This window comes from Panthera pardus, unplaced genomic scaffold (genome assembly GCF_024362965.1).
Source record: "Panthera pardus isolate Hobbes unplaced genomic scaffold, ASM2436296v1 HiC_scaffold_20, whole genome shotgun sequence".
NCBI classification, from domain to species: domain Eukaryota; kingdom Metazoa; phylum Chordata; class Mammalia; order Carnivora; family Felidae; genus Panthera; species Panthera pardus.
Genome location: NW_026526766.1, coordinates 36,991,200 through 37,063,288, shown reverse-complemented (window position 1 = coordinate 37,063,288; position 72,089 = coordinate 36,991,200).

Genomic DNA, 72,089 nt, shown 5'->3' with positions numbered 1-72,089 from the left:
TAAGAAAGCTGTGCTTCGTTTCAGCTAAGTTCACCAGCAGCTTTAAATATTTGGGGGGGTCAGAACAGAAGTATGTCTTCAACATATCTTAAGATCTGAGAAAGAGCAAGATGCCAGGGATGATATATTGTTTTATAGCATGGACACCAACTTGCTGAACAGATCTTACCTTTCTTTTCTTTCTTTTCTCACCCTCCGTCCCACTCTCTTTCTTTCTATCTCTATCTTCTCCCTTCTCCTTTAGAGTCAAGCTATCCACATTTTGAATTGTTGAGGTTTTCTCTTTAATTTTGAATTCCTTCACTTTAGGAGATTTATTTCATACTTTGGAGGACAGCTGCAACACAATGAGTAAGACTCAGTGTTCCTCAAAAGTATGTATCTCAGTGTATTAGTTTCTTAGGGTTACCATCACAAAATACCACAAAATGGGTGACTTAAACAACAGAAAATTATTGTTTCACAGTTCTGAAGGCCAGAAATCTTAGATCAAAGTGTTGGCAGAGGTGGTTCCTTCTGAGGACTGTGAAGAAGAGTGTGTTCCATCTCTCTCCCAGCTTCCTGTGGATTGCTGGCAATCTTTGTTATTCTTTCACTTGTAGACACATCACCCCATTCTCTTCTGTGCCATACATGGCATTCTGTGTGTGTGTGTGTGTGTGTGTGTGTGTGTGTGTGTGTGTGTGTGTTTGCATTATGCTTCTGTCATATTTCCCTTTTTTTGCAAGGATGTTGATCATATTGGATTCTACTCCAGTATGACTTCATCATCTTAACTAACTACATATGCAATGACTCTATTTCCAAATAAGCATATATTCTGAGGTTCCCTGGGTTAGGACTTCAACATATAAATTTGGTGGGAAAGTGGGCCACAGCTTAAGGCATAACACCCAGATTTCCTGCCACACAATCATCCCTCAGAGAACTTCTAGAAGGTACTCACTGCAGATGTGAGAAACTTAAAGAATTTCTTTCATCACTCTTGCTCTGTCCCCATCTTTTAGCTAGCCATTGCCTTTTCATTAAAGGATTCCCCTGTAACTATTAGGGTGATATTTCTTTTATCTCTCTTACCCTCCTGCAGCATTCAATAGGCAGATGCTTTGCACTTAAAAAAGCTGTCTGCTTTTGGTTTAGGGAATAATCATGACCCTTGGAGTGATATCTTGCCCTGTGGCTACCCATCATAAAAGATAGGACCTTCCATTTGTTCACAATCTTGTCTGCCATTGCATTAGGGGAACTATCTCTCATACACCTTCAGGACTCAGCATCCCATTCTCAGCCACAAGAAGAAAGCCTGAGAATGCCCATGGATAGTTGCAGACTTGCTTTGGAACTGGGGTTCACTTCGGATTTGAATCATTCATGTCCATGCATGGACGTTAAAGTTCATTACAATTCGGCTTATTTCTCCTTATCCTGTATATGGCAAGTTCCTCAACATTTTGACATTCTACCAGGAATCAGACCAGCCATGGATCTCTTTTCTCCTGCTACACTCTGGAATTTAATTCACTTAGGTTTATTATTATTATTATTTTAACCTTCAGCTTTCTGATTTTTGTAACCTTGGTTTTTTGTTCATATATCTTGTTTTGAGGGTGGTAGCAACATTCTGTTGTGATTTTCTATATCCCAATTAATCAGTAATGGAGTTCCATCATCATGTCCTTCTTGAAAAGCCTCACAGAAAATGTGAGGCTGCTGCATTAAACAACTTCAGTAGATGCCACAGTCTGTACTATAGTTTGGAACTGTACAGTTCTGAAAATAGGTGACTGGACATAATATACTTTCAATATTAATGGCATTCATTCAAGAAAGCCTGGATCATTTTTGTATAGTACCTATGAGGTGAGAGAGAATTGAAGAAATTTATTTCAGTGATTAATGGCTTGGGTATTCTTACTGGGAAATTTTCTCCCCTGAGTGAAAAGACAACAAAAAAATATTTAAACCTGATGGGCTCTGGTGTGTTTTCTTGGGAGAATTTGACATGTTATAATATCGGATGATGGGAAGTCTGCCACCCAATGCTTAACTTCAGAAGTGAGCAACACATCCCTGATAACCAAGGCAATTATGGTTGTCAACAATTTTACCTCATCTTCTACAGATAAAAAAAGGAAAAAAGAAAAGAAAAGATTAGTCTCTTCACAATCATCAGTTTTCCTCATATAGAGAGAGATAAAGTTAAATACCCATGAGTTTTCTTTTAAAATTCCTTTAAGCAATAAAGTTGCTTACCTGACAGGTATATCAGATGGGAGATTAGAGACATGAAAAAGAAAAATCTGGAATTTTATACTTCTATACATTTCAGTATCTTAGGATACAAACATTCACCTTCTTAAATTGGATCATGATATATTATTTGCAGTGCCAAAGAATTTTTGGGTGTGGTTTTTTGTTGCTGGTTTTTGTTTTTTTGGTTTTGTTTTGTTTTAGAGAGAGGGCATGCCATTTGTTTAGAGAGAGGGCATGTTGTTTTGTTTAGGGAGAGGGGCAGAAGGAGAGAGAGAGAATCTTAAGCGGGCTCCATGCTCAGGGTAGATCCCAACATGGGGCTTGATACCACAACCTTGGGATCATGGCCTGAGACAGAATCAAGAGCCGGATTTTCAAGTGACTGAGCCATTCAGTCACCCCTGCAGTGCCAAAGCTTGTGTAGGAATACCCTGGGACTAAAATAATATAGAAAACTGAACAAAAAATTATATAATTCTGTGTTTTCACTTCAGGATCCAATGAAAGCATTTTTTTTGTATTGTTTTCTTTAAAGATTCCATTTTCCAAAAGTGTATTATATTTTTATACATCATATTGATTTGATAATGGGAATACTATTTTAAGAGTATGAAGTTATTATCATGGTAATATATGGCTTTAACCTTTATAAATAAGTACTCTGTCTTTTTTTTATATCTATGACCTTTAAAAACAACTAAAATTCATACAGTTATTTTGTTGTCTGGTTTCAAAAAGTGTATTATTAGAAAATTCAAAGTAATTAAAATGATATTATACAGCCTATCTACCATTTTACCTTTTCCACGTTGTTATTGTTCCAAAGATTCTGCCACAGCTATGCATTATAAATCTTCAGAAAAAATGAAGGAGGTGTACTAATAAATAGGTATATGGAAAAATAAATATTAACACCCTAAGATCTGATGAGAAAAGGAAGGCCTAAAAGGTAACTATATTCTTTGTATATTTTATGTTACATATATCTAAAGAACGGTATACACATTTTAAAGACAAAAGTTAAATATATTTGTCCTTTTCAGCAGACCTACTAGGAAATCAAATGCAAGCTATGATCTGATGTCTGAAATATATAGGAAAAAAAATAATTATAACTTCATATTTTTACATTTTTAAACTGGGATACACACACACACACACACACACACACACACACACACACACACACTTAAGGACACAAAGATCTAATACCAGTTTCTATAGCCAATTAATTGAAACTAAAGATAAAGGACATGAGCTAGAGTGATAACCCACTTAAACCGCATTAATTATGGCAAAAATTTTCTCATTACCAGCGTCTTTTTTTTTTTTTTTTGACACTTTTGGGCTTCAACTGAATGTACATGTCTGTATAATTCTAAAGATTCAAACTTTTGGTGCAGATGATTTGCTAATAATACAGAAATAGAGACTATATATTATATAGAGCAATCAAACCACTTACAAATTATTTAAAACATAGTTTCCCTTTTTTTAAATGGGATGTAGTTTAACACTTTTTCCTTTCTTTGCATATATCTGAATTATATTTTTGTTGTTTTCATATCTTAAAGAAAGATTAATTGATACATAACAAATTGCTCTCATATTGAATTTTGGCACTGACTGTAGATTATTACAAATGATTGATAAATTTGTGGGAAATTATATTATACAGCACATCAATTAGCGTGTGAAACTCATTGTTCCATTTCATTCTGCAGAACACAGACACTTAAGTTTTTTCTAGTCTATCTTTACTTTTCAGCATAAATAAAATATATTATCTTTCAAATTGTCAAAGTAATAATGTAAATTACTATAAAACGTGCCGTAAACATTACTATGGGACATTCTGGTTCTAAATTGTTTTCCAGGAAATGTAGAAGTTTGGTGTTTGTTTTATAATGTGAATGTATAGTGTTAGTGTTGATCTTGAATTCACTGCCAAGAGTGAACCAAGGCTTTACTATTCTGAAGTATCATGAATGTATTATTTCTATCCATGAGGTTTGTGATTTTATACATTGCAACATGCATTCTTTTCACTGTCCATAGAGAATAATCCTCAGATCGCTTGCATTTAAATTCTAAGTAATCTTTTAGTGCACTCAATTCAATTTGATATACTTTTCCCAAACACTTTTAAGTTTTGATTTTGCAGAGAACAAAATACAATAAAGAAAATTTGACTGGAATGCATCCTTTTTAAAACAATGTGTAGATTTCTCTCCATTCTCAAAGGAAAATATAATTATGCTCTCATTGAACTTTATCATGCTTACTGAAAGCCACTATTCCACTATACATATTCTAATAGGTCTTTCATTAAGTTTGCTTAATTGAAATTAGCATAATTGTATCAAAGCTTCTCTATCTATTTAGTTTCCTCCTTTTCTGAAGCCCAAAGGTCAGAATGATTTTAATTAATTTGTGATTATTGTCATCAGCTAGGAGCTGTAGAGTAACAGGTAAGAGTACCAAAGGGCCATTGACTAATGAAATTGTAACTAATAAATTCCTTTTCCAAAGAGGTCAAAATACTTCAAAACTATTGTAGATGAGGTGAAGTCTCTTATTTTCTTCCAGAAAATAAGTAAAATTTGTGCATTCCCTTTTCTTATTCCCTTATCATTGTTCCCACATTCTCTTGCAAATATTCACCATTGTTTTCATCTTCAAGGTCACTTTTCTAATGTTGTGATATCCTATTTCAATACGACTCAAAGATTTTCCATATAATATCATCTCAGCAACCAATATTTCATTTACTTCTACAAATGGTTTTTCGGTCTTATTATATGCATGGAAACAGAAAACATCCTGAATATAATAATGTAATTTGATGATCATAAGAAAAGAATGATGAATACCTTTGATTCTATATGGCTAGAATTTTGAATTCCATCCTAAGTAATTCGTTATTCTATGTTGACATGTCTTCTTTCAAAACGGGAAATATTTTGTGATTTTCAATTTTAATTTTCCAACCGGCTAACACTAACGCAAAGGTTTTAGACTTTCAAACACATAGCTGAGATCATTGTTTTTAACACACAGCTGAAATGATCAAAATTAGAGAAAACAAATTATACTGCAAATAGAGAGTCCATGGAAAGAAAACTCAGAATAAAGTAACAAGGAGTTAACGTATCACACTTAGGTCTTTCTTATGGTTTTAAATGTCGATATAATTCCACCTGAACATCTAATTGCTTAGTTTTCATCAACTTGTTAATCAGGCTTTAAAGTATTCTAACACAACTGAATCAGGCCAAGCACCCTGTTTGAAATTTTAGAGACAAAGATAATAAAGTCACTGCCTGTATGCTTACCATATCATTATACTCCCACTTAAGCCTCACAAAAACCCTGTTAAGTGTGTGTATAATATTATGTATTAGTATGCTATGGTTGCTGCAACAAAGTAACACAAACCAGGTGGCCAGAGCAACAGGAATTTTTTTTTTTTTTTTTGTCTCACCATTCTGGAAGCTACAATTCTGTAATTAGGTTATCAGTGGGATTGGTTCCTGCTGAGGGCTATGAAGAAGACCATGTTCCATGTCTCTCCTGTAGCTTCTGGTAGTTTGTTGGGGTAATTGAGGAGATCTTTAGCTGTCTGTATATGCTAATGGCCTTATCCAAAAGAAAAGTAAACCTTGTAGTATCTTCATGACCACAGGTAGTTTTACAGCTTGGAGAAGTGTCCACAGAAATTAGGACCCTAGATTCACTCCAGGGAGTAGGAACTATGGGTGCTATTTTCCTTGGTGATTGCATTTTAAAGGGATGACCCCAGGTCCGTGAGAAAAACAGTTCTGGATTGTAAAACTGGCAAGAAGTTTTTCAAAAGGGTTACATCTTTAAAGGACAAAGAATTTACAATTATAAGTTTTCTAACATTAAATCCTCTAAAGAAAGGGAGATCTTGACCTTCAGGTGTAAAGAAGCAATGCCTCAAGTTTAAACAAGCTGAATTTTAAGACTCTTTTGGTCCTTCTTTAGTATTATTAGGAACATAATCTCCCACAAAAGTAAGCTCCTTAGAGGAAAGAATTTTCTCCGTCTTATACAAGAATTCTTCTAGAAAACGTAGCACAGTATCTGGCAAACAAACAAACAAGCAAACAAACACCAAAAAACATTGTGGAAGTATGAATGGAATAGATAAACAATAATGCTTTCCTGGAATAAGCTTCCAGTTCATATTCACAAAAGAACAAATGAAGGTTTCTAGGTATTTCGAGTAAGAGAGCAGTTATGGTTCTTGGTTGGTTTGGATTTCTCTTATTTCAGTAAGATTGACATTCTACTATATCTCCGAGAAATCTCTTCTGCAATGATGTTTTCTTGCAACGGAAGACTTCACCACAGCCTCTTTCTTTAAACAGAAGGATTGAAGTGTATCTTATAAGTCGCTCCTCTTTGTTATTTGCTGCAGACTGTCTTACACTAATTAGTTGCCTGGTGACATTTTATTGTTCTTTTACATTTGGTGTCTGTTTGCCAAATTTCATAACTAATATTTATAAATTAAATATTTTGTGTGCTTTATGATCGTTATTTTGCTTACTTTGCATTCTTCTTGGTATGCAGTGAAGGAAAGAGTTAGTTTTCTATTTCTTTTAGAAATAGAAAGTGGGAGAAAATAACATAGAGCCAAAACTTCCTGTGTTGGCATCCAGATATACTCCCAAGTGGTCTTCTCTATCACCACTTTGTGTCCATGACTCATGGACTGCATCTCTATTCTTGCAAATTAAACATATATAATTACCCTAAATTGTACTGTCTAGTTGATCAGTGTATTAGAGAAAATATTATTATTCCACCTGTGAAGTGATGATATATATATATATAATATTATTTATATATATTATATATATAATATATATATATTTTCGAACACCATGTTATTAAAAAAAACCTCCAAGATAAATTAAGTTAGTTGCTTTTAGTTATTTTTTTCTTCAGTAATTGTGCCAAATTATTCAACCTGACTCCTTTCCCTCTTCAACCCATCCCTTTCCCCACCCAGGGACAGATAATGAGTGGCAGCTATTATCTGTCTAGGAAATAAATTTATAAGACAGAAAATAAGGATTTTATTTTCCTGATTGACAGGAGTGTCTAGTGCCTTTTTTTAACTGTGTTCTGCATATTTTTTTATTTCAATATTTGGTTAACATTTGGAGCTAAGTCTCACTATTGCTTTCTTTGTTGTGCTGTCAGACATATGGTTATAGCGTCTACGATCAGGGGAGATGTATGTGAGGATAGGGAAAGCAAGGATTCCATTCTGGTAGAATAGCACTTATGGGCAAACCACAGAAAAAGGAAAAAGAATATAGCTGCGTGCAATTCCAATCTCTGCTGCTCAACCAAGCAGACCGAAGGTAACCACTGGCTGTGAAAGTAGCCTCAAGCTATCTCACTTTGAGCCACCAAGAGGGAATCATCCTTTTGGAAAAAATAAAATAAATAAAATAGGAAATGAGAGAAATTGTTTTGAGGGCTTGGAAAGGAGAAACAATAATACAAGTATCAGTTGCTATATAAGAAAGAATTGTTACAATAAAAGTTACTTTTAAGGAGACTAGCTGGTCATGATGCTTTTCAATCTGACTTTATTTTTGTTAAATGAAAATACAAATATAAAATAAAAGTAAAAAATTCCAAAAATATCAAATATATTTTCTATATAACAATTTTGTAGCACTAAATGAGATATTTTATGAAATAAAAAAGAGCTCTAATAAATACAACAGCTTCTCTCTTTTTCTGTTCCTTTCTGCATGAGTTCTAGCAAATCGTCTGCAATGCATTTTCATTTCTAATATTATTCATTACCTTTTCTGTGTTGGCTTTTCTAACCCTAAAAGGCAAATTTCCAATATACCTTGACACATTTTCACTTTCATTTAAGGGGGATAAATGCTCCAGCATGCACACTGATGGAAATTAATTTCATCTAAATGCTCTTAGGCTAGCTATCTGGAAATGTAAATACTCCTACTGCAAATTTTGTTGCCAAAGGTTTTTCATTACTAGCAGGAACCCTGACCAGATAGTGATAAAGCAGAAAAGTCCTAAAAGAAAAAAAAAAAGTAATCTGTTTTCTTTATCAAATTATCCGTGAATATCCGATGCATCATTCCATTAACAGGGAAATCTATCCACTTTCCACAAAGGTTTCCTCTGTAGTTTTGTACTAATGTCAAGTGATGGAAAGATGATCACATTTGATGCATAAGATAAGCCCCAGAATGAGGTCTATGAATGATGATGAGTATTGTACATCCAGCAGGGAATTCACAACTGCAGAGTTAAACTTGAAACATATTGCTAGTTACTTCTCAAAAATAGGCAAAATAAAAGCAACAGATTTTTAATATGTGAACTTTCATGAATAACTTCATGTGACCTATAACATCTATTTTCATTTCTAGTCTATATCATGACATTTAGCACTTATTTTCTTTTGGAATTTTTTTTTCAGTATATAAAATTTATTGTCAAATTGGTTTCCATACAACACTCAGTGCTCATCCCAAAAGGTGCCCTCCTCAATACCCATCACCCACCCTCCACTCCCTCCCACCCCCCATCAACCCTCAGTTTGTTCTCAGTTTCTAAGAGTCTCTTATGCTTTGGCTCTCTCCCACTCTAACCTCTTTTTTTTTTCCTTCCCTTCCCCCATGGGTTTCTGTTAAGTTTCTCAGGATCCACATAAGAGTGAAACCATATGGTATCTGTCTTTCTCTCTATGGCTTATTTCACTTAGCATCACACTCTCCAGTTCCATCCAAGTTGCTACAAAAGGCCATATTTCATTCTTTCTCATTGCCACATAGTACTCCATTGTGTATATAAAACACAATTTCTTTATCCATTCATCAGTTGATGGACATTTAGGCTCTTTCCATAATTTGGCTATTGTTGAGAGTGCTGCTATAAACATTGGGGTACAAGTGCCCCTATGCATCAGTACTCCTGTATCCCTTGGATAAATTCCTAGCAGTGCTATTGCTGGGTCATAGGGTAGATCTATTTTTAATTTTTTCAGGAACCTCCACACTGTTTTCCAGAGTGGCTGCACCAATTTGCATTCCCACCAACAGTGCAAGAGGGTTCCCGTTTCTCCACATCCTCTCCAGCATCAATAGTCTCCTGATTTGTTCATTTTAGCCACTCTGACTGGCATGAGGTGATATCTGAGTGCGGTTTTGATCTGTATTTCCCTGATGAGGAGCGACGTTGAGCATCTCATCATGTGCCTGTTGGCCATCCGGATGTCTTCTTTAGAGAAGTGTCTATTCATGTTTTCTTCCCATCTCTTCACTGGGTTATTTGTTTTTCGGGTGTGGAGTTTGGTGAGCTCTTTATAGATTTTGGATACTAGCCCTTTGTCCGATATGTCATTTGCAAATATCTTTTCCCATTCTGTTGGTTGCCTTTTAGTTTTGTTGGTTGTTTCCTTTGCTGTGCAGAAATCCCAGTAGTTCATTTTTGCTTTTAATTCCCTTGCCTTTGGGGATGTGTCAAGTAAGAAATTGCTGCAGCGAGGTCAGAGAGGTCTTTTCCTGCTTTCTCCTCTAGGGTTTTGATGGATTCCAGTCTCACATTCAGGTCCTTTATCCACTTTGAGTTTATTTTTGTGAATGGTGTGAGAAAGTGGTCTAGTTTCAATCTTCTGCATGTTGCTGTCAAGTTCTCCCGGCACCATTTGTTAAAGAGACTGTCTTTTTTCCATTGGATGTTCTTTCCTGCTTTGTCAAAGATGAGTTGGCCATACGTTTGTGGGTCTAGTTCTGGGGTTTCTATTCTATTCCATTGGTCTATGTGTCTGTTTTTGTGCCAATACCATGCTGTCTTGATGATGACAGCTTTGTAGTAGAGGCTAAAGTCTGGGATTGTGATGCCTCCCGCTTTGGTCTTCTTCAAAATTACTTTGGCTATTCGGGGCCTTTTGTGGTTCCATATGAATTTTAGGATTGCTTGTTGTAGTTTTGAGAAGAATGCTGGTGCAATTTTGATTGGGATTGCATTGAATGTGTAGATAGCTTTGGGTAGTATTGACATTTTAACAATATTTATTCTTCCAATCCATGAGCAGGGAATGTCTTTCCATTTCTTTATATCTTCTTCAATTTCCTTCATAAGCTTTCTATAGTTTCAGCATACAGATCTTTTGCATCTTTGGTTAGATTTATCCCTAGGTATTTTATGCTTCTTGGTGCAATTGTGAATGGGATCAGTTTCTTTATTTGTCTTTCTGTTGCTTCATTATTAGTGTATAAGAATGTAACTGATTTCTGTACATTGATTTTGTATCCTGAAACTTTGCTAAATTCATGTATCAGTTCTAGCAGACTTTTGGTGGAGTCTATCGGATTTGCCATGTATAATATCATGTCATCTGCAAAAAGTGAAAGCTTAAATTCATTTTTTCCCATTTTGATGCCTTTGATTTCCTTTTGTTGTCTGATTGCTGATGCTAGCACTTCCAACACTATGTTAAACAACAGCGGTGAGAGTGGGCATCCCTGTCGTGTTCCAGATCTCAGGGAAAAAGCTCTCAGTTTTTCCCCATTGAGGATGATGTTAGCTGTGGGCTTTTCATAAATGGCTTTTATGATCTTTAAGTATGTTCCTTCTATCCTGACTTTCTTGAGGGTTTTTATTAAGAAACGTTTCTGAATTTTGTCAAATTGAGCGCACTCAAGTGAGGACGGGAACAGAGAGGGGGAGGGAGACAAAGAATCCAAAACAGGCTCCAGGCTCCTAGCTGTCAGCACAGAGCCTGATGTGGGGCTTAGACTCTGAGTTGCTAGATTGTGACCTGAGCCAAAGTCAGATGTTTGACTGAGCCATCTCCCCCCCAAGAACTTATATTTTAATCTATTTTGTTGAGATATGAGTTACATAGATAAGAAACACCAGTTTCCCTGTGCAGTTTGATGAGTTTTGGCAAGTGTATAAACTTATGTAGCCACCACTTTTATCATTTTATAAAACATATCCATAAATCCAAAAAGTTCCATTATGTCTCAGTAGAGTCAATCCTACTACCACTAGCACAGGCAACCACCAATCTGTGTTCTGCCTTCACAGACTTGTTTTCCCCTTTTCAGCATCTCATATATACAGAAACATACTACATGAGTTCTTTCACTTTTGTCTTTGTGCACACAATAACAACTCTGTGAATGAATAATGTGCTTATTTTTATTGCTGACTCAGATTTCATCATATTAATATACCACAATGTGCTCATCCATTTACTTGTTGATGGACATTTGTGCCCTTTTCAGTTTGGGGTAAAAATAAATAAAATTGCTATGAACATTTATGTAAAGGTTCTAGAATACATGTAGGTTTTCATTTTCCTTGGGTAAATGCTTAGAATCAGTGGGACATATAGCAAATGTTACTTTAACTCAATATGTTTAAAATTATTTTCTAAAAATAAAACTAGCTGCACTACTGGGTTGCTCAGTCAGTTTCAGCTCAGGTCATGGTCTCGGAGTTTGTGGGTTCGAGTCCCTGTTGAACTCCATGCTGATGGCTTGGAACCTGTTTGGGATTCTCTCTCTCCCTCTCTGGCTCTCTCTCCCTCTCAAAATTGCAAACTTTCAATAATACCTGTAAAAAAAAAATTTTTTTTTCTTTAAAATCAGTTTGGAACAATTTGTTGACCTGATACATAACCACCCTTGAATATGTTAGGTGTCTATTTCCTTAAAACAAAACAGGACCATCACAATAGGGACATTAACAGTTATCTATTAGTGACATTTTTATTTCTCTGGTTCCATTCATGTTTACCCCACTACCCCAAAATGCTTTTATAGTAAAATAATTCAGTAAAGAATCATCGCTTCACTCAGTTGACATAAATCCTTAATCTACTTCCATTCAGACATGTTTCTGTCTTTCCTTGACTTTCATGATCTTGGTGTGTTTTGAAGATTATATGTTGTTGACTTACAGTGTGTCACTTTTAAATGCTTCTTCATTATTAGATTCAGGTTTTTTTGTGAAACTTTTCACTGTATCCTGTACCCTACCAGGATACAATTTGTCCCAAGGCAGATGGAATTCACTATGATCATTTGATTAAAGTATTGTCTGCCATGATTTTCCATTGCATAGATATTCTTTTACATTCTATAAATAGCATGTATTTTGAAAGATAGGTATTTGAAAACATGTATATATTTCATGCCTCCTTATACTTTAAATTGATTGATTTATATAAATATTGATTACTTCCTCTTTAATTCATTGGGTAATAATATAATACTAATCATATTTATTTTGAGGCTAAAATTTTCCCCATTTTTTTTGTAAAGCCCTGCCTTTCAAGCATGCTTTTGTATGTTTCCCGTATACTCCAATCATCGTTTAAATGCATCTTTGCTTCTGACACAGCAATATATTCTGAACTCATCTTGTATTTCTCCATGCCAACCCTTGAATTACACAATTGTGTCAGGAGCTGTGATTCCTTATAGCATGTCATGGTATTTAGAAACTAACTTAACTGTCCATTGAGATTGCCTAGGAACAGAGACACCCTCATAAAAATAGACATCTGTATCTGTTTTCTTTATGTGCAGCATACTAACCAAATATGTGTGCCTTAAACTCACACATATTTGGTATCTCATAGTTTCATTGGTTCAGATGTCCAGGTATGGGATTAGCAGAGGCCTCTGCTCAGAGATTCACCAGGCTGAAATCAAGGTGCCATGGTGCTTCAATTCTCAGCTGAGGCTCAGGGACCCCTCTGAAACTCACTGATTGTTGGCAGAATTCATTTACTTATAGTTGTATGATTGAGGTTTTTGGATCCAGGCTAGTTTTTAGCCAGAGACTACTCTTAGCTCCTAGAAATTGTAGTTCCTTACCATGTGGCCCCACAGACAATTCACAACATATCTGTTTGTTTTTTTTCTAGGCCAGCAAGAGCTCTTCTCTGTGACTCTTCACCTTCTTTTAGCCACCTCTGATTAGTCCAGGCCCACCTAAAATAATCTCTCTTTTGATTAACTAACTCAACTGATCAGTAATCTAACACCACGAGGTATATCCCATTGTATTTAAAGGGCCCACCACACTAAAGGAGAGAATATTATACATGGTATGCACACTAGGGAATAGGAATCTTGGGGGTCATCTTAAAATTCTGCCTGTCACAGAAACTAATGGCCAGATCATAATTTCTTTTACATTTACATTTACATTACATTTTCTTTTTCATTTACATTCATTTTTCTGTTCCTATTAAACTAACATTTTCTTTCAATTCTTGTGCATATTTATTATATCTGTTACTTTAAACTTTTTGTTGTGGAAAATTTCAAATATAGAGCAAAGTTGAAAGAATTTTATCATAAATACCCTTATATCTACCACTTACTCTTTTTTTTTAATTTTTTTAACTTTTTTTTAATGTTCATTTTTTGATAGAGACAGAGTGTGAGTCATGGAGGGGCAGAGAGCGAGGGAGACTCAGAATCCAAACCAAGCTCCAGGCTCTGAACTGACACCACAGAGCCCGATGCGGCGCCCAAACTCATGGACCTTGAGATCATGACCTGAGTTGAAGTAGGACACGTAACCGACTGAGCCACCCAGGCACCCCACCACCACTTACCCTTGATACACTAAATTAATGTGTAAAATATACATCCTTCTATCTTTCTGTTTATTTATACAAAAATCCATCTTCATTTTCAATGCATCTCAAAGGAATTTTCAGATATCAGTGCACTCCACCCTAAAAACATTAGCAGGTATAGAGTTCAATATTTGTTTACAATGATTTCTTTTGAAGTAAAATCAACAAATAATGTTATTCATAAATGTTAAGTACGAATTCACTGAATTTTGATGAATTCAAGCTCCTGTGGCACCCAGAAGGACAGCTGAGGTGTATGGGGCCACAGTAATTATTATCTGTGGGGCATCTTCTGATAAATGAATGGAATCATCCTAAACTAGTATGTTACAAACTGTACCAACTGTTCAATTTTGTGTAATTCTATCAAAGAAATACCTCTCTGGTTACTAAGACAATTCACACACTTTGTTACCGGTACACGGGGCCTCAAGACAACTATGCCACACGAGTCTTGGAGATTGTGGCGCTAGCAATTCAGTCTCTCATGAAGGTAGAGGGTAAAGCACGCCCCAAAAATAGGGACCAGGATCAACCTGGATGAAGTATAGGGTCTGGGTCACCTTACTCACATCGTACTACTGGACCCATCATATCCAGAGATTTTTACAAAGGGATTCCAAAGTGTGAGTCGAATGAGGTATGGCGTCTGAGGCAGGGCTCTGCTTGCCCAATGTAAGGGTGGACTAGGAACCCAGATCACTATAAAAATATGAAACATTATTATCCCTAAGAAATTTCCTTTTAGAGCTTCACAGTGATTCCCTATGTTATCTTAGAGAAGCAGTTGTTGTTCTGATACTTTTTCATGACTTTTTTTATTTGTTCTTAATATAAACCGAATCATATGGTATCTACACTTTTTATAGGTCTTATTACATGCAGCAAAATATTTTAGAGATTTTTCCAAGTTGCTGCATGTATGAATATATGAATATATCACATTTTAAAAACATTCTTCATTTAGTGGGCATCTGGGATATTTTTACTTTCTTGAAATTGTAAATAAAGCTACTATCAGCATTCTTGTACACTTTCTGTTTTATAAAATTATGTTTTCATTTCTCTTGAGTAAATGCTAAGGAGAGGAATTTCTCAGCAATAGGCTAGTATATATTTGGTTTGAAAATAAATGGCATAAACTCTCTACAAAATTTTTTTAAAAATTTTTTTGAAGTTTACTTATTTATTGTGAGAGACAGAGAGAGAACACTATTCAGGGAGGGCAGAGAGAAGGAAAGAGAGAATGTCAGGCAGGCTCTGCACTCGTAGCGAAGAGCCCGTCACTGGGCTGGAACCCACAAACTGTGAGATTATGACCTGAGTCATAAACCAAGAGTCAGGCGCTCAACTTACTGAATCACCCAGGCGCCTGATTTTTTAAATGTGTCATTGGCTTCTGTTTATGGGTATTTTGCTGAGGACTTTTACATCTATGTCCCTCAGAGATGATGACCTGTGATTCTATTGTGTGTGTGTGTGTGTGTGTGTGTGTGTGTGTGTGTGTGTGTTGTTGTCTTTATTTTGGTATCAGGGTGATACCTGATGGAGTAAATTTAGAAGTTTCATTTTTTTTTTTTTTTTTTTTTTTTGGAATGGTTTGAGAAGAATGGGTTTTAACTCTAAGCGTTTGGTGAAATTCACTGTGAAGTTGTTTGCTTGTGGACTTTTGTTTGTTGTGAGTTTTATGATTACTGATTCGATCTCCTTGCTGATAACTGGTCTGGTCAAATTTTCTATTTATTCCTGCCTCAGTTTTGTAGTTTATATGTTTCTAGGATTTTATGTATTGCTCCTGGTTTGTCTATTTGCTGGCATATAGTTTCTCATAATATTCTGTTACTATTTGTATTTCTGTGGTATTGGTTTGTTTATTTGAGTCCTTTCTCTCTCTCTTTCTCTCTCTCTCTCTCTCTCTCTCTCTCTCTCTCTCTCTCTCATTTTATGAGTCTCACTAGAGGTTAATCAGTTTTGTTGATCTTTTCAAAGAATCAGCTACTGGTTTCATTGATCTGTTTTTTTTTTTTTTCATTTCTATATCACTTATTTCTACTCTAATATTTACTAAATCCTTCCTTCTGCTGCTTTTGAGTTTTGTTTGTTGATCTTTTTCTAGGTCCTTTAGGTGTAAAATTAGATTGTTTATTTGAGAATTTTCCTCCTTCTTGAGGCAAGCCTGTATTACTATAAACTTCCCTCTTTGAACTACTTTTTGTTGCACCCCAAAGGTTTTTGACCATTGTGTTTTCATTTTCATGTACTTTTTGATTTCTTCTTTGATTTCTTGGTTCACCTATTCATTGTTTACCAGCATGTTATTTAATTTCCGTGTATTTTTGCTCTTTCCAGATTTTTTCTTGTGGTTGATTTCTTGGTTTCATAGTGTTACAGTCAGAAAAAATACATGCTATGATTTCAATCTTCTTGAATTTTTTGAGACTTGTTTGCTGGTCTAATATGTGATCTATTCTGGAGAATTCTCCATGTGTACTTCGAAAGAATGTGTATTCTGCTATTCTACGGTGAAATGTTCTGAGTACATCTGTTAATCCATCTGGTCCAGTGTATCATTCAAAGCCACTGTTTCCTTGTCAATTTTCTGGTTGAATGATTTGTCCATTGATTAATTATTTACTACTATTGCATACTATCAATTAATTTCTTTATGATTGTTATTAGCTATTTTATGTATTTGGGTATTCCCATGTTGGATTCATAAATGTTTATAATTGTTATATCTTGTTGGATTGTCGCCTTTTTTATATAGTATCCTTCTTTATATCTATTCACAGTCTTTGTTTCAAAGTCTATTTTGTCTGATAGAAGTTTTGCAACTCCAGCTTTTTTTTTTTGACATCCATTTGTATGATAAATGTTTCTCTGCCCCCTTACTTTCAATCTTCCAGTGATTTGGGGTCTGAAATAAATCTTTTGTAGGCAGCATATAGATCAATCTTGCTTTTTTAATCCACTCTATCATCCTATGTTATTTGATTGGCACATTTAGTACATTTACATTCAAAGTAATTATTGACAGTTATGCATTTATTTCCTTTTTGTTACTTGTTTTGTGGTTATTTTTGTAGTTTTACTTGATCTTTTCTTCTCTTTCTCTCTTTCATCGTTTTCTGGTTTACTTTAGTGATATACTTGGATCCTTTACTTTTAATTTTTTTGTATATCAATTATTGTTTTTGATTTGTTATTACCATTCAGTTTATGTATATCAACTTCTGCAAATAGCAAACTATATTAAGCTTATTGTCACTTAATTTTAAACTCATTCTTTACTCATTTCCCTTCCACATTTCAGATATTTGATATCATATTTTACATTTTTTTATTTTATGTTTCTCTTAACTGATTTTTACAGGTATACTTTTTTTTCTTTTGCGTTTTCTGCTTTTTTTTTCTTTCTTACTTATGGTTCTCTTTTTCACTCATAGAGTCCCCCTTAAATTTCTTGTAGGGCTGATTTAGTGGTCATGAATTCTTTAACTCTGTTTACCTACTTATCTCTCCTTCTATTCTGAATAATAACCCTACTTAATGGAGTGCTCCATTCAGCACTTTGAATAGATCATGCCACTGTCTTCTGGCCTATGAAGTTTCTGCTGAAAAATCAGGTGATAGCCTTATGAGGTTTCCTTCATATGTAACTATCTTCTTTTCTCTTGCAACTATAAAATTCTTATCACTACTTTTGCCATTTTAATTACTATGTGTCTTGGTGTGGACCTTCTTGGGTTGAATTTTTTGGGGGATTTCTGTGTCTTCTGAATCTGGATCTCTGTTTTCCTCCCTCGATTAGGGAAGTTTCCAGCTATTATTTCTTCAAATACATTTCTTGTCCCCCCTTCTCTCTCTTCTCCTGGGATCCCTATCATGTGAATTTTATTCCACTTTAAGGTGTCACTGAGTTCTCTATATTATTCTCATTATGCAGTCTTTGTTTTTATCTCATCTGTTCAGCATGATTGCTTTCCATAACTCCATGCTCTAGGTCACTGATATGTTCCTCTGTTTCCCATAGTCTACTATTTGTTCCATCTATTGTATTTTTAATTTCCTTTATTGAGTTCTTCATCTCTTATATGTTATTTTTAATCTCTTTGTCAAGGGTCTTACCGATGTCTTCCACCCTTTCTGAAGTCCAATCTTTATGACCATTTAAATTCTCTATCAGACATATTACTTATTTCTGTTTCGCCTAGATCTTCTACTATGATTTTGTCCCATTCTTTCATTTGGGGCATATTTCTCTGTTTCCTCATGTCTGCCTCTCTGTGTCTGTTTCTCTGTGTTAGGAAAGTCAGCTATGTCTTCTACTCTTGAAAGTAGTGGGTTTATGAAGAAGAGATTCTGTAGTGCCCTGCAGTGCAGTGTCCCCTGTTCACTACAACATGGCACTTCAGGGGAATCTCCTATGTGTCTTTCTTATGCCCTGCTCTTTTGTCTGAATCCATTTTTCTTTCAGTACAGATGTCTTCTCTGACCCTCTGCCAGTTGTGGGCTCTGCTTCCTTTCTGTGCTGTTAGCGAGACCTAAGTAGACTGACACTGAGGGCACATAACCACAGAAGGACTGAGGAGTGTGGCAGTGGTGTTAGCGAAGTTTGTACTGGGCCCCTGGGCCAAAGCCAGATCACTGAAGTATGGTGGCCTCTAAGGGTGTGGTGTGCTGTGGTGCCCAGGGACATGTCTCCTCTCTGCAGAGTGGTTGATTAGGGCATGCATGCAGCATTAACGAAATGTACACTGAATCCATCAGATTTGGAATGGGAAAGTCCTCATAAATGCATGGATGGGTTGCACTGTTAGCAGGTTACGTAGGAAGTGTCTGCTGAAGGTCATGATTTCCTTCTGTAGATGACCCTGTGTTTATGTCAGGGGGTAGAGGAGGAAATGGCAACTGCCAGTTCCCTTGGTCCTGAAGAACACCAACATGTTCAGAAATCAGAATACATAAATCTTCCTCCTGTTTGTCCCAAGCATTGTATAAACTGCCCTTCCATGTTCCCTCTCCGTGGACTGTTATCTCTTTAATGGTGGTGACCCAGCCTTTTCTTGCCTTCCGGCTTGCCCAGGACTGAGTCAGCTGATTTTTAAAGCTTCAGACCCCAAGCCCCATGGGTTACATAAAGTCATGGGATTCAGTTCCTCTGGTCTTCAAAGCACTTTGAAGATTTGTCTTCCCTATGTGGGCTCCCTGGTGCTTTCCCCACAGTTCTCTCTGTCCTGCAGGCATCTCTAGGTCACTGTTTCTATTCTTCCTAACCTCTCAGATGTAGCTTCTTCTCTGCATTTAGTTGCAGGGTTTGTTCTGCCAGCCTTCAGATTGCTTCCCATTTTATTTGCATGGATGCAAGTGATATCTGTTGATAAACAAGGGATGGGGTGAGTTTAGAGTCTTCCTATTCTGCCACCTTCCCAAACTACCTAAGAGTATCTCCTAATTTCTTGAACCAGTTTATAGTCTCAGCAAGTGTGTAAGAATTTTAGTTGCTCTACATGCTCACCAGTATTTAGGGATGTCTTTCCTTTTGGATTTTAAATTTTAACTACCCTAAGACTTCCTGGAAAGTTCTGTTTGGTTCTTCTTCACAGGGTTGTTGTTGATGTTGTTGTTGCTTTTAATATTATTTTATAGTTGTTATTTCTCTTTTTATTATATCAGTGTTGTAAATCCTCGATCATGTTTTTAATAGGTGTTGTGAATTATTATGTGCAAAGCTATTATTTCTTCCATCTCTGCCTCTGTCTGTTGACTGATATTCCTCCTGGTTATAGTAGTATTTGCATATCTAGTGTATGTGATTGGATGATGGGCATTGAAATTGTGTATTTCTTAATTTCTGGATTTTGTAAACTTCCTATAAAGAGTTATGGAATTTTCCTCAGAAGGTAGTTAAATTCTTTGCAGGTAATTCCATTCCTTTTAACATTTTTTTTAAGCTTATTAAGGTAGGGCTGGAATAACTTTTACCCTAGCATTAATATTAATATAGGGCTTTCTGGAATCCCATTGAATGTCAGAGGTGTTCAATAAAGTCTCTCAAATTTGGCTGGTTGAAACTTGAACTCTTCCAGTCCTGTGTAAGCACTGAAAATAATTTAGCTTATTCTGGAGTCATTGTTCCTTGCCAGCTTCATGAAATTTGCCCTATATATGTGCAGATAGATACTGAGCAAAAGACTTAAAATGACATGGAGATTTCTGAGAGTATTGTCCTGTGTTCCTTCTGTTCCCTCTGTTCCATCACTCTGCCCTGAGAATTCCAAATGCCTTGACTTCCTTTAGTTTCTGTTTGTGTTTCTCAAACTCAGCAAGACCCATCTTTTCAGCTTGGATTCACCTCTTAGCACCACATCTAAAAAGTGTCTCTAGAGAGAAATCCAAGCAATGATAGAACTCGCCTTGTTTGCTCAGTGATCAAAGTTCTTTGCTGTCTGTTGTTCATTGTCTGAAACTAGCTGCTTCATATATTTTCACCAGTTTTCTAGTTTTTGACAGCAGGGGGACAAGTTAAATATCAAGACTCTGTCATGGCTATACATGAAAATAGAGCCATATATAAGGAAGTTCTAAATAATTCATTTTATTTAAATAGTTATGTGTAAATGATAAGTTGTGATTTACACATGTGATGTGTGTAAGTGAATCACACTTGATGTGATTCAGCTCTTTATTTGCATAATACAACTTTTTCTCAGTGTTTATATCACTGTTGGACTTCATTTGTCCCTTTTACTCCAATTGTAATTTTGATGACAAAACTTTGTAATGGTTCATTTATTTAGTATGTGAACTGATACCGTTAGTTAAAATACTTTTTTTACAAGTAATAGACACCAAATTTTCCAACTTAAAACTAAAGAGAAACTTTATTATAAAGAAAAATATATCTTAGAGACCTGCACAGAAATTATTGTGAAATCTCAGGTATGAGCTGAATATAGTCCCAGATGTTTCCTGTCTCATTTTCACCTTGATTTTATTACTTTTCTTTCATATTGGCTTTCTATGTATTTCAAGTTCATGTAGCATACTGAGTAGAGAGATGATCAATTTCACATTTCTGGTGGATTAGCTCTGAATGGCCTTTCTCAAGGTAGGAGACCTCTGCTAAATAAAAATCTTATGGTCAGGTATTTTGGGTCACATTTGTAAATCTGGCAGTTTCTTCAGAACCACAGTACATTTGACATGTTAGTGTAAGAGAACTCTATGGAAAATTGTGGTACAAACACAGGCATTGAATTTATTGGGTGAAATGGAGGGTTAAGAGAAAATTTTAAGGCAATTACAAAATTTGTTACCTGTCACATGTTCTGTTTTTGTTTTTGTTCTTAGTATTTTTCTTTTAAAATTTTCACTAATAAGTTTAAATGATGACATTGAAGCTAAGACAACAGGCAATTTGAAAATAGAACATTTAAAGTTAGTTTGTTCTTCATATGTAGTAGAGACTATTGTCCAAAGGTCACGTGAGCACATGTTCTGAGATGCCTGGGACATATGAATATAGATGGTAGAACTTAAATTCATTGTCTTTACCAGGATAAAACAAAGAGTAAACAACTTTGAGTAACTTTTATGATGATAAAATATGTCATGATGTTATATTAAGCAAATTGCTTCTCTATATTAAAATTTTCCATAGTACACACCATTTTTTAAGTTAGTTAATTTATTTTTTAACTCCAGTGTAATTAATGTAGGGTATCATATTAGTTTCAGGTGTGCAGTATAGTGATTCAGCAATTCTATACATTATTCAGTGCTTTTAACCCCCTTCACCTTCACCATCCTCTACCCACCTCCCCTCTGATAACCACCAGTTCTCTATATTTAATTGTCAATTTTTTGGCTTGTCTCTTTTTTCCTTTGTTTGTTTTTTTCTTAAATTCCACCTATGAGTGCAATCATATGGTATTTGTCTTTCTCTGACTTATTTCACTTAGCATTATGCCCTCTAGATCCATACATGTTGTTGCAAATGGTAAGATCTCATTCTTTATTATGACTGAGTACTATTCCATTACATATATCACATCTTTATCCATTCATTTATCAAATGGACATTTGGATTGTTTACATATTTCTTTTTTTTTTAACGTTTATTCATTTCTTTGAGAGACAGAGCACGAGTGCCAGAGGAGCAGAGAGAGAGAGAGAGAGAGGGAGACCCAGAATCTGAAGCAAGCTTCAGGCTCTGAGCTGTAAGCACATAGCCTGACATGGGGCTCAAACCCACAAACCGGGAGATCATGACCTGAACCGAAATCAGAATCATAACCAACTGAGCCACTCAGGTGTCCCTGTATTTCATTTCTTCTTAAGTGAAAATATTTACTGAACCCAGGTTTCTTTTCCTAAAAATAAAATCTCCCTACTTCTGCCACAATCATCCAACCTGCTGCTCTCTCTGCTATTCAACTAAGACATGCTTTTTTTTTTTTTTTAAACGTTTATTTATTTTTGAGACAGAGAGAGACAGAGCATGAACGGGGGAGGGGCAGAGAGAGAGGGAGGCACAGAACCGGAAGCAGGCTCCAGGCTCTGAGCCATCAGCCCAGAGCCCCATGCGGGGCTCGAACTCACGGACTCACAGACCATGAGATCGTGACCTGAGCTGAAGTCGGATGCTTAACCGACTGAGCCACCCAGGTGCCCCAAGACATGCTTTTTTAAAGATCATATTGCCTACTAGTAGATTTTTTATGTTTGTGTTTTGACAGCTGCCATAATTGAAAAGCTCATGGAGCATTTAACAAGAGGCTAATTTTAAAAGCTTAAATGTGGTGCTCATGTTAAACATTACTATTGTTTAGTACTCTGAACCATTAGAAATTGGGATAGGGATCCAATTTTATAATCGCTATATTCCAGAGTAGGCTGTGGGCTTATTTGGTTTATTTGTTTTTCTTGGTGGAAACGTGACATAGATAAAGTAAAAGCATTTATGAGGAAAGGACTGGGGATATAGGCAAAGGGTGAATACACAATGCCTGAATGTGCTCTGATGTTTACATGAAATCAAGAATTCACTTTCTTATCCAGGTGGAGGTAAGAGAAATGCCTTTTTCCACAAGTACTACAAAACCTTTTTCTTTTGTGTTAACTCTAAAGAGATAAATAAGACACTCTTATTTTTTCCAGATTCTATTTTAAATACACAGGATTATTTGTTTCTCTGAATCTCTGCACAAGAAGGTAAGAATGACCATTGAAAATGCAAATTAAGAAAATAAGTCTCTGAAGGACATAAGCTGAAACAATGATTCAGTTTTTAATTACAGAGAGGTAATTTAAGTTATAGCTAAGATAGTTACCCTCCTTGCCAAAACTCTAATAAGGTAAACAAGTATTTGATTTTCAGGTTAGTGATCAGCATCTGTTGGTTCCTCATTTGGTAAATGTGAATAGTATGTGTGGTTTCCTCATTTGTAAATGTGGTGTTATCTAACTTACAATGTTGGAACCAAACAAGAAATATTCCCAAATTTTATATTTTATGTTTGTTTCTGCAAAGTAACATTTACATATATAATACAGTTATGTATAGCTTCATAGAATTTATAGTATGTGTATTTATATGTTTTATATATAAACAATAGCCATGTACGTATTTCTATTTATATATTTTTATATTTATTTTAATCCATTTATTAACATTAATATTTATTTTCTGGGTTCCCCAAACATCTTATACTTATTGCCATTTTCTTTACATAATAAACAAATTATGAGTTTTCTTTTTTTATGAGTTTTTTTTAAACTAAAACACAAAACATTTTGTAATATAACTCATGGCATAAAAATAGTTTTTGAAGCAGAGAGAATCTTTAATGTATTTTGAAAAATAATAATTTTCAACATATTTTGTGCTGATATCTCCAGAAACACACCTCTAAGTTTGTGTGTTACTTTTATTTCAAGTTAAATAAAGTTAAATATCACATTATCATTCTAGTCCAAAGGCATAGTACTTTACTTAAAAAAATACTTTTAAGCATTCAATAAACATTAACTGATTTGACATTTATAGCCCTTCATTGCACAAATAATTTAACATTCTATATCTCTCACATTTTAGTTCTTGACAAGTTAGTACAATATTTAGGAGGAATAAAACAACGTTTACTTTTCCACGTAGTCATTTAATGATTGTTACAACAGTGTATGTAGTCCATTCTGACTCATTTTTCATTATACAGATTTCTCATGATAAAAAACCCTTTGCAAAATTTTGTAGTTAGAGTTGACTCAAACTGATATTTAAATTTTAAGTAAAAAATAATCTGACTCTATTAACAGTTATTTTAGCTATTTTGAAAAAATTCATTTTGTTTCTTCAATATATTTCTGCAGACACATACTACAACATATAGAGTTCTTAAAACTATTTGTTTTTCAAGTACATTTGCTTCCTCAAACAAAATAATTGTTCCAAAAGAATGTACATTATATTCATATTTACTGAAGTGAAATTTACTATAAGATGGAATGATTCTTTAGGGCTAATTGTGTGATGCAATGACATCAGCAACATTTATAGTATATCATGTAATGGTACAAAATGTGGAAATTATATTTAATATCTTTACTATATGACACATAGAAAATCACTTGCCTATGTAACCAGTTTCCAAATAGGAAAGTCAAGTTAAAAATACAAATAGTGCCATTTTTTTTTATATCTATATGGTTCTACAAAACATGGAGAGACAATTAAGCCAATAATTTTTTTTTTTTTTTTTTAGTGTGTAAATGTTTGTTTGTTTGCTTTTAAAATATTAGGTTGACTATACATTCACAATACAGTTTTCAGGTTTGAGCAAGAAAATGACTGAATCCAAAAGTAGTTTGACTAGGGTATTCATTATTTTATTGAGGGAAATAAATTTTATTCCATAAGATTTTCCAATATAAATGTCATAGAACAGGAGAATGCTTATAATTATTTGCAAAATAAGTATTAAATGAATGTGAAAATCAGCCCCAATCTTTAATTATGAAAAATTGTTAATGTAAAAATGTACTCTAGTAGAGAAGAAATTATAGGTGCATTAGAAAGTTATCATTAAAATGATTATAACTATTGGGGTGCTTGGGTGGCTCAGTCGGTTAAGCAGCTGTCTCTTGGTTTCAGCTCAGGTCATGATCTCACGGTTTGTGAATTAGAATCCCACATTGGGTTCTGCACTGACAGTGTGGAGCCTGCTTGGGATTCTGTCTCTCCCTCTCTGCTTTTCTGTCTCTCTCTCAAAATAAATAAATTAAAAAAAAAAAAAAAGAATAAAGGTGATTATAACTACTTTGTCATAGGAGGTAACAAAATTTCAGAATTTCCAATTTTTTTTAACATTACTTACTTACCAATTATCCTTTTTTTATTTTTTTAATGTTTATTTTTGAGAGAGAGAGAGAGACAGAGCATGAGCGGGAGAGGGGCAGAAAGACAAGGAGACACAGAATCTGAAGTAGGCTCTAAGCTCTGAGCTGTCAGCACAGAACCCAATGTGGGACTTGAACACATGAACCATGAAATCATGACCTGAGCCGAAGTCAGATGCTTAACCGACTGAGCCACCCATGTGCCCCACTTACCAATTATTCTTTAAGAGAAAATCATCCTGCCTTTGAAATTTGTTCATCTTCTTTTTTAGTCTTATTTAAATTTATTCAAGTAACCTATTTTTTAGAAAAATTAAAATCTCATGACTTATGATTATGTTTGAGATATGACCATACATACATATACATTTCAATATGGAAATATATATTTCTTTTTGTAGGTATAAAATATAAAGGTGTATATATGTTTATATAATTATATATTTGTATATATGTTATATACGTGTACTTATAGGTTTTCTATAAAATTAAATGACATACATACATATATCATATATACATACATAATACATAAATATATCATATATACATACATATATACATAAATATATCATATATATCTATCATATATCATACATATATGTATGCATACATACATATATCCATCATATATCATACATATATCTGTATGTATATATATACATACAGATAATTACTCTTGTTTTTGACCACCTTGACATTTTTGTGGAGTATTGATCAAATACTTTGTTGAATGTCCCTCAGTTGGGACTTGGCTAATGTTTTCTCATGATTAGAATTGGGGTTATGAGATTTTTGGAGGAAGATCATCACAAAAGTAAGCTGCCATTCTCATCACATAGTACCAAGTGCAAATACTATCAACATGACCTATTGATTTTTTTTTTTTTTGGAATACTATCTTTTATTTATTTTTTCAGTATATGAAGTTTATTGTCAAATTGGTTTCCATACAACACCCAGTGCTCATCCCAAAAGGTGCCCTCCTCAATACCCATCACCCACCCTCCCCTCCCTCCCACCCCCCATCAACCCTCAGTTTGTTCTCAGTTTTTAACAGTCTCTTATGCTTTGTTGATTTTAACCTTGATCACCTGGCTGAAGTAGTTTTTGTCATGTGTCTCCACATAAAGTTATGAGTGGGGTAGCCCACACGTAGGGAGGGGAAATTAAGTTCCACCTCCTTGTGGACTGACTATGTACACATAAATTATTTTGAAACTTTCTGCATGAGACACTTCTATTCTTATTTATTCTTTTATGTATTCATTTACTCATTTACTTATGTATCTATATATGTATGTATTTATGTATGTAATTCTCTCACTTTATCAGTACTGACTCACAGATATTTTTTGATACTTTGGGCTATAATCCAATATTCTTATTGTGTTGCTCATATTGTTCCAGCCTTAGCCATTGGTATCTTTTTTATTCACTCCTGTGCCCATAATGCATCATTGTATGTGTGTGTATGTGTGTATATATGTTTGTGTGTCTTTTTGCTTTTTTTATAAAAAAGCTCTCCTTCCATATCCTTATAATATGTATATTCGCTGCTCAGTCCTAAAATTCGCAAGGGAAACCTAGTTCCCTTTATTGGTAAATGGTATTGGAAACACATATCTCAGCATTAGGTAAACTCATTGCTACTGGGGTGTTTGCTTCTAGGTACTGTGAATTGCTATAGCAAGGAAATATATGCATACTTGTATGTATGCTAAAATGTGCATTACATTGATCTATCTATCCACATATATCTATATTATTAATGCTAAATTTGTTCATACTGATACCTCCAGGTTAGATTCATTATCATATGGGTCATCCTGGCCTCCTCCCCATGCTTACGTATAACTCCAATCCAACAGTGAGAAATCTAGTTCCCACTTAACCTATCATTTATTTAATTGTTCAGTTTCAGTATACATATATAGTGGTTTCTGAATTGCTAACTTACACCCCCTTGGGAAACAACTACATCAATGAGAGTATTCTGTGAACAGTTATGTTTACCTTTAGTCTTACAGACTCCACTAAAAATTGGTGAATGTCAAAGTCTACTCTGTGCAGTCAAATTCTCTGGGTTTTTAACAAATGCATAGTGTCAGATGTATGGCAGTGAAGTGTCACACAAAATATTCTCTTCACTTTTAAAATTTCCCTGCATAACAACTTCCCCACAGACCTCTGGCAACCACTTATCTGTTTACCATCTCTATAGTTTTTCCTTTTCCAGAGGTAATCTAAATTGAATCATATGGTACATAGCCTTTCACACTGGTTTCTTTTATTTATCAATATGTACTTAAGATATGTCTATGTCTTTTCATGTCTTTGAGCCAATTTCCTTTTATGCAAAAGGATATTTCATTAAATGGACATACCACAGTTTGTTTAGCCACTCGCCTGCCAAAAAACATCTTATTTGCTTCCAGTTCATGGAATCAAACCTCACGCTGGGCTCCGCACTGAGAATGGAGCCTGCTTGGGATTCTCTCTCTCTTTCTCTCTCTCTCTCAAATTAAAAAGAAATAAAAAACAAAAACAAAAACTACCAGTATAAATATTTTCCTAATGGTTTTGTATTAAGTTTTCACTTTAGTTGGGTAGATATCTAATCATACAATTGCTGAATTACATACAAGATTTTGTTCACCTTTGTAAGGTACTGTTGTCCAATGTCTATCAATTTGTACTTCCACCAGCAATTAATGAGAGCTTCTGTTGTATTACGTTCCTGTCACCAAAGGCTACCATCAGGTTTTAGATTTTAACCAATTTAACCAGTGTGTAAGTGTATATCATTTTAGTTTGCAATTTCTAAATGACAAATATGTTGAACCTGTTTCACATATTTGTACATCAGATATCATTTGATGAAATGTCTGTTTAGATCTTTTGTCCATTAATTACTGGGTTAAATATGGTAATCATTGAGTTTTATGAGTTCTTTGCTTATGTTAGATATTAATTCTTTATTAGATATATGTTTGCAAACATTTCCTTCCAGCATATGACTTGTCTATTCATCTTCTTCATAATGAATTTTGTGGATAAGTTATTATTTTAGTATACTCCAACATACCATTTTGTTTTGTTTTGTTTTGTTTTGTTTTGTTTTGTTTTCTTTCATGGGCCATGCTTTTGATGTTGTATCTAAAATCTTGTCAGGGCACCTGGGTGGCTTAGTCAGTTAAATGTCCAACTTCAACTCAGGTCATGATCTCACAGTTCGAGGGTTCAAGGCCCACATCCAGCTCTATGCTGACAACTGGGAGACTGGACTGCTTCAGATTATGTCTTCCTCGCCGCTGCCTTTCCCCCACTCACACTCTGTCTCTCTCTCACTCTATCAGAAATAAATAAATGTGAAAAAATTTAAAATAAATAAATAAAAATAAAATCTTGTCACCAAACCCAAATTTTCCCTGATATTTTCTTCTAGAAGTTGTATATTTTAGCATTTTAAATGTAGGTTTATGATCCATATTTAATTAATTTTCATGACTAGTCTAAAATCTTGTCTAGGTTTTTGTTTTTAACATTTGGATACCCAATTTTTCTAGGACATCTCTTGAATAATGAAATATTACTTTTGGATAAATGTCCTTTACATTAATAATCTTTGTCTTATTTCCACATCACCCATTTTTCCAGAAGAATAAAACTACCCATCTATCTACCACATCTCAATCCATCATAATTTTTCCTTTGCTCCATTGTTCCAACAAGTTTACTCTAAGTCACTGATGTTAAAGTAGCATATACTTTGAGATATTCTATAATTCATGACTTTATAAAGATAATCAATCATTTTTAAAGTATTACGATTATTTCCCAGTTAAGTGTCTAACAAGCTTACTATATATGTTTTATACAATCAATAAGAAATTAATGTGACATGATAATAGAAATATCTGTCTCTTTTCCTTTAAGGAATTTCTGAATATTTTTGCATCTCTGGTAATTTGGGATGTATTTTTTTTCCTGGGTTGCCTCTGTCTGGCTGATCCTCTCCTATATATGCCAATGTTTGTCTTGTAAATTTGTAGTATGTGTATTATTTTATTATTTTTTTTTATTTTTTATTTTTTTATTTTTTTTAACGTTTATTTATTTTTGAGACAGAGAGAGACAGAGCATGAACGGGGGAGGGTCAGATAGAGGGAGACACAGAATCTGAAACAGGATCCAGGCTCTGAGCTGTCAGCACAGAGCCCGATGCGGGGCTCGAACTCACGGACCGCGAGATCATGACCTGAGCCGGCCGCTTAACCGACTGAGCCACCCAGGAGCCCCAAGATAGAAAACTTCAGTAAAAGGACAGGGATTTTCACTTACTTGAGTTCTCTAAATTAGGTAGCACAATGCATTGTGCTAATAAATAAAATAATTATTTTAATTATTTTGTGAGGAAAAAAGACAATGAGTATTATAGTTACATAATTTGTTACTCTGTATTACTTATGGTACTTAACTATTGGTAAACTCTAGCAAGTTTAAGATAAAAATGGTTTATTGAAATACTGCATAATTTATAGTATTTCTAGAAGGGTCAGAAAGTGGGCTTGAATGAAAAATGATCAGAAAAAGCAGTCAGGGGCAACACTCAGCCAGACAACATGGCCAATCAATGCCATTGTCAATGCTGCCACCTGGATGCTGGAGTCTCTGCCCCAGGTGAAGTGAGTGTCTCTGTCTTAGAAATATTTTATGCATGCATGTATTCATGCATGTATTCATGTATAATATTCTTAAAGTAGCAGGACATTTATACATATGTGAGTATGATTTTATATCAGTGTACATGTTTTATTCTTTTATATGGCTGCATAATATTACATTTTATTTGTTCTAATTAACAATTCAGAAATACAAAACCATTCCAGATACCCTTGTGAAAATTTGGGCATAAACCTAGCAGTGTTATTGCTGAATAATTATAAAGAAAATTTCAATTTAAATTTTTAAATTACTTTTAATTTTTCTTTATTTTAGTTATAATTTCAAATTTTTATTTTTTTAATTTTTTAAAAATATACCTTAAATTTTACTTTTAATGTTTAATTTATCTGTAACTTTACATTTACCTTTAAACAACTGTAAATGATAAATGACTCATTATTGTTTAGGGTTATGTGATTCCTCTCCAATAAATTGTTCATTGTCTTTGTGTAATCGTTACATGGTTGATTGTCTATCTTTACTGATTTCTTAGATTTCTTTTAATGTCCTAGATAACAATACTTTGTCATGTCATGATCTAAATACTCATATTCCTTATTGTTTGAATTTTACAGTGGTAAAGAAATCTTTTAAATTTGATGGAGTCAAAAGTACAAATATACATCCATTATTTGTATTTGGTATATATCATTAGGATATCATTTTCCCATTGGAAAAATCCCTCATTTATATTATATTATATAGGTCCCAGTTCTCTTTTATATTTCCAGGCATTTACTCTATCTTAGACTAACAGAACCTAGAATTCATCCTTGACATTCCTAATGATCCATGATCCATGAGTAATGATCCATTATTAAATTTCAAGGCTTACTGGATGGTAAATGTTCACAAGTCTACTGTAAGTTCTGCTCTTGGAATGACTGGCTCAGAAATGAAGGTCTTGAGCCTGTGGCTAGGGCACAGATATCTTCAAGGGGCTGTCAGTAATAATGAGGGAGATAATTTATGCAAGTTAATTTAAAATAAATAAATTTTATATTTCCATTTGCAGTTGTGTATGTCCATTATAGATGTTAAATAAGATGAAGAAAAATATTTTTTTTAAATATTAACCATTAGCAAATGGAAGTATTTTTCAATCTCTCTTTGTAAATTTTTTTAAAGTTTATTTATTTTTGAGAGAGAGAGAGAGAAAGTGAGAGAGAGAGAGAGAGAGAGAAGCAAAGGAAGGGCAGAGAGAGAGGGAGACACAGAATCCGAAGCAGGCTCCAGGCTCGGAGATGTCAGCACAGAGACTGACACAGGGCTCAAACTCAGTAGGCATGAGATCATGACCTGAGCCTAAGTTGGTCACCCAACCAGCTGAGCCACCCAGGTACCCCCTCAATCTCTCTTTTTAAAAGATTAGTCATTTGTTAGTTTGTCTTTATAAATACAATTTAATGACATAATAATTTTGCTGTGTCAGAAAAGGATTACAATGTGGTTGACAGACTCCATATACAAATGTGGCAATTCTTTAATGACAAAAGATATAGAACATGGACATTTGACTACATAATACAGGAGCTAAAACAACATATTTCCAGAGAGTGCAATGGCTTCCATGTTTGTCCAGGGCATCCCGTGTAAATCATAAACTGTATATAATGCTAGTCAGAGCAAATATTCTGCCAGGCATGAAGTGCTTCCTTTGATGTTCCTGTGTGAGTTGGCTTTTGTCTCCCCCTTTCCCTTCTGACTTGCACAAAGACTGTGTAATGCTGTGTTTACATGTGGCAGATATCTCATGCCAAACAACCCTGATAAAGTGACAGTGAAGAATAGGAACTTTCCCCTACAAGCCTAAGTCTGGGGTTTCCTGAGGCCACCCCTGCAATCGCACTACAATGAGGGGATGTAACACTCATTTCTAACAATTCCTCTTATTTGCTATTCATGTCATTTCCATTTTTTTCTCTACTATAGGTAATAGTGCAAGAAGCAAATTGTGCTAAAGCCTTCATCTTTATTTTGCAAGCATCTTTAGTTTAAAGCAGGAAGCAAGTTCTGAAATCTTAAGTGGTCATGGATAAGTAATATTTGCCAAAACAATGACTTTATTTTTTTTTATTTTTTTTATTTTTATTTTTTTTCAATATATGAAATTTATTGTCAAATTGGTTTCCATACAACACCCAGTGCTCATCCCAAAAGGTGCCCTCCTCAATACCCATCACCCACCCTCCCCTCCCTCCCACCCCCCATCAACCCTCGGTTTGTTCTCACTGAGAACAATGACTTTAATTAATTAATCAGTGGTGGCTAAATACTAGTGAGAGTGCGAGTTCACGTGATCTTAGTGTGTACACGTCTGGCTTCACAATTTGTAATATATTGTAATCAGGCACTTTGACCACAGCACAGAAGGAAAAGGGTCCCAAACCATGGGCCAAATGATACCTTAATTAGAACAATTTTTCTAAGATAAATTCCTTCTTCCCAGTCAGGGACTTCTGGTTATGATTCAGACAAACTACCTTATGAATCAGAAGTTAAATGATTGGATTCAATTTGGGGGCAAGACTTCTTTCTTACTTAGGTCTTAATTGAGAATATTTTATTCCACTGGATAGGATGAAGCCTGAGGAAATCAGTCTTACACGCTTAAACTTGGATGTCACTTATCTAGAATTCCTTTGACTAACAGCTTACTATGTGCCTAAAATGTTTTGATTTACATATTCTCTGTTAATATTGCAATGTCCTTACAAATATTCGAACATTGATTTTGTATTTTCAAATAAACCAGTTCCGCTCTCCTCTGATAATATTTAAATAATATTCAACATACAATTTAAAGAATGTAAAACATTTAACATAAATATATGCTTATTTAATATTTAAAACAAATAATATTTAAATAAATATAATATTTATACAATGTATACATTAAATAGATATTTAAAATAATATTGATATTTAATGACACATTTAAAGATTTAAAACACTCTTTAATATATGATATTTAGATAATATTTAAAATAAGTAAAATAAGATTGTCAACTATTTAAATTAAATATAAATTCTTTTCTTCACAAGATTATTTGGAAGTTAGGGGCACCGGGTGGCTCAATTGGTTTAACATCCAACTTGATTTTGGCTCAGGTCGTGATCCTGGGGTCGGGCTCCATGCTGAGTGTGGAGCCAGCTTAAGATTCTCTCTCTCTCTCTCTCTCTCTCTCTCTCTCTCTCTCTCTCTCTCTTCTCTCTCTCTCTCTCTCTGTCTCTCACATAAATTAAAAAAAATAAGATTATTTGGAATTTAAAAATTAGTAACCCATTAATTCAATTTATACTTGTTCATTATTAATCTTTTTCTGTTGTTTCTTGCCTAAATAATGCATCATATCTGAACAACTCAGTCTGGGAAGGCATCATCTCAGTTAACAGTGGCCAGTATCAACCTCACTTTCTTCATGGACTTTGAATTCTCTCTTCACACTTGTGATACAGTTGCTTTATGTTTATGCATAAATACATGCCTGCTCAAGAAAAATTGTCAAAAGAGATGTGTTTACATATTTCAAACAAAATTTAAGATTAATACTAGTTATTATGTGATCATATTTATAATTACTATCCACATTTATGTTTAATTAATTTATTTTATTTTAATTTCTTGAGAAGAAAATAATTTTAATAAAATCTAGATATTCATAATTATACACTTGTACTCAATTTTTAGTTTTGTTAGTTGTATGCTCTTGAGTAAGAAATTGGAATGTGTGATGTTGAAGATTGTGGGTGCCCATATTTATTTGTGGAATAACCTCAAGCATTGAACATAAATATGTTATGATATAAAAAAAGAAAACAAGAAACACATGGAATTGTAGTGCTATTACATGTAATGTCATGGGAATCATATCTAAATGGTTTCTTAGTACTTGATACTGTTCTCCTGACTCCCATATACAAAGAAAAGTTAACATTGATTAAGTATTCCTTAATTCTGATGACAGCTGATCTGTTCCTTCTGACTTTGTGTTTAGTGATGAGAGTTGCACATATGCTAGGCAATTCTGGGTGTCAAGAAAGTCCAATTCATATCTTTTCCACTTGCTCAAATATTTCTGCAAATAAATTCACTCCATCTGTTCTTCATGCTCACAGATAAGCTACAGTGTTCATAATGCAGTTTGAATACATATCCTAATAATGAAAGATTGGCCTGAGCAAACTTTAAGAGGAAATGAATATAAATTTAATGACCGTTTTAGTGCTAATTACTATTGTACTTTCAGAACCTGAATTCATCTCAAGGGTAATGTTTTCCTCATATTACAATATTTTATTCCTCAATTATCAACCCTCTAAATCTTGACATATCTAATTTTTATTGTGTCATCTAAAGAAGCACACTTCATGTCACTTTTCTGCCTTAAGGAGAACAGATGTTATTATTAAAATACAACTGTTTTCACCCATTACTACTCATTGCTTCATAAAGGTTCACATTACCACACTCTGTTGACCAGCTTCATTCCGTAATTTGAAGCGGGAGACCAACGTGGATGTAATAATAAGCAAAGGGGAGAAATTCACTGTTAGCTGACACGGAATTTTCCACCCTCAGCATTAGCTATGTAATATAGTGGCTTAGAGGGCAATGGAGAGAGAAGTGAGAGCAATCAGCTGGATTTCATTCAGTGAGATGGAAGAGCCTGTCAGAGACACCAACAACTAATCAGCTGCCGACACTGATTGATGCTTTTGCTTGCATTCAGATCTATCACAGTGACCAAGTAATGTCTACCGTTTACCCAGTGGATGGATAAACTGGAGCTAATATATGGCTTCTAAGCAAATAGATCATTAATTGTGCTTAATATGTGGGGGCTAAAGCTTAAATCTTCTTCCAAATAGCAGCCTTTCCCTTAAGGGGGGGGTGGGGCAAGTTATGGTTGACTGGGCAATAATACTTTTTATAGGTGACAAATTCGCTGTGTTAGATTTTATTTCAGCTTGCAGTTTGCGATTGTCACTTGCTATTAAATCTATCAGGAATTTATTAACATGTTAATTAAAATGGCTGAAGACGATATGAATTGATAAAGTGAAGGAGTCAGGGGACTGTTTTTTATACATTCCTTCCTGGAGTAAACATTGTATTTCTCCATCTGACTTCATGTTATTTTTTTTTTTTTTTCATGACATGATTTTTTTTTTTTAAATTTGTATTCATTGAGTTAATTGCATTTTATTATTACTTGGCTTCTAATTAATTTCAGGGCATGTCATAGAATGGCTTCTTAATGCCTCATAATTCCAACATTTTTCACCAATCAGCATCAAAGAAAGATGGTTTGAAACATGAATTGTCAAGTAATCATTTGAGATATAATTAAAAGACATACAAAGGTCCCTATTAGAATAAATCAGATCTGACTAGGACAAGTTATACTTTCAAAAGTGTCATGAGACAGCCAAGAATATCTTGTTAAGCATCAAATTTGGGGGGTATTGAGGTTAATAAAATAATTTATTCCAAATATTAATTTAGAAATCTCTGCAGAGAGAATCTGTGAAGACATAAAAGTAAAATTCAAGCGAATTTATATTGTGTCAATAATACTAAATAAAATTTCTGAATTACTTTTAGTCATTCATCTGCAATTTAAAAAGGTATTACATAATTTATAATGTTCAAAATCCATGTGGTATATTTTATAAATAATTTATATAAAGTAACTAATATATTTTTTATAATGTGCTTATTACAAATAAGCTAAACTTTGTAAAGTATTTAAATAAAAAAAACTTGAAAAACTTCTATGAAATAGCACATAGTGGTATGTCTTTAATAAGCATATAGAAATAAACATCGATTTCTTTAGGAAATGATATTTTTACACAATGGAGTATACCTTGATACATTTTTTACGTTGTATCCAAGCTGTAAAAAAGTGCATAAATTAAAGTTATTTGAGTGTTTATGACATTACATCACCCTATTATGTAAAAAAAAAAGTAAAAAAAAAAGATCATTAATTCTGTGAAAAGACTATGGTATGAAATAACTAATTTCCAGAAAAATAATGATCCACATTACTCAATGGCAAATCGCTGAACTTTATTAGAAGCCAACAACAAAGAAAATTCTGCTTATTAATGCTATGTTTTTATTTTTAATAAACCATCCCATACAACTTTGGAATTACTGATTGTTATAATAGTGAAAATGGAAATTCATATTATAATAAGCATCAGATTTTCATTTAAAAAGATAAAAGAAGGAAACATATGGTTAAAAACTATGCATGGGGAAGGATGGAAATCTGTATATATATATATATATATACACACATACACACTGGATATATAATATATATAATACTGAATATATATATGTGTGTATATATATACATACATACATACGTAATTTCTGTATTGTAATTGAATATGTGAATGTAAATCATTACATCATTTAAAAATATCTTAAGCAATCTGTAAAGGAAATAAGGAACTGACATTTCTTGATCTTGGCAGCCTAATTTTGGAAAATACCTTCAGAAAATAGTGCAAAAGATACACAAAAACAAAAACAAAATTTATTATGGAACAGCTAATAGTACATTACTTTTGGCAGAAAGCATATACTAAATATTCAAGAATAAGGAAATGATTAAGCAAATATAAAAACTTCATACTGTGGCATATTCCACCACGGTTCAATTGAGCTTATGATGCTAAGTTTAAAAAGAAAGCAATATATACTTTATAGCAATATTACATGTTCATATGTTGCACAGTGGTTTGTTATTTTTTATACTTTTACATGCATATACTTGAAATATTTAAAAAATTCATTTAAGAATTACACTCTTTGAATTCCCAATAATAGAATTTAGGAATCAAATAAATTCAGACAACATTTTTATATGAATCTCGTGATATCTCATTACCTGGTATCTGAAACTCAATATTTGGATAATGCAGTATATCTCAGTATTTAAACTTGCCAACCAAATTAACATTACTTGGACTCAAGATACAAGAGACATGAATAGGAGGTCATTCTTGTATATATAAATATTAAAGATTGTCTTTGGATGGTGGGAATATGGGTTGTTTTCTTTTTCTATACTCTGTCAAAATTTGTGATGAATATTTGTTTTTTGCATTGCTGGAAAAAAATAATGTATTTGAAAGGAAGAGAAAATTTCATAATAGACTAGATCTCTCGGCAACATAATTCAGTATGCTTTCAGTCCCTTCATGCCTTCTAACATCTTTTTTCTCATGTCTGGACTCTTTCCAAATCTGTCATGTTTGTGCTTTACCCATGTCTACCTCAGGCTTATACTCTCCATGGGTTTCCAACTGCAGCTTAAATTGGGCCATAAGTTGCAGTTGGGCTCTACAAAAGAATTTAGAGACCATTGTGCTAAAAGGCAATAAATCTGATAAAAGTTCTGAAACTCCTTATGAATTATGCCAGGACTTGATAGGCCTTTTCATCTGAAGCAAACATTATTTTGAATAAGAAATATTTCCACTTAATATGGGAAAGCCAGTATTAGAGAAAGAATTGATGAACAATATCTATTCAATTATGAGCTACTCCATCTTTGGAACATAGAGAAAAATCAATACTATAATTGAACAATGCAAAACAACCATGAAAATGAATCATGTATTTAATTTACTAAGTACATACATTAATAAATACATATGGGGTAAGGACAAATAGAATGTCAATTTAATTTGAAACCAAAGGTAAAATTACTACTCAAGGAAGCTTTCCATAAAATTAGTTACAATTTCTAAAGGAAGGAAACAGGGACATTTGCTCTGAGCTTGCCTGTAGTCAAAACAAAGAAGGACAAAAAAAAAAAAAAATCTGTCATATCCTTGAGAAAATAAACCAGGAACTCAGGAAAAGCACACCTTCTCAGGTACCAGTCTACTTGGGAGTTATCCCTGGATGGAATCACTAATAATAGAGTGTAATGAGAACCTATGTCTCTGAGAGCTTGAAGTTCCTCCAAGAGCTGTGAACATGTAGGTCACTATTTATTCTATACACAATTCTGTAACATCATCCTACTCTTGATTTCTAATATTTGTATGTCTTACCATAGAAAAGAGATGAATTCCATAGGAAAATTTCTGTATTGTTCCCCATGGTAATTGAAATGATACTACATTTGACTTGCATTGAAATGATACTTTACATTTTGTTTAGTGTATGTTAAAATATTTTATAGTCATCATTATATTCATTATACTATATTCATCAGCATAACAGTTAAGAACATGGGATTTAGAGTTACATTATCTGACTTTGACTTACAGCTTTGACAATTAATACCTGCATGATCCCAAAAAAGTAACATTATTTTTGTTCATTGATGGGAATATTAATTTGTTCATTGATGGGAATATTAATAACTTTTACCGCATAGGGTTTTTTTTTTGTTATGATCTATTAAGATGATATCAGTAAAATGCTTGAAAATATCTGAATTTTTTTTTCCTTCTTTTAAAACTTTCTTCAGTATTTTTTTAATGTAGGTTCCACACCCAATGCAGGGCTTGAACTCATGACCCTGAGATCAAGAGTCACATGCTCTACCAACTGAGCCAGCCAGGCACCCCATATCTGAAATATTTTAAGTGGTTCAATAAGTAATAGGTTAACATAATAATGATGATAATGATTGTTTAAAATTATTATCAAGTCACCCGTTAATCCTCATAGTATCTCTTAAAACACTGGGGGTAGAAGTTTTTCTTTTCATGTTACCAAATAAGGAAACAAAGGCTTATGTAACTATGTGTAACTGATGACATTTCTCTCAAAACCCTGTACTGCCTCATTTCTTTCAACTATAGAGGTGATTTTCCTGATACATAGTATCATATTATGTATCATACTATGTATCATACTATGTATGTATCAGAAAAATACATTCCTGATTAATATCAGGAATAAAGGAGAGTCAATGACAATTCATGGAAGACTCGTTCCTAGCATTCTTCAGGTGTGTGGCATTGCTAAATCACGTTTTCTTTCTTAATGCTATGTGGTGCTGGTTTCCAGTAAGAAGTCAGGAGAGTGGATTTACCCATCTCCCCAGGAGGCAATGGTGAAAATAATCTACTGTGTTATGGCTATGGATTGAAATGTATAACTCACTGTTCATGTCAACTATCTTTTCCTGCCCCTCCCACTCTCTAATCTTTACTCTAGTAGTTCTTGTCCAGTCCCTTTTCTCCTCCTTTGCACAGTCTACAAGACTAAGTGTTTTCCTGATGAAACACTGCAGCCCGGGCAAAGGACTACTCCATAGCCATAGCAATGGCTGGAAAAGAGCTATTCAATAGAAATTGTATCTCCAGATTCTAGTCCAGTGTGATTTTCTGAGCACTCACTATTTCCACATTCCCAGGAAAAAAACAAGATGTATACATGGGTTCTTCTCCACTCAGCCTGACCACTGAAATTAGATTCAGCTCCCCCCATTTCCTCTTGCTTATATAACCGCTAGTATAAGCTCTTCTGCTTTTTCATATTCACTTCCCATTTTCTAGCATGGTGCTCAGTGTATGCTCTACATTAAATATATTCTGCATGAATACATGCATATTTGAATCAGCATGATGAACTGTCTAACTGAAACCTGCTGGTCTCAATTTCTGCTTAGCACAGAATGAAACAAGTCTGAAAGAGGAAGGGGTGGGGAGATGAATGTGGCACTTGAACCATTCTGGCTCTAAAGAGCCTTAACAAAAGCTGTTAACCTTTATTCCTGCCTATTAAAATTATCTTTGCCAAATGATTATTTTAGAAGCCTAGTGGCAGGTGTATTGCTTCTAGCTCACTGATCCTGCAGGGAAACCCACCGTCCCACAGCTGGCTTTGCGACTTGTACCATAGATTAAATTGCTTGGTTAGAGGGGAAATCAATTGCTATTTTTACAAAAACTTCACAAAATGCTTGCAATCTACAATCTAATCAAAATCTAAAAGCCCCGTGTAGATTAGTTTTATTGGCTCGCTTTATACTGCAGAACTGATGACATTTCTCTCAAAACCTTGTACTGCCTCATTTCTTTCAACTATAGGGCTGATTTTCCTGGTACTTACCAGGAGGAAATGAGTTCTTGAGCAGTGGCTCATCTTCAGGGTATTATCTTTTATCTTTTTTTTTAAATGCAGCCAAATTATTTTATCCTTTATGCAACATTCTATTTCTACAGCTATTTACCCAAATTTATTCATAGGTAGTGGATATGAACAGCCAGTCACCTATCAGCAAAAATAATTGCCTACCATTCTGGAATCACTTAAAAAGGCATCAAACACTCATTCAATAAATATTTACTGAATACCCACCTTTCATTAGACAAATGGGTTATGGGAATTGAAGAAAATGGATGAAAACTCACTTCTACACTGCCAGAAGAGATTCAATCCATTTTGCTGTTTTCCACCAAATATATACATTATATATATGCATATACACACACACACACACACACACACACACACAGATAACATATATATATTACATAATACAACACATCTATATATTATAATATTATACATACACACATTATATACACAATATTACATACACATTTTATATATACCTACATATGTATATAGATAGACTCGTCAATGAATTATTTAATACTTAATTACAGCTCACAAAATAGGGACGAACTCCTCAACCTCCTCTCCCTCATGTGAAGGTACACACTGTGGTAATCAATTATTTATACCCCCTTTCTCCATATCCCTCAGTGACTTCTTAAATAACAAATGGGTTGAATTCATAGTACATGAAATTTTAGAAGTAAGATTGTTTTCTTTTGTGTTAGTGTAAACATGTTTTGTTATGCACTTCAAGCCATTTTAAAAGCACCTCCTTTTAAGTCCAGGCAGTATTCTGAGGGTAGGCACATCCATTACTGACCAGGCAGGGCCAGATTTAATTTAGATACTTTTAAAAGTTGAGTTAATAGGAACTTTCTGCTTCTGCATTTCAATGTCAGCACTTCATATCCAACTGATTGAATTACAAACGACTGAAGAAAGTACAAGCATTGGAAAGGTCTATTTGAAATGTAAATATCTTTCTTTAAAATGCCTTCTTTCCATGACAGGAATAAACTTCAAACAAAGCTTTATGCATGTACTGCAATGGAAGGATATTTTAAACACTGAGTCTGGGTGTGATTAATTTAATGATTGTTTCCAAATCACAAAATTATGATGGTGACAAAGAAAAAAATAAAAGACTGACTGACACGTGTGGGCGGGAAGACCATGGAGGCAGATGGTTTCTGCACAATGGCCAAAAAATTGAGTACTTTTTCTAGTCGGAGAGTTTTCTGCTGAGTTAGAGCATGACGAGATTCTAGGTTCTATTTAGAACCTACATCTCCCTGTTGTTCCTCAGATTATTTAATATTGAATCTCCTCTAGCAGAAAAATTTGCCCGTTTTCCTTGAACTAACTCTTCTAGTTTTTGTGATATAAGAGGAAAAGCTGCAGTAAAATTTTGAATTTGAGAATAGTTCTAAACAACATCTCAGCTTTTCACAAACTTAGAGTCCATAGAAGCAGCAGATTTTGTTTGGTAGTGGCCTTCACTGTGTCTTTACTTCATACATGTCCTCTCTGTTACTCCCAGTCACCCAGCATGATAGTGATGATATCTCTATTAACTGTGCAAAATTGCCATTAATTGGTAGTCCCCCATACAATGTTACGCCACTTTCCCCATCCATCTTTCGAACAACCTTAGAATCTCTATATCATCATGTACATTTTTACAGCTTAGATTTTAATGTTCAGGGAAATTAAATAACGTTCTAATAGTAAAATAAGACTAAGTAAAGAAACTATTAATTAACTGTAAATCTTTCTGCCTTTGGAATCTGGTTCTTTACAAAAATAGACTTGTTTATGCATTTATTCAGCTTTTATTGAATGATTAACACCTGGCTTGGCCTATACTGTGCTTTAGCAATATAATGATGAGTAAAACAGGCCCTAAGCAGCCATAAAGTTAGGATAAATTCATTATCTTCCCATTGACATTTTTATATCATATGATTTCTTAAAGTAGTATTCTAACCCTGTATACTGCATCTAGAAAACCACAATTTTAATCTCTATGTAACTTAGCAAAAATGTTTGGGAATTTTGTGGTTTCTGTTTATTTGTTGAACCTAAATTCAAATCCACAAATTATTGTTTATTCTGCCCTTTGTTCAAGACCACTTTTTCTGAATTTGCTCAACAATGTGGAAAGAGTATATCAACCTCTTATAATGTCAGAGCCATAGTTTTCCTATTGTACCAGAGGCTTTTCAACTGGAAGATTGATCAGGTTCTTATAATCTTTTGAAGGGCCATTTATTTCCGTTTTATTTCTTTATTTTTTATCCAATTAATAAATTTATACTAAATAAAGCTTTCGTAAAGCATGTAAAAACCAGAAAATCAGTTCTGAATCCTATAATTCTCTTTTAAATAAAAACTTATGCATGTTTTGCTTGATGTTGCATTGTGTTCTATTTAATGCCTAATGACATAAATGTAACCATTTAGCATAAGCCTATTTATCAAGAATGATTCACTTAATTATCCTAATACTAAAACAGTGTAAATAACTATGTCACTATAATTTTTCAAATTTGGATGTTTAAATGAAAATCCCACCAAAAAAATATTCTTTGGATTCAAAGTCATGCCAATTTCTTAAGAGAATTAGAATAGTTGCTGAACCAGAGTGATGTCTTCTCATTTGTCATTGGAAATTTGCAGATATAGCAAATATCGAGGTGATAGTCTGAATATGGATGCTTGTGTGAGTGTGTTCTTGGTGTGTGTGTGGCGGGGGGGGAGGGCTACCTAAAGTATAGGTACTTCAGAATTACCATGTGGATACACACAATATGCATTTCAATTTGTGATGTGTGTGATGATTCACAAAGATGATTCATAATATTTTGTTATCTGTAATCCAAGAAATTATATTTGTTCAGGAGAAAAAAAAGTTAGAGATGAATAAGTAAATAAATGAATACCCCTTAACCACATGCAAATCACCACATTCTAAAGATCAAGTCCAAACACCTGTAAGGATCTGTGTTATAACAGATAAAGTTATTCTGTGTGCTAAAAAAAAAAATACACGAAGTTTCCATGCAACCAGTATAAAGTTTAATTAAGCATTTTGTTAATCGCCATAACCAGATTTTAGTACAATTGAACTGTATACAATTGACATACACATTGCATATTATACATAAATAGGCTTACTTAGAATGGTACAAATTTAAAATAACTACAGATAAACAAAAGTACAACATTCTAAATTTTAAGTAAACTTACATGTCTTTTTATTATAATGATATTATCAACAATTACCAATATGTAGACAGCAGCCTAATACATGACCTAAGGAGATGACAGGTTATCAAACCTAATATTGGTCTGAGTAAAATGTTCTCCTTCTAGGCAGCAAGAGATTTCTGTGTGTGGAAACAGAATGTTCTCTTAACAGTGCTAGCAAATATCATTGTGGTTCTCTGTTCCATAACTACACTTAACCCCATCAAGAGAGCTCTCACAAATAGCAGGCTATGGCAAATATGGAAGGGAGACTGCTCACAGTATCTTGACACACCAAATTATATTTCAGCTTATGTGAATTGGCCAAAGGTTTTAACTGCCATGTATAAAATCAATTCTACACTAAAAGAACCAGGGGGGAAAGGGAGAGAGAGATTCTGAATTCTAAAGAAACAACTCATAAATTAAATCTGGAAAACAATACTGAGTACTTTCAAATAGTTAGAATAAACAGGTTATATTGGGACTGATAGGTGAGGGGGTCTTTAAACGGGGAGGCAAATAAAAGCATGTTTGAGGTTTTCCAATGTATAATCTTCTTATATTCTGAAAATAGAAAAAAAAAAAAAACAACATTGTAATTAAATCCTTCTGTTCTACTTACTTCAATTAATATTTTTTCATTATTAAAAAATATCTATATATATCGATGGTGCCTGAGTGGCTCAGTTGGTTGAGCATCTGACTCTTGATTTCAGCTCAGATCATGATTAAGCCTCATGTGGGGCTCTGCACTACACATGGGCCCTGCTTAAGATTCTCTTTCTTTCTTTCTTTTTAATTTTTTTAAATATTTATTTATTTTTGAGAGAGAGAGAGAGAAACAAGAGTGTGAGTGAGGGAGGGGCAGAGAGAGAGAGGGAGACACAGAATCCCAAGCAGGTTCCACACTCTGGGTTGTCAGCACAGAGCCCGACGCGGGGCTCAAACCCACGAACGGGCAGATCATGACCTGAGCTAAAGTTGGACGCTCAACTGACTGAGTCACCCAGGAGCCCAGTCTCTCGCTTTCTTACTCTCTCCTTCTGCCTCTCTCCCTTGCTCATGTTCTCTCTCTCTAAAATTTAAAAAAATATATATTTTAATATATATTTAATATATTATATACTATAATTAAATAATATATTAAATATTATTACCATCTCAATTATAACATTAAATATTATATTATATATTAGTTATTAATAATATTAAATAACATATATTTACGATATATATTGAGGTGGCTGTTCATGAACATATGAGTCATTTATCTCAATGAAACTTCAAAGAGTTTTAGCTTGCTTTCTTTTCTAACTATAGAAATTAACTAAAAGAACTGTTTGAATAATAGATGTTTGATATCTATCAACTGGGGATGGGGACTTAAAATATTGAATAAAGAATTTCCCCTATTTTCTCTTTCTGATCTTTATCAGTCTTAACTAATGAAGTCTATCTTATGCCCAGTCATATTCCTTTAATATAAGAAATGCAACTCAATGGTTTTCATCTGTCCTTCCTTCCTTCCTGAAGATTTTATTGATTCTAGGGCTCTGTAATGAGAGAAATCAGTGTTACAGTCCATGAGCATGGTTGTCCATGCATTTATTTAATTTTTTATACGTTGCCCGTAATTGGGGCTCCTGGGTGACTCAGTCTTTTGAGTATTGGGCTCTTGATTTCAACTCAGGTCATGATCTCAGGGTTTTGGGATCAAGCCCCACATTAGACACTGCTGTACATGAAGCCTGCTTGAGATTCTCTTTCTCTGGCCCTCTCCTCTCCTCACATTCTCAATCTCTCTCTCTAAAATAACATTTAAAAAATACCCTTAATAATGTTTTAGAATTGTCTGTAAGTTTATTTATAAGTACTTCATTGTTTCTTATACTATTATATATACTGTATGCTTATTATTTACCTCATTGTATTTTGATAATATAAATAATACCAGTGATTTTTGTGTCAGTTCTGTTGATATATCTGTATATAGTTCAGTTTGCTTAATGAGTTTATTAAGCACAATCTTTTATTTTTGGTTTTATTTGGATTGTCACTTAATTACAGGTACACTTCGTTAATCAGTACAGGACAATTCATTCTATTATTATCTAACTTTTTCAAGGCTTAGTGCTCAATAAATTTATTAATTTCTAGCTGTTGAATTCATTGGCATAAAAATCATTATAAATTTATTTTCCTATTTCTTTCAAGTCAGTTGAATTGCTAGTGATTTTTTATTTCATACCAAAATACTGATTACTTGTTTTTTCTCTATTTTTTTAGTCAGTCTTGCTCAGAATTTATTAAAATTATTAATATTTGCAGGTAACCTAATTTTTAAAAATTTTAATATAGTAAAATACACATAACACAAAATTTACCTACTTAATCACTTTTAAGTATTTGGTTCAGAGGTACTAAGAGTATTCATAATGTTGTGAAACCACCACAACTATGCATTTCCATAATTCTCTTCATCATATCAAACTCAAACTATATAGTCATTAAACATACCTCCCTATTTCCTTTCCTCCCCCATACTAGCTCCTGGTAACCACCACTCCACATCCTATCTCTATGAGTTTGATTAAATATTTCATAGAAGTGGAATCATACAGTATTTGTCCTTTTGTGACTGGCTTATTTCACTTAGCATAATGTCCTCAAGATTTAATCACGTTGTAGCATATGTCAGAATTTCCTTCCTTTATAAGGTCAGATAACGTTTCATTGAATGTATATGCTCCATTTTGCTCATCTATTCACCTTCCCATGGATACTTGGACGCTTGGATTGCTTCTATGTTTTAGCTATTGGGAATAATTCCGCTATGAATATAGGTGCACGAATATCTCTTTGAGGCCTTGTGTTCACTTGTTTTAGTTATATTTCCAGAAGTGGAATTGCTAGGTCACTTGGTAATTCTATTTTTAATTTTTTGAGGAACGATCATGCTGTCTGCTACACTGTTGGCTCTACCATTTTACATATCTACCAACAGAGCCTGAGGGTTCTAACTTCTCCACAGCCTCACCATTTTTGCTCTTTTCTGTCTTTTTTTAATAAAAAAAAATAGCGGTAGCCATTCTAATGGGTGTGAGGTGGATTCTCATTATAGTTTTCATTTGCATTTTCTGAATAATGATGATGAGCATTTTTTTGTGTGTGATTATAGGCCATGTGTGTATCTTGAGAGACATAGCCATTTAAGTCCTTTACTCAATTTTGAATTAAGTTGCTTTTGTTGTTGAGTTTAGGAGTTTGCTATCTATTTGGACATTAACCCTTTAACAATCTATGATTTACAAATATTTTCTCTCATTCTGCAGGTTGTCTTTTTACTCTGTTGAGAGTACCATTTGGTGCACAAAATTTTAGTATTTTCATGAGATCTAGTATGTATATTTTTTTTTCTTTGTTGTTTGTGTCTTTGCTGTCATCTCTAAGAAATTATTGCTAGGTCTAATGTCATTAAGTTTTAATTTTTTTTTAACGTTTATTTATTTTTGAGACAGAGAGAGACAGAGCATGAACAGGGGAGGGTCAGAGAGAGGGAGACACAGAATCCGAAACAGGCTCCAGGCTCTGAGCTGTCAGCACAGACCCCGACGTGGGGCTTGAACTCACGGACCACGAGATCATGACCAGAACCGAAGCTGGCCGCTTAACCCACTGAGCCACCCAGGCACCCCTAATGTCATTAAGTTTTTATACTAATGTTTTCTTCTAAGAATTGTATAATTTAAGTTGTAACTTAAGTCTTAAATCATTTCGAGTCATTTTGTATATAGTATTTGGTAAGGGTGCAAATTATTTCTTTTGCATGTGGATATCCAATTTTCTAAGCACCCTTATTGAAAATAGTCTTGGCACCTTTGTCAAAAATTATTTGACCATATATGCAAGGGCTTGTTCCTGGATTGTCTATTTTATTCCATTGGTTTCTATGTCTACTTTTATGCTAGAACCACACTGTTTTGATACTGTAGCTTTGTGGTAACTTTTGAAATCAGGAAATGTAAATAATTTAATTTTGTTCTTTTTTTTTTTCAAAGTTGTTTTGTGTATTTGGGGTCCCTTGTTATTCTATATGGATTTTAGGATGAGTTATTCTATTTATTCAAAAACAATCATGGGATTTTAATGGGTATTTCATTGCATCTGTAGATCACAATACTTACAACTTATGAACATGAAGTATATCCATTTAATATATAATTTTTTCTTTAAGCAATGTTTTTTAGTATTCATTGTTCAAGTTTTGAACACCTTGGTTAAATCAATTCACAAGTATTTTACTCTTTTTGTGTCTATTATAAATAAAATTGCTTCCATAATTTCCTTTTCAGATTGTTCATTATTAGTGTATACAGATGCAATTGACAGTTGTGTGTTGACTTTGTATCCTGCTACTTTGCTAAGTAAATTTATTAGTTCTAATTTTTTTTCCTTTTAATCTTAGGGGTTTTCTACATATAAGATCATATCATCTGTAAATAGGGATAATTTTACTTCTTCCCTTCCAAATTGGTGGGGTTTATTTTTTTGTTTGTTTGTTTTTATTTTTGTTTTTGTTTTTGCATTTTTGTTTTGTTTTCAGTATGTTTTTGTTTTTTGTTTTTTTGTTTGTTTGCCTAATTGCTCTGGTTCGAACTTGCAGTATTATGTTGAACAGAAGTGATAGAAACAGACATGATGTTAGAAGCAAAACTTTCAGTAAGTATGATGCTTGCTGTGTTTTTTTTTTTTTTTTTTTGTATGTATGTGGCTTTTACTGTGTTGAGTCAGTTTCCTTTTCTTTCTGGTTGTTTTTAGTGTTTTTATCATGAAATTTTGAATGTTTTCAAATGCTTATTCTCCATCAATTAAGATGATCATGTGTTTTTTTCTTTCACTCTAATAATGTGGTCTATTACACTGATAAATTTTCATAAGTTGAACCATCCTTGCATTGCAAGAGAAAATCACACTTGTCATAGTGTATAATCTTGCAATTAAATTTGTTTTCAATATGGTGCTGAATTTGGTTTTCCAGTATTTTGATGTTTTTTTTATCAGTGTTTATAAAGGATATTACCTTGTAGTTTTATTCTCTTCTAACATCTTTGTCAAGTTTTGATATTAAGGTAATAATGACCTCATAGAATGAGTTAAGAAGTATTCCTTCCTCTTCAGCTTTTGGAAGTTTTGGAAGGATAACTATTAGTTCCTTAAGTGTTTAGTAGTACTCATCAGTTAAACAGGTTCAAAACTTGTTTTGTCAGGAGATTTTTGATTATCAATTCAATATTTTTTTACTAGTTATAGGTTTATTCAGATTTTCTACTTCATGATTTAATCTTTTTTAATGCTTTCTTTAAACTGTTGAAGTCTATTTTTTTAATGTTTGTTTTTGAGAGAGAGAGAGAGAGAGAGAGAGAGAGAGCAAGTGGTGTAGAGGTAAAGATAGAGAGAGGGAGACACAGAAGCCTAAGCAGGCTCCAGGCTCTGAGCTGTCAGCACAGAGCCCAATGTGGGGATCAAACTCATGAACCACAAGATCATGACCTGAGATGAATTTGGATGCTTAACCAAATAAGCCACCTAGGTGCCCCAACTTCATGATTTAGTCTTGGAAGGTTTTGTGTTTCTTGGACTGTCTACTTCATCCAGTCATTCATAGTACTCTCATGATATATTTTTATTTCTATAAAATCATTAATAATGCTCCCACTTTCATTTCTGACATGAGAAATTTGTGTATTCTCTTTTTTTCTTAGCCCATCTCACCAAAGGTTTATCAATTTTGTTGATATTTTCAAAGAAAAAAACTTCACTTGCATTGATTTTCTATACTGTTCTTCTATTCTCTATTTAATTTAGTTATACTCTAATCTTTATTTTTCCTCTATTCTGCTAGCTTTGGGTTTAGTTTAAATCTTCTGTATCTCCCTAAGTTGTAAAGTTATGTTGTAGATTTTATTTTTTATTTTTAAACTTTTTTTTAGTGTTTATTTTTGAGAGAGAGGGAGAGGGAGAGAGAAAGAGAGAGGAAGAGAGAGGGAGGGAGACACAGAATCTGAAGCAGGATGTAAGCTCTGAATTGTCAGCACAGAGCCCAACGTGGGGCTCAAACTCATGAACCACAATATCATGACCTGAGCTGAATTCAGGGTTTAACCAACTGAGCCGCCCAGGTGCCCCTGTTGTTGATTTTAGATCTATTTTATTTTTTAATGTTAAGTGTTTGAATAGCACGTGCTTTATATGACTATGAGGCTCAGCTGGTTTACTGTGCTAAGTACTCTATTTTCCTACTTTTTTGGTTGTTCTATCCATCATTGACAGTGGGGTATTGAAGTCTCCAACTGTTGTTTCCTTCAAATCTAACAGATTTTCATCATATATTTTTCTCAGCCATCATTAGTTGTATAAATGTTTATAATTATATTTTATAGCTATATTGAATTTTATTTAATATACAATGTCATTCTTTGTCCATTATAACTTTCTTTTTAATTTAAAGTATATTTTCTTTGATAGTATAGCCCTCCCATGTTCTCTTCTGGTTATTGTTTGTATGGGATTTACTGTTCTATCCTTTCACTTTCAATCTGTGTCTTTGGATCTAAAATGAGTATCTTGTAAATGGCATAGAGTTGAATCATATGTTCTTATCCATTCTCCCAGTGTATGTATTTTGATTGGAGAGTTTAACCCATTTATATTTAAAGCGCTAGTAAGAGGGGGTTCACTTCTGTCATTTTACTATTTAGTTTCTATATGCCTTGTAACGTTTTGCTCCTTATTTATTCCTTTACTATGTTATTTTTTGTTTAGTTTCTTTTTGTTTTCGTAGTGAAACATTTAAATTCCCTTATCACTTCATTTTGTGTACATTCTATAGATAAGTTTTGAATATTTCTGTCATTATGGGCTCATCGACTATATCCTATAATCTCTCAAGTCCTTCTGTACCTCCAATTTTACATAGATTAGACTCGACTGTGTACAAAATATTTGCTATGCTTTGGCTTTTGCTTCACTTTGGTTACATTCTGGACTTTGCATTCAGTAATCCTGTCTACTGCTGTGACAAATCTGTTTTTATATATATGAAATAAGTCCTTAATAGATGTTATGGTATTTTTTGGTTCTAAATGCCCATTTCATTAATTCTTACAGACACCAATTTTTGTTGAAATTATCCATGATTTCATCATTTTGTTGATATTTTTCTTTATTTTCTTTAACATAAATTATGATTATTTTAAGACCTTTTCTGATTAACAAAAGGAATCAAATAATTTTGAAATTTTATTATATTTTCCTCACTTTCATATGTCAGCCGTGCTTAAGTTTTAGCTGGCTATTTTTCTTTTATAAAATAACTGCAATTGTTCTGGATGATATTTTCTTCCAGAGAAGATTCTCATTTGTGTCTGTTAGTCCAAGATATTGAAGAACTGATTACCTTAAGATCTGAGCTGAAATGAGCTTTTAGTTGAAGTTTTAATCTATCCATTACTTGTTTATTACTTTTTTTTATAATTTTGTATCAATGTTTAATTCTAGTCTCTTAATTGAGAACCTGTTGGGTTTCTTTATCTTCAGTTTGAAAGACTGTGAACTATTCACTTCTGTCTGGTGGAAAATTTAACGTTATCTCTTTAAATTCCTGCCTTTAATTGTGTGTTTAAAGAATACTTCCCCTTCCAGCAACATATTGTCTTCTAAGCACTATAGGCTTTTGACAGGTTTCAGTTTAACATTTAAAAACCTTTTGCCTAGTCCCCCACACACTCCCATTTGCAGCCCCAAACTCAGCAAATATTTCATGAAGAGATACAAGTGTTTCTGTGCCACCCTCAAGTTTCCAGATTGTTAGGCAAACCCCACACAACTATTAAAATTCTTAGATTTTTTTTTTCCCACTGATAGTTCCTTTGAATGAGAAAAGCAAATCCTCAGCCTGAACTCAGAGTCAACATATTTTTCAAGTCAGAAAATTGCCCGTAATTATTTGCCCATCTCAGAACAACTTTCCCCTTTCTGGAATTCCAATTGTCTTGTACTCATTGCTTTCATAGATTTATAATGACTTTAAAGTAAGATATTGTCATTTATCTTTACTTCTTGGTGTTGAGAGAATAGAGCTGGCATATCTTCCCGCTTTCTACCTAGAACTTGAAATCCATTTTCAAATATGTTATATATGTAATTTCTTATTTTTCTGAATTTTCTTTGCATAATCTATCTCTTGCTCTTTTTCTAGTAAATCAGCATTTCCAAAATTCTGCGTTTCTAAATCTTTTTAAAAGTGTATTTTGCATCAGGGAAATAAAAATCAAAACTACAATGAAATATTACCTCGTATCAGTTAGAACGGATAAAATTAACAACACAGGAAACAACAGGTGCTAGCGAGTATGTGGAGAAAAAGAAACCCTCTTACATGTTCCGCGGGAATGCAAACTGGTGCAGCCACTGAGGAAAACAGTATGGAGATTCCTCAAAAAGTTAAAAATAGATCTATCCTGTGATCCAGCATTGCACTACTAGGTATTTACCCAATGGATACAAAAATACTAATTCAAAGGGGTACATGCACTCCAATGTTTATAGTAGCATTATCAGTGATATTCAAATTATGGAAAAAGCCCAAATGTCCATGGACTGATGAATGGATAAAAATAATACGGTGTGTGTGTGGGAGGGGGGGGGTGTAATGGAATATATACAGAATGGAATATTACTCAACCATAAAAAGGAATGATATATTGCCATTTGCAACAATGTGGATGGAGCTAGAGAGTATTATGCTAAGCAAAATAAGTCAGTCAGAGAAAAACAACATATGATTTCACTCATGCGGAATTTAAGAAACAAAACAAATAAACATAAGGGGAAAAAAAGAGATAGACACACTAAGGAACAGACTCTTAACTCTAGAGAACAAACTGATAGTTACTGGAGTGGAGATGGGTGGAGGGATGGGTTAAATAAGTGATGGGTATTAAGGAGGTTATGTGTCGGTGATGAGCACCAGGTGTTGTACCTAAGTGACGAATCCTACTGATCTCTACATCTTAAACTAATATTGTACTGTATGTTAACTAGTTGGAATTTAAATAAAAACTTGGAAAAAAGTATATTTTGATATTATATATTTTTTTGTTTTTTGTTCTATTTAAACAGATGCCTGCAATTTTTTCCCCTATATACTTTGTATTTCTTTCGGCTTGCTCTTTTTGCTCTTTTTGCGGGTTTTGAGCCCAGTCTGTATACTTTTCACCATTTTTCTCTCCAAACAAATGTATTTAAATAAGTATGTAAGGTTCTAGAATAGTACTGGATATGTAAAAGATGCTCAAAATATATCATCTATTCAATCTCATCTCAAATATAGATACAAATATAATTAACAAAAGGTATGACTTAACCATTGTACCTTACATGATTTTATGTCTGCCTTTGATCCTTCACATACCCTCCATGCAACTATTAAAACTGAAGGTCCTTAAACTAGACCCTCATTTAATAAATGACTAAAGCCTTCCATAATAAAATCACCTATATCAATATATATAACTAATTTATATGCATGCATATTTTATATTTATTTTATGTATATTTATATAAACATATGCAGTTATAAACACATGCATATTTCAGAATATATGTATTCTTTTAAATACACATTAAATTTTAAAATTAAAAAATTTTGGAAATAGTTTTTCATGAGGCCATGAATAGAAATATATTTCTTTGCCATTCATTTAATAATTTAAGTTCATAGTGCTTCATCTTTTTAATATTAATGGACTAATTTAATTACTTGTGAGGATTAGATATTACTTAATTTATTAGCCCATGCTCTGATTCGGTAAATTTTTATTGATAAGCATTGTATCAAGCAATAAGTAACTTTTTTTTTTAGGTTAGTGTCTAAACTTACAAGATATCATTAGAGGTATTTCATCATAGAAAAGGAACTGAGATGAATTAATACATTTAGAGTTGCTATAGGATTTGTTTGAGATGATATTTAGTTTTCTCTTCACGTTAGATCACTTTTTTGCCATTTAAATTGGAGACTAAATACGGTAATTGAGTATTTAAGTATAAAGAGGTTATTATTTCTTCCTCATTTTTACAGTGGTTTGACTGTGAAATAAAAATGTCATCAGTCTGACTACTTCAGCTTTGCTCTGGAACAGCTACCATAATAAATCAATTGATTTATTCAATATTTGTTACAATAACTTAATTTATTCAGCTCTGAGATGATCATTAATCACTTATAATTCTTTAATCACTGTGCTATGTGAGGCAAAAAAGAAGATTCAAAATATGTAGGCTGTTAGGCAAGCCACCCACAGGCTGGCTTTTTGTCAGATCAGGAGCTCACAACTTAACTGTCTAGAAACTGAATACGTCTTCCACTGTATTGACTGACTTATCCCTGTGATATGTTGTCAGTTAGAAAGATTGGATTTTTTGTTTGGGTCTGTTAAAAATTAAGGACCTGGAACTCAGTCTGGAATCTGATTGAGACAATACAGAACTTACTTCAGGCATAAAATTTCAGACGTCCTCCCAAAATCAGAAATCAAGATTTATAATAATTTAAATACACTACTTAAAACAGTTCAAAATGAATGTAAAACAATCCACAGTCAATAAAATGAAAATGTCCAATATACTGGACCCAACAGTGCTATGCAGAGCTGTAATAGAGCCTAAGGCAAAGAAAGAAAAACTGTGGACTTCAATAAACATGTTTAATGTAGTTTTTTCCCCCAAAAAAAACATTAAAGTAGAAGTTGATTTTGAAAGGATTATTGATGAAGATGCACCTAGGTGGTTCAGGCTGGTAAGCATCCAAGTCTAGATTTCTGCTCAGGTCATGATTTCATGTTTCATGAGATAGAGCCCTGAGTTTGGCTCCAGGCTGACAGCATGGAGCCTGCTTGGAATTCTCTCTTGTTTTCTCTCTGCCCCTCCCCCACTTGCACACTCACCTGTCCATGCCCCCCACTCTCTCTCTCTCTCTCTATACATATATATATATATATATACACACATAAAAAAAGAAAATATTATCAATGAATTTGCTTCTAAGAAGATCAGATAAAATTATAATAAAATGTAAAATAAAAATAATATCTTGGTATAAATAAAATATTTAAAAAACTAATATCACAAATTTTAATACACTAACTTTTCAACTTTTGAACATTTTTCAGTTACTTTCATGTAACTAAAGACACTGCTGTTATGCCTGGTCAGAAGCAAATAGAATGAATATGAAGTTGATTTATTCATATATCTTCTGAAAGATAATCAACTCTATGTCTTTATTGAGGTAAGACAGGAAAGATTCCTCTCTGTAATGAACTTTTTCCTGCAATTTTCCATTAACTTTCTCTGTCTCAACTTAGCACTCAAAAAGCCAACTGTTTCTTTCTATGTTTAGTATATTCTAATATTATGTGTTAAAAACAACTTAGACATTATTCAGTGAATGTTTTTAAGTATGGCATTATTAGAATGTTAAAGGTGATACTATGAGGAGACAGACCATATTTTATACATTCATTAAGATAAAATTATGTTCAAAGTATTGGCACAGCGATGGAGAGGAAAGTCTTCCTTAGAATTAAATATTGAGAAAAGCAATTGTTTTCTTTTTTTTTTTCTTTTTTTTTTTAATTTTTTTTTTAATGTTTATTTATTTTTGAGACAGAGAGAGACAAAGCATGAATGGGGGACGGTCTGAGAGAGAGGGAGACACAGAATCTGAAGCAGGCTCCAGGCTCTGAGCTGTCAGCACAGAGCCCGACGCGGGGCTCGAACCCACGGACCGTGAGATCATGACCTGAGCCGAAGTCGGACGCTTAACCGACTGAGCCACCCAGGCGCCCCAATTGTTTTCTTTTAAATAGTTGTGAAAGTCTATCTCTAAGTGCTGGAATAATGAAGTGTGTCAAACTTGAGGATGATAGTCACAAATAAAATGAGTGGATAAAGGGTACAATTATGTATATATTTTTTGAGAAAGGAGCTAACCAGGAGGGAGTGGGATAGAAGGGATATTATGCTGTCTAAGTTAACCTAATGAAAGAAATTTATAGCACAAGGAAAAGATATTGGTCAGCAAGAAATCTACTGCCAAGTCAGATAAATAACTTACAGATAACTCACAGTCGTAATCATCCTTATCAATAGCATCATCATCATTATCAGTACAATTTTTGATTGCCCACTGTGGGCAAGAGAGAGTGCTAAGGTTTGAAGTGTATAGAATGCAGTCAGTGTATTACCTTCTTTATTTTTCATAGAAAAATGCAAACTCAAAAATATTAAAAACTTTGCTCAAAGTCACATAAGAGTTGAGGTTGGAAACTTGGGCTTTTATCTACTAAAGTCAACTCTCACTAATTCATGACAGAGGGGTATCAAAATGAAGTCACCATCATATATGGAATTGAACTAGATGAGTCTTAGTGACTCTTACCAATACCAACTGTGTGAACTGATTACATATACTATAGCGTAATCCTGAGCCATATTAGGAGAGCATCAGAAACATTATCCATCTCATTTTAGATGAGAAAACTCAATCCCTTAAAGGTCTACAACTCTAAGGTCATGTAACTAAATCTAATCATATGACTCAGATATAATTGAAAAACTTTCTCCTTTAAGAAGGCTGCTATAGCGCCACAGAAATTGTTCTTTCCTATTTCCTTGATTTCAAGGTTACCCTTGTCCTGATTTCAACTAGAAAGCATGTGTTAACCTCTTTGTACATTTTGCTAGACTCAGTACCCATTCCAAACTTTGTTGTTCTAAGTTTCTTGGGTTTTCACCAGTCCGTTTTTGGTTTGTTTGTTTGTTTTGTTTCCTCTTATCGAACTCCTATGGAACTAAATTCATAATAATATGAAATATTTTGTGTGTTCTATACAAAATTGTGCTCTCTTTAAAGATCACTATTGTACGATTAAGGAAGAAAATATAGCATAGGTTAAAGAGCAAGGATTTTGTGGTCAAATGTGTTTGAATCCTACATCTGCCATTTACAGTCCTAGAATCTTGTGTCATTATGTTTAAAACCAACCAAATAAGCAAATAAACAAATTAACTAACTAAACATGAGCCCTTTAATTTTCTCTTCTACAAAATGGATGCTGGTTATTTCTAATTGAAATGGGTTTAGAGCTTCTAATGTAGTATCGGGTCATGTGCACACATAGTAAACAATAGTTATTAGCTAATTAGACAACATTACCTATTTCAAATCTGTGGTGAACTAAAATTAGTTAATCTGAAAACAAATTTATAAACTTTTTGTGCAGTCAGTATTAGCCTTTCATTGTATATGTAACTTTGTATCTAGACTTCATGGCATTCTAATCCCATCATGTTAATGTTAAAAACCAGACCAGAAAAGTTATTTGAAAATTAGACAGGCAATGTAACTTCATGGATCACCAGGGAATAAAGGGATATAAATACTATTACAAAAATTGCATTTGGTTTTAGGTAAACACACAGGCTTCAGAGTTATGTAGACGCAGTACAAATTCTAGCTCCAGTCGACAATTTCATGTGTAACATCAAGCAGTTTATTCACTGTATCTCAGCCTCCCTTCTTGTTTTGAGAAGTGAGATATTCTAGCATCTCTGCTAAAGGCTTGCCATAAGGTACACTATGCATACCGTAAGTATTAGTTATCAATATCATCATCTCTGTCTCTTCGGCATCACCGTCATCATCCTAAGTGTTGTTATCAATGTTGCAAGCCTGAACTTGTGACTATTTCAGATTAATATGTAAACTAATTGTAATCAGCCAGATATGATTTTTTAAATGGTGCCTTTTTGAACAATAGGTGAAAATCTCACAAACAATGCAATCTACTTTATAAAATATACTAGGTGGATATTTATTTAGCTGTTCTAGTGGGGGTGCAGGGGGGAAGCTGTTTTGGTAAGTCCCAAGCCTGTTTAAAAGCTCTGATTTTTTTTTTCATTCCCAACAGAATGCATTAACAAACAATGTGTATGTTAAGGTATTCATTTACTTGTAAGCAGACACTGCATTACATAAGGTTTCTACTGGCTTAATTAACTTTTTGTTTTACCAGACCTGCAAAATATACTCCTCTCCCAAGTCCCCAAACAAATATTAAATATCATGAATTTTTTATTTCTTTACATTTTTTCTGCCACTTAAAAGATTATAAATTGAATTGAGTAGTATTTTAAGGCCATGCATTTTTAAAACCTGTATAGACATTTTTTCCAGCCCTTGTTGGGATAGACTGTATCTTGATTTCAGAAATTTCTAATTATGAACATATCCAGATATTTTCATAGGATTATAATAAACTGAGGAAAATCATGATTTGGGGGTCCATATTATTTCTTTAAACACAAAGAGAAATTTAAGCAGCTTATGTTGAGTGCCTACAATATGCCATAGTTATATGCTAGATGATGGAGCATTATATTTTCATGCTTTACATCTAACATGAGCACTTTTCTTTCTTTCTTTCTTTCCTTCTTTCTTTCTTTCTTCTTCTTCTTCTTCTTCTTCTTCTTCTTCTTCTTCTTCTTCTTCTTTTCTACCTTCAGGTGTACAATTTAGGGATTCAATACTTACATACAACACCCAATGCTCATCTCAACAAGTGCCCTCCTCAATCCTTATCACCTATTTAACCCTCCCCCGTCTACCTTGCCTCTGATAACCATCAATTTGTTTTCTATACTTAAAAGTCTGTTTCTTGGTTTGCCTTTCTTATTTTTACCCCTATGGTCATTGGTTTTGTTACTTAAGTTCCAGATATGAGTGAAATCCTATGGTACTTGTCTTTCTCTGACTTACTTCACTTAGTGTAATACTGTAGCTGTATGCACATTGTCACAACTGGCAAGATTTCATTCTTTATTATGGCTGAGTTATATATATATATATATATATATATATATATATATATATATATACACCCATTCATCAGTTGATGGACATTTGGGCTTTTTCCATAATTTGGCTGATAATGCTGCTACAAACATCAAACATTGGGATTTATGACCCCCTTCAAATCAGAGTTTTTATAACCTTCATGTAAATATCTACTGGTACAATTGCTGAATCAGAGGATAGTTGTATTTTTAACTTATTGAGGAACCTCCATATTGTTTCCCAGAGTGGCTGCATCAGTCTACATTCCCACCAATAGGGTAAGAGGGATCCTCTTTCTCCGCATCCACACCAGCACTTGTTTCATGTACCTAGTCTTTCTCCACATCCTTGCCAATATCTGTTACCTGAGCTGTTAATTGTAGTCTTAATGACAGGTATAAGGTGATATCTTATTGTAGTTTTGATTTGTATTTGCCTGATGATAAATGATGTTGAGCATCTTTTCATGTGTCTGTTGGCCATCTGGATGTCTTATTTGGAGAAGTGTCTATTCTTATTTTCTGCTCATTTTTTAACTGATTGTGTTCTTTTGGATATTGAGTCTTATAAGTTCTTTACACATGTTAGATACTAACCCTTTATCAGATATGTCATTTGTAAATATCTTCTCCAATTCTGTAGGTTGTCTTTTAGTTTTGTTGGTTGTTTACTTCAGCCAGAAGGAAGATTTTGTATCATGATGAAGTCCCAATAGTTTATTTATTTTATATATACATACATTTATTGATATATACGTACAACGGTATATTACTCAGCTACCAACAAGAATGAAATCTTGCCATTTGCAATGACATAGATGGAGTTAGAGTGCATTATGCTAAGTGAAACAAGTCAGTCAGAGAAAGACAAATACCATGTGATTTCCCTCATACATGGAATTTGAGAAACAAAATAAATTAACATATGGAAAGGGGAAATGAAGAAAGAAGGAAGCAAACCATAAGAGACTTTTGACAATAGAGAACAAGCTGAGGGTTGATGGAGGAAGGGGGGGGGGCTGAATAGGTGATGGGTATTAAGGAGGGCACTTGTTATGATGAGCACTGGGTGTTTAATGTAAGTGATGAATCTCTAAATTCTACTCCTGAAACCAGTATTACACTATATGTTAACTAACTAGAATTTAAATAATAACTTGGAGAAAAAAATAAAAATAAAATGGGGCCTTGCTGAAGCCAATGAATAAATAAGTAGAATTGCTCTACAAATTCAAAGCACAGTATATGGTCTGTAAGATACATAGCCTCTTTCAACAGTAAAAGAGTCACATCTGACAACTATGCTTTTTCAATAAAAATAAATAACTGAAGCAGGAAAATGATATCAAATGCCTAGATAGTATGACTCCTTCTGTATTTTGAGCTTCAGATATATACTCTAAAACTTAACCAAATAAATAGTTTCTTGAGCTCCTTGCTCTTAAGATTCCAAGTGGATCTGGATTGCCTGGGTGGCTTAGTCATTTGAGCTTCTGGTTCTTGGTTTCTGCTCAGGTCATGATCTCACGGTTCGTGAGTTTGAGCCCCGCACATGACTCTGTGCTGACAGTGCAGAGCCTGCTTAAAATTCTCTCTCTCTCTCTCTCTCTCTCTCTCTCTCTCTCTTTCTCTCTCTCCCCCCTTCTTTCTGCCCCTCTCCTGCTCATATGCGTTCTATGTCAAAATAAGTAAATAAAAACTTTAAAAAAAAGACCTCAAGTGAATCCTTCTATTATTAAGTACTTGGATCAGCTCTTCAGCCCTGGTTCACTTTATGTTCCTCTTTCTGTCTTATTCAAAATTTCTGGGATTCACTCTACTTCCTTTACTCTTTGTTACTGTCACCTTAAACTCTGTGCTCTGACATTCTCACCACCAGGACCAACTTCAATATAGGAATCTTTCTCTCTATCTCCCTTTCTGTGTTTTTCTGCCAGTGAAACAAAGGTGACGGGAAAGTCATTTTTCTACATTATTCCTGGTGATATTAAAATCATATCTCTCTTCCTTTTCCAAATTAGATGAAAATAAACACACGGAATACCTAAATCCCAGATAGATGAGATATTCAATATCATATGCCTCTAGATCAGATTCTACCTCACTTGTTTTATATTTTATTTTATTTTTATTTTATTTTATTCACAGAGGGGGAGGGGCAGAAGGTGAGAGAGAGAGAAAGAGAATTTTAAGTAGGCCCAATGCCCAGCATGGGGCTCTATCTCACAAACCATGAGTCACTCAGGAGCGCCTCTACTTTACATATTTTAAACAAGCAAACAAAAAGAAAAAGAAAAAGAAAGAAAAGCAACAACATCAACAAATGCATCCAAATTCAGAGGCTTATATGGTTCCCAAAAGTCCTGCATCTGACTTCTTAGTCCCCACTTACATCAGCCCTGGTGGGAGTGATTCTGCTGGGCCAGTGTTGGCACTGCTCCATGAAGGCACACTGCATTCATGCAAAGCCGCTAAAGTATTTCTCACCCTGAGACTCAATTGTGGCATTCAGACATAACGGGGGGTAGGATCTTTCTTTTTAATATCAAACTAAAAATCAGGAGGCCTATTTTATTTTCTTTATTTCTTTTTTTTTTTTCAGGAGGCCTATTTTCACCTCTTGAAACACAAACAATTAATTCCATTGTTCTTCCTGAACAGTGGCTCTAGTGCTTTCCTTCTAATGGGGGTAGTCTTAAACTCTAACCTCTTTTGTAAAGACAGGTATCCTTTATTTCTATAACAACACCACAAAAGAAGTTTCCTTTAATGTTTTAAGGTGAAAAGGAAGGGGAGCAAATTCATGTTTATCATTTATTAAAGAATTCTTCTACATAAAAAAATAGCCTTTTGTTTTAAGGTTTTAATTTTATATGCAGTTGAAATAGATACAAGATGAGTGAGTTTCCAGGGTATCATTACTGCATTATGAAAGAGCTTGGTGTTTAAGCGAATGACTTTTGGTGTTGAAAGATATATTTTCAACTGCTCTCTCACTAACTATGTCACCAAAGCAAAATGATTAAATCTCCTTTAGTTGGTTTCTTAATACATAAAACTGATATTCCTTCATTCACAGTATTTGGTTCCAATTACATTACTTCATTAATTCTAAGTCACATGGTTTCATTCTTTCATTTTTTTAACATCTCTGCAAATCAAGAAGACTTTTTTAATCAATATGGGAGAAAAGAATTGTGAAGTGATTTACTTGGCAAAAATACAACATCCTATAATTTGATGATATAATATATAAAATAATGTATACAATGGAAATTGAGAGCTAGGCTTTGGAATGAGACTGGGATAAAATCCCACTTCTGCCTCTGACCAGATATATAACCTTGGGTAGATTATTTAACTATTTTAGGCCTTTTTTTTTGTACTTGTGAAATAATAATGATATAAACAGTAAATACTTCGTTGTTGTTGGCAGAAATGACATGATATTTAGAAATTTCTGACTTATTGCCAGCGCTCATAAAAATTTAGCTGGCTTTAATAAAGTACAAGTAAAATCCAGTTTGAATTTTATACATCTGATTTGTTTTTAGAAACAAATTGGCTAGTAATCTACATTCTGCAAAATGATACTGACTTCTTCCACGAAATTCCCCTTCAGGCCAGTGATGCAATCAGAGCAAAGCATTACTTTTAAACTTCTATTCATTCAGTGACTTTCAATGGATATATTTCAGAATTTTCATTGTTTTCTAAATGGTGAATGATAGATTTCTGGGAGAAACTATAGACCTCTGAATGTGTGTGTGTGTGTGTGTGTGTGTGTGTGTGTGTGTGGTGCAAATGTAGAAAACTTCTTCTTTAGATAAATAAGTTGTCTTTCTAGAAATTTACATAAAAAAAGACAGAACCTAGGTTTTGTCCTCTAGAAAGTACTGCTTTATTTTTCCCCTACATGAGCCATCTTTCTTAAGTGCTGCCTGTCCCATCATTTGGAGATTTGTAATTCGGGTCCTATCCTGGTATTAGTCTTGGATTGAAAGGTACTGCATAAGGTCTATACAACTAATGGGGGTGGAACCTTCACTTTCAAATATCCCGAAATTTGTATTCCCATCTATGTTAGTTGCTTATGCCTGCTGAAGCAAAGTGCCACAATGGGAGTCTTAAAAGGACAGAAATTAATTATCTCACATTTCTGATTGCTAGAAGTTTGAAACCAGTTGGTGGGACCATGCAGTCTCTGAAGGCTCTAGAGGGATATCCTTCCTTGCCTTTTCCAGCTTTTGGTAGCCTCAGATGATCTTTGTAGATGCATCATTTCAATCTGTCATCTGCCTCTCTCTTTATATGACATCTCCCTGTGTGTCTCTGTGTGTCCACATGGCCATCTTCTTATAAGGATACCAATCACACTGGATTAAGATGCTGCCCTATTCCCGGATGACCTCATTTTAATTCAGCTTGTTACATATGCAAATACTCTATTTAAGAAAAAGATCACATTTTGAGGTACTGGAGCATAGATATCAACATATGTTTTTGGGGGGACATAATCCACCTATAATCTATAAACTATAATATTATCATAGATATAAATGTGCTTATAAAACTATTCTATTTTATAATATGACTGAAACATCATCTGGGCCTTTGGACCTATTGAAACTCTGCATACCTGACATGTATAGCCTAACACGTAGGTAAGACACCCAAACTATATATTAACATGGTCCAATCTTATATGAGAGCCCCATATACAAATGTGACATACAAGTGTTTATAATTAATTTCCCCTATTCCTATAATTACATAAATTCACTTCCTTCAATGTGCCTATGCTAGAAAATCCTCACTTTATTGCCTACCACATAGGAAACAATGTTCCACACACATGTTGCCTGGAGTTTAATGAATGTTGTTTCATCAACTTTTATTACAAAACATTTCTGGATCATTCCTAACACTCATTTAAACAGACTATGCTGAAATATCTTTCCAGTTCTTTAGTCTTTCAATTTCAAAAACTTCCCCCCTGGTTACACTTGGCCAGCAATTGCCATATCTATATCATGAGCCCATCCTTACCAGTAAATACACCATCTCCAAAATCTGCTTCAAAAATCTCATTCTCTCAATCATCACCTCTGCTTCCAGTTCACTTACTTTAGACACAGCTGGACGCAATAATGGGCTTCATGAGCATATTCACAATGTGGTCTTCTTAGCCCCTGAACAAATCTCCTTGCCCTTCCAGACTGAACAAAATGCCCAAAGTTGATTAGAACAAAATCCTCATTTCACTGGCCTTGCTCTTCAATAGTTAAGTGTCGCTGAAGAAAATAATAAAATTGATTGACTTATAATACTTTAAATTCATGATCAAAAGCCCCAAATGGGTATTGAACGCTCCTCATTAGTTTGATACCATTTTCCTTATAAGTTCCCATTACCACACTCTGAGAGGTCTACTGTATTAATTATTTTTTTCTCCTTGGCCTATCCGTTCTTCTTCCTAACTACACTCTCAGGTGATGGCCTGTCCTTACAATTCACTAGCAATGTGGAATCCATCTGAGGGAATTTATTCTTTTTTTCCATTACCAAATCCACAAACCAGCTTCTATCAGTAGCATCATATCAGTATTTCTATCTCTGACTTTGATCTATTTTCTTTTAAACTGACCTTCAATTTCTCTGCTTCTACAAGATCATCCCTTCCACATAAAAACCTGTCCTAAAAATATACTTTCTAAATGAAAAGGGAAGCAAAATAAATAAAATTGCAAAAGGAAACAAGGAAACATCAACAAAGCAACTCTACCTTAAGTTCACACCCGTTTTCATGTACCCTATTCCTTTGCATCTCCTGAAACAAGTTAACAGCACAGTCTCAAAATTCTCACCTTTCATTCAAATTATTTGCTGTTTTAAATTTAAAAACAGTATCTACTTTTTGAAACATCATGATAAAGACTCTTATCGCTACCAGATATTCTCTTAGCCATAATTCAGCCAATGACCAGATGGAAGAGACTTGTACATATTGTCTGGCTGTTTGTCAAAAGGAAAGAAAATTAGCTTTGATGAATAACTGGCCACTTTTTGCCAGATCGGCTTATTGAAAGTTCATGTATATGGAAACTGAAATCATTATAACTATGAAAAAATAATGTTACAAAGCTAAACTGAACCATGAGCTAAAATATTCAAGATCAAGGGACCTGGAATCCCATATGCTATTACAATAAGGAACAATAAAGCATGGTCCTGTCTAAAATTCAAGGTTCTGGGCTTTTAAGCAGAGGTGGGAGGATGCAGAGTTTGAGAGTAGCAATGGAAAAGAAAATGATGCCAAACTCTACATGAAGTTCAGAAGTACAAGAGACACAAAATTCAAAAGTCACCACTTGGGGGATGGTGCAGGCCATAGAGAAATCAATGTTCTCAGAAAAGTGGTAAGTTTCTGTTAGAACATGAATGGGAAAGAAAAATCAGAAAAATTTTGAAGATATGGGCAAGTTTCTGATATGGAGACGGTAATTGTGGGAAGGTGTTGGAATGAGGTATGTACGGACCCAAACGGGGCCTGGGGTGAGTAGAAACTCCACAGGCACATGGTGGGTTTGGGGAGGGAGGGATAGATGAGGAGCGACCTGAAAGACCTAGGCTTCTCTGCGATGTCTTGTAAGGTGAGAAAAAAAGACATAGAAATTATTCCTAATGGCTCTGAGGTAGAATGTGTTTGTGAGGCAATGGAAGAGTAGGTGTCTTGACAGATACGCAGTGTCCACTCTGTCTTCCACTTGGTTTCTGCTGATGTAGGTCTCCAGGATAGAACATGGATGATACAACTATGTCCTATTAGTAAAAACATGAACTACATATTTCTCCATTAAATTTATTGATCTAAATAATTTTACGAAGGATTCCAAATATCAAGTCATCCATGCATTCCTGGAATTAAAAATATAGTTCCATTTTTTAATGCATCATGCCTGTTCAGATATCTAGGGGTGTGTGTGTGTGCGTGTGATTTTGATATTTTGCTACATTCTATTTGATAAATATGTTATTAAGAATGCTTTCATTTATAAAAATTATTTCTGTATTTATATACTTTTTTCCACTTTAATACCATCCTGATCTGGTCTTCATAAACGGATAGCTACATATTTTCTTTGGTCGTGAATAGTTCAAAGATTAGTACTCTCTCAGTTGCTTATAAATAAGAAACTCTATAATTCACTCATTAGTTTCAACTTTATTCTTTTAAATATATTTTATATAAATTAAACATTTTTATAATGCCTTAATTTGATTACTTATGCTTAATAGACCTATATTAATAAACTTCATTGTTTTATTTTATCATTTATTTGACTTTTATTTTTTCTTCATTTCCAAACCTGTGCAGGTTTGATTAAATTTTATGCAATTTTTTTTTTCCTTCCCTAGAAGTTCTTTGTACTTTTCCATTTTATCAGTTAACATTAATTGGGCACCTTCCTGGTGCATATTGACAAACAAAACACATTTCTTTCCTATTATCTAAGAACTTAACAATTGTTCTCTCACCATTTCCACTCACCAAGTAAATTAAGGCTTTTGAACAGTTTTATGCTTCCAGTCCTTTCCACTGTAGCCCCAATAGGAATAGCTAACATTACAGAACTTTTACTATAGGCCAAGCACTGATCTCTGCACTTTACATATACTAACACATATGATAATCACCAAAACCCTAAGAAATAAACTCTGTCAGAGTCCATACAAACATGAAAATTCAATGACAGCAATATATTTCTGTTGTTTTGTTCACCAATATATTCTAAGTACTAGAAGAGTGACTGGTATATAGTAAGGGTTCCAAAAAATCTTTGTTTAATAAACATATCCACAATTTTAATAATCTGAAGAATGGTAGAACAGAGAGGTTCCATAATTTATTTTAATTTTACCACCAATAATCAGTAGAACCTAGACTGAAATCCAGACACTTCTGTGTTAAGAGTCTATGCTCTTAGCCATTATATTTTTGGGAGAGTTTTGGTTTTGTTTTTGGTTTTGTGTTTTTTTTTCTTTATCTCTCTCCCATAAACCAAAGCCTATGTTTACTCAAAATATTTTAATAATTTTGCTTTCAGAATGTCTATTCTCTTTCAATACACCATTTTCATTCAATAATACTTTATATTTCCAGACAACATATCAGTATCAAGACCTTTCCTGGATCCACTGCGTTTTGCCACTGCTCTCAGGTTCTCCTATATTTACACTGAGGCCTTGGTTAGAGATGAAAGGCTTGCTGATGGAGTTGGAGCTGATGTTGTAAGGGGGGGGGGGGTGTAAACACCCTCCACTTCTACTGTCTTTTTAAGCCTTCTGGGTGTGGGCAAACACAGGAACCTCAAAGATGGTTCAGAGAACATGTCTAACCCAGGAGGGCTAAAAAGAGAGAACAAAACTGGATCCTAGGCAGAAAGAATGCAACTAGTCCACAGAAGGAAGATTTAGAAAGGTGAAAAGAATGTGGAACAGTAAAGTTGCTCTGAAGGAAAAAAAAATGCATGTCATCAATTCTCTTTCTTTCTTCTTTCTTTTCTTTCTTTCTTTCTTTCTTTCTTTCTTTCTTTCTCTTTTTTTTGACTCACAGCAAAAGTGAAAGGAAAGTACCCTGCACATATGCATAGCCTCACCCATAATGAACATCTCCCACCTGAATGGTACGTTTGTTACAAGTGATGAATCTATGTTAACACATCATGATCACCCCAGCCTGTAGTTTGCATTAAGGTTCACTCTTGGTATTTCACGTTCTATGGGTTGGACAAATGTGTAATGACACGTGTTCGTCATTGCAATATCATACAGAATAGTTTCACTGTCCTAAATATCCTTTTATGTTCCACCTCTTCATACAACCACTATCTCCATAGTTGTGTCTTTTCCAGAATGTTATATAGTCAGAATCATACGGCATGTAGCCTTTTTTTTGGTCAATATATGAAGTTTATTGTCAAATTGGTTTCCATACAACACCCTTTTCAGATTGGCTTCCTTCACTTGATAATTTGTCTTTATGTTTCGTCCATGTCTTTTTATAGCTTGATGGCTCATTTCTTTTTAGCACTGAGTTCAGTTCGCTTTTTAGGAAGAGATTTTTTGGTCTGTCCTTGAAAGTAGATCAACAATTAAAGGTATGTGTCTCATTGAACACTCCACACCCCAGGTGGATAAAATGATTTCAATCTCCTATCCTGATGGGACGACTCAATACCCTCAAAAGAATTTCAATGCAAGTGGCATACTCCTTGATTGCCTATTTAAATCATTTTCTTTCTGTTATATCATGCCTCATTTCTGACCATGGCCTCCTTCTCAAACTATATGTGTGATATATTTTAATATCATACACTAATACATATGAGTAAGAATGTGTATACCAAGACAAAAGAAGGGACTGGGAAGTTTGACTGGAGTAGAGACTAGTGACAATTGTATGAAGTCAATCACCTTTGAAAAGAATTCTTTAAGCTTAAAGACATCAGTAGGGTTAAGGATTCTGGTAAGGTTTGAGGTTACTTTGTTGTCCCTGGAAGGAGAAGTTTGTATAAGCTAAATAGAATTGAGAGACATATGTGCAGACAAAGAGCAATGCAGAAAAAGATATAAAGACACAGTTGTTAAAGTATCTACATCATCAGGTAATGCTATCTTTCTCTGAAGCTGAGAGTTTGGTGTGCTCCAAAAAATCTAGCAATGTGAGATGTCCATCAGTCACTTGGACAACTCAGGAAGATTTCACACTTAAACCCGAATATCACATTTGGTACCAATGTTTAATACTCACTTCAGATTATGTGTTTATTACCAAGCAGAGATAGATTATCATGCTGTTCAACACAGTTTGAAATTGCTATCTGCCCTAGAATTGTATCTCTTTACAAGCTTTATAGTATATTTGTTTTTCTTATTTATTTTTTCCATCAGAACTATATGTATTTTTAGACTCACAAATTCAACCTTCCTAGAAAACTTATTTATTACATTACAAAGCAGATTACACCAATGAAAGCAGATTTATAAAGCAAAGCAAAAAGATGAATCAACAAACAAAAATGGAAAAACTAGTATCTCTGATCTTTCCCATACACATATTTCTCATATTCTATTCTGGAAAGAAAATAGTATTTTATTTTGAAATCTTACATTCATGTAATTTGCACTAAATAAAGACACTGTCTGAACACTGAAAACCAATAATACTTGTTATGTAGTCAATGATTAAATTGTGGCTACCTATTTTTGGGATCAATAAAATCATATGAAAGAATTCATATTACAAACCATGACCATTGTCATGATTTAGTGCTGTATACTAAAACTTTTACTGAGTGCCCAAAGGGACCTCTCAAAACTTCTATGTAGACCTGGGATTATACAGTTTGAAGATCAGTTCTGGGATAATGTACAGGAGACAAAGCTGATAAAGGTCAATTTAGAGCAAAACTAAGGCCATGTGACCAGAATGGATCATGAGAAATAATGAAAAGTAAAGTAAGAGGGAGAATTAAAGATCAGGTACTGACTGGGTGACAGACACACCGAAATGCAAGTTCAGCTGTGTGACTGCAAAAGGTTCTACTAAGAAGTTTTATGACTGGGCCCTATGGTTTCCACTGCTCTTAAATAAATGGAAATAAGTGTCATCATATTATAGAGTTCCTAACATAGTTTTTTTTTTTAACATATCAGCATCCTTCCCCTACAAATTTATTTAGAAGATTAAATATGCTTATAACCTTTATTTCATACTTTATCATAATGTTTTCTAAATTTTCCCCATTTGCATCTGCAAGTATTTAGAATATGGTAAACACTATATCAAAATTTTTAAAAGAATGCTATCTTTACCTAGTATTGAGACCCTGACTGAAGTCTGTTTAATTCCCCTTCTTGAGCAGCCAATTAAATCCACATTCTAGACACTTCTGTCATGGTCATGGGGTTCTTATGCTCCAGGCCAGCATGCATCAGCCTTAAGTGCCCCAGGGCCAGGTATCAAAAAACCAGTCACTATCGTCCTCCTCCAGAAATTATTCAGATCAGGCAATCCTTAGGAAACCCACAAAACCTTGCTAACCCCATCCTACTTGTCATTCATGAACTGTTCCCTAAAGCTGCAACCTGACATTATCCTGTCTCAAGATACAATCCCCCATGTGGCCCTGACTGGCAGCCCTCTCTCTATTGGGGCTATATCAAAAAGTTCTGTCTTTCATCCATTCAAATGTCATTGTCATTTTCCCCTATCAAAAAATAATTAAATCTATAAAATATTTAAATCTTATAAATTAATTGTGGAATTAACTCATGATTGATTAAATCCCTATCCCTGATTTTTATTTTTTTCCCTATCCCTGCAGCAAGTGGGAATCCAATTCCTAGAATAATGACCAGTTTTGAAGCATCAAGTGTAAATGCAGTCTGTAGTATCTGAGAAGCAACTGTGGGAATACCAGTGCTTGGTTTTCCAAGTACACTGAATAAAAAATAAAATAAAATAAAACCCTTATTTTTCTCACCATACCCATTTTGCAACTACCTCTACCCAAGACCAAAGGCTACAAAAGATTGACCAGTGCCTCAGGGCACCCAGAATTTAGCAACAGCCTTCCATTGTGCGATCTTCCTTCTGCTTAATTGTGGCCCCTTCATCCACTGACCTACAAATCTTCATATCGAAAGCTTTTATTAAAAGCTTTTCACAATATTGTATTCAGTGTTTTCAGATGGCAGATTTTCTTTTCTTTTGATTTCTTTTCTGTATAATTGGAAGGGGTTTTCAGGATATTTAGTTCACTGTATTGAGAGGATTACTGCCTGCTAATATAATCTCAGTATCTGTACAGATCCAGAAGATGGAAAAAGCCCAGGATTCTATAATACTGATCAAGCTCTATTCTAGGAACACAGCCAAAACTGCTTGGTGCCCCAATTACAGTGTAAGATCACACATTCTTAAGGAAAGTAGGTGTAGCTAGCAATGTGGAGTAAACTCAAAGTGGACATGATGGCCAATTTCAACCTTTCGAAAGGGCAATTATAAAAATCCTAGTGGGACCAAGATTTCCAACATACTATATTTTTTATAACTTGTAACAGTACTTTTGTAGAACGTTCTCAAAAAGACGCGACTGTCAGTTGACCCGGAAGGTGGGCCCAAGCTCTCAGACGCTCCCCGTCCCCTCTCCTGTCCTTGGAATGTGTATTGTTTGCCTTTCCTGCTCCTGGAAGCTGCTCCACTCTAAGGACATAGTCTTGAGATAGTGATGTGGTGTTGAAAATACTTGCATGGTATATGTGACTGAGACCAATTAAGGACTCTTACTAAACTTTTAAGATTAGGAGAGCAGGTTCAGGGATCCATAAATCTTGATGCCACCCAAGACAAACCTTATATGCAAGTTCCCTTTGCTATTATCAAAATTGCCATTTACCAACCTGGAGTGGCCTGCCTCTTTGGTCTCTCTTTACCCTGAGTACAGGGGCCAGTTTCAGATTACAGCAGGAAAGCTCCTGAGATGGTTGCAAACCAACAAGAATATAAATCTTCAAAAGCATAGAGGGCATTACACTTGATAATCATTACTAAAAAAAAAATTAACTTTAACCTATAAGAGTCATTCACCTCTGTATTATAAAAATCTTTTATCTGACAGTGTTTGTCTTATAACTTTTGTTTTTGCATTCAATATAATAAATCTGCTTTTTGTTCTACTAATGGTCACTATTTTGATGTAGAACTTCTGATACAGACTCTCTTTACTGTATAAATAATAGAAATTCCAAAAAAGAATATGTCTACTCAAGCAGTTTTTAATTGTTTTCAACACAATGCTGGCAAGCAAATGTCCTATATGTAATACTGTATTTGTAGAGCATGCATAAACTGTCTGTGTTTCAAAACTCAATAAAGTGTTTTATTCCCTGCCAGCTGGCATCTGCTCCAAAGAAAACCCGTTTAAATGTGCTGTTGTCCTATTCACAATCATTTTTTAATGCACCCTAAAGTCCACTTTTATAACAAGCTTTGTTCCTGAGGCTGTTTCTTTGGAGCAATATGCACTGGAAGTCATAAAAGAGAATTAGTAATGCAGACACAGAATGAAAAAACAGAAATCACTTGTTTGTAAATTGTGCCCTGTTTGGCTGAGCCAGATATTTATGAATGATTTGTTAGATTTAGGGGTGATGTCCTGGGAGAGAGCTGTGTGTGAGCATGTATCAGAGGCAAACATGTTTTCATATTTTACTTATTATCCAGTCATTCTCAATCTAATCTTTTGAACACCTTCCCTGACCTCAGGTGTGACATCAATAGTTTTATGATGCTTTAAAAAAATGGAAGTTCACTTATCTGTGTGTTGCAGGGATGATTCTCTGAAACAAGTACAGATGTCCAGGATTTCATGAGAGTGAACTGCTATTATATTGTAATGTGATAAACAAATATGAATGCAGCCTCCTTTCTTTGTTATTCATAAGTAGCATAGATACTGTTTATCGGTCATGATGTAAACCCTCTGTCAGGATTCATTTTCTTTAGTGATTTGCTAATTTAAAAAAATGAATGATACCGAGATTTCTTCACCATTGCATGGGGAAATAATTTCAACATTTAAATGACCTTGACGTCGATAATAGAAAAAAAAATCTTAAATGCACGTGCGC